Source organism: Hyaena hyaena, unplaced genomic scaffold (assembly GCF_003009895.1).
Source record: "Hyaena hyaena isolate Hyena2069 unplaced genomic scaffold, ASM300989v1 scaffold_164, whole genome shotgun sequence".
Classification (NCBI taxonomy): domain Eukaryota; kingdom Metazoa; phylum Chordata; class Mammalia; order Carnivora; family Hyaenidae; genus Hyaena; species Hyaena hyaena.
Window position 1 is genome coordinate 1,384,806 of NW_024080796.1, and position 72,089 is coordinate 1,456,894.

At 44.6% G+C, this 72,089-nt stretch overlaps 1 long non-coding RNA gene across 1 annotated transcript; it reads left to right on the forward strand.

Annotated features, from left to right (window-relative positions):
* Positions 1-11,045: 11,045 nt before the first annotated feature.
* On the forward strand, positions 11,046-56,034 carry LOC120236895. Its single transcript, XR_005529796.1, has 7 exons — positions 11,046-11,075; positions 13,038-13,175; positions 47,464-47,555; positions 48,145-48,276; positions 49,899-50,055; positions 50,374-50,453; positions 55,883-56,034. It is a non-coding gene; the product is annotated as an uncharacterized LOC120236895 (long non-coding RNA).
* Positions 56,035-72,089: the final 16,055 nt, after the last annotated feature.

Here is a 72,089-nt window from a genome sequence, read left to right on the forward strand (position 1 = left end):
ATTGGATATGAGATGTTGCTGCGGCTGTGGGCTCTGACACAGAGCCTCTGATGGGGTGTTTCCTCCTGAGTCCTCAGCCTCCACCGTCCTGCTGGAGGTAGACTCTTCCTTAGCTCATGTTCCTCCCTCATCTCCCAGCCCCGCCCCCCATCCTGGACCACGATCCCTGATCTCAGTCCTGAAGAAGCCCCAGATCAGTAACCAGTACAACATCTGCATTCACACAGTCTCTGCATTCACGGCAGACAACATTTTCACTTGCTCTATTTAGAAGCGTTAGGTCTTCATGGGCTTGATCCCTTCCTTCTCCGGGATTGGGCACCGAGCCTTGTGTTTGCATAACCATAAATCCCATTCAAGAATTTGCCCCAACAAAACAATAGTCTCTTGCTAAAGATGAGCTCTTTCTGGCACTCCCAGGAAGGGGACAGGGCTACAGGGCGTGGGAGCCCCTCCTGAGACTCAGGATTCAACCATTAGCATTTAAAATATTAACTATGTGGAGCTCCTGGGTGGCTCAGTCGGTTAAGTGTCTGACTTCAGCTCAGGTCATGATCTCAAGGTTTGTGAGTTCGAGCCCTGCATCAGGCTCTGTGCTGACAGCTCAGAGCCTGGAGCCTGCTTCGGATTCTGTGTCCCTCTCTCTTTGCCCCTCCCTTGCTTGTGCTCTGTTTCTCTCTGTCTCTCAAAAATAAATTAAACAATGGGATGCCTGGGTAGCTCAGTCGGTTAAGCGTCCAACTTCGGCTCAGGTCATGATCTCATGGTTCGTGGGCTCGAGCCCCACGTTGGGCTCTGTGCTGACAGCCAGCTCAGAGCCTGGAACCTGTTTCAGATTCTGTGTCTCCCTCTCTGTCTCTGACCCTCCCCTGCTCACGCTGTCTCTCTCTCTCTCAGAAATAAATAAAAATCATTAAAAAAATAAAAACAAATAAAACATTAAAAAAATTAACCACATATCCTTTGACTAAGAAGACAATCTTGTTTTGAGCCCATGAAACACATTTGGTGGTGTTGATGATCATCACCTGGAGGAAGAATCTGAGATGTTTCAAGAAATGGTGCAGCAACTGGATGGGTGAAGAGATCAAGTTGGTGACAATGGCTGTGAGAACTGTCCCTTGGAAACACGTGATATTGAAGTTGAAAATGGAAAGCAAGGATCACATATTCATTCCATACACTTCTCCTCCCTATAAAACACACCGCCTTTATGTTCTAATCATCCTGGCCTGTATTTCCAACCCTCTGTAGAACCATTTTCTTGAAAACCACTAGTACGCTCCAAGTTGTTGCATCCAGTAGCTTTTCTCAGCCCACGTCTTCTTCCTCAACTCCCTACAACATTTGACGTGATAGAAATTCTGTTCTCTATTGAACCTCCTGGTCCTTTATCTCCTGGTTTTCCATGAAAATCAGGGAAATGGGTTCTTTTTCTCCCATTTTTATGGTCTTTTCTTCTCACCCCTTTCCCCAAAGTGTAGAACCTAAGGCTTTATCCTTTCCCCTCTTTGTTTCTTATGCTTTCTCTTCCTACTGCTGTAGTTTCAAGTGTAATTCCTCTGCACATGAATCCCAAATTCCTGTCTTTAGCATTGACATTTCCCCATCTCCATTTACTTTTTAAACAGCCTTTGTGTTAGACAATTCAACTGAAACCTTAAGCTCAAATTCAAAATCTTCAATGTCAAGACCATTGGCATTTGTTCATTTCTCTCTTTTTTCTTTAACTAGAGGTTCCACCGTCTTGCACTGATATAGATTTAAAACCTCTGAGTCAATGTTTCCAAGTTTATTTTTTAATATTTATTTATTTGTTTGTTTGTTTGTTTATTACCAGGATCCACTGTAAGAGCTACATTTTACATCTTGAATGGTAAACACACACATACATAACTGAAACAAAGTTTCACAGAATTGTATTTGCCTCACTATGTGTGATGCACTCTGTTTTATTCTGGTCTATTCCATTCCATTAAAAATATCTGGTTGTGGGGGCGCCTGGGTGGCTTAGTCGGTTAAGCGTCCGACTTTCGCTTGGGTCATGATCTCGCGGTTCGTGGGTTCGAGCCCCGCGTCGGGCTCTGTGCTGACAGCTCAGAGCCTGGAGCCTGTTTCAGTCTGTGACTCCCTCTCTCTCTGACCCTCCCCTGCTCACGCTGTCTCTCTCTCTCTCTCCTAGAAATAAATAAAAAACATAAAAAAAAAATTAAAAAAAAAATATCTGGTTGTGACCCACTAAACTGGTTTCATGACCCACTCAGGAGATATAAATTGCAGTTTTAAAAAGACTGCTTTTAGCATTATCAACAATAGCCAAACTATGGATAGAACCCCGATGTCCATTGACTGATGAATGGATAAAGAAGATGTGGTAGTTATATAAATGAAATATTACTCAGCCATCAAAAAGAGTGAAATCTTGCCATTTACAACAACATGAATGGAGCTAGAGCATATTATGCTAAGCGAAAAAGTCAATTAGAGAAAAACAAATACCATATAATTTCATTCATATGTGGATTTTAAGAAACAAACAGATGAACATATGGGAAGAGATGGGGGGAAGAGATGAAAGGGACCACAAGAGACTCTTAGAGAACAAACGGGGTTGGTGAAGGGGAGGTGGGTGGGAGATGGTCTAGATGGGTGATGGATACCAAGAAGGGCACTTGTGATGAGCATTGGGTGTTGTATGTAAGTGATGAATCACTGGCTTCTATTTCTGAAACCAATATTGCACTGTATATTAACTAATTAAAATTTAAAGTAAAAAGTAAAAATATCACTTTTAAATAATCTTTGATTCATCTTTCTCTCTTAACTCCCAAACCTAATCGGTCATTAAGAAATGGGGTTATTTTCAAATCTCTTTTTTTAATTTTCTCTCTGACTTTCAAACGTTATCTCCATTGGGAAGCCTTCCCAGGTTTCCTCTCCTCTGGCCAATCTTACCCTCCTCGAAGCAACTCTGTTTCTTTGGTTGCATCTCTCTTAAGTTACTTAACCATCTAACAAATCACATATAACTTTCTGTTTTCTTATTTGGTTTTATTATTTTCTTCTTAGACCTTGTCACTTGACAATACACAATGCATTTCTATGCTTATTTACTTTCTGTGTCTTTCACTAAATTGTGAGATTGATGACTTGGTATCCTTAGCACTTAGAATTGAACTGTGCTTGGAGCACGCACCACCAATAAAACAAGGCTGGAGGGAAGAATGAATAAAGGAGTGACTCCCAGCAGCAACAGGGTCTAGTGCTTTCTCCAGGGCTAAAGAGGAGATGCCCACAAACTCTTTGTTTTAATTTTTTAAATGTTTATTTATTTTTGAGAGAGAAAGAGAGAGAGAGAGAGAGAGAGAGCAAGCACAATCGGGGGAGGGGCAGAGAGAGAGGGATACAGAGAATCAGAAGCAGGCTCCAGGCTCTGAGCTGTCAGCACAGAGCCCCAGACGGCACTTGAACCCACGAACCGCTAGATCAGATCTGAACTGAAGGAGGACGCTTAGCCAACTGAGCCACCCGGGTGCCTCTGTTTTAATTTTTTAATTAAAAAAAATTTTTAACCACTTTGGAGCCTGTGGCCACCCTCATGGCCAAGGGATTGACATGAGCTGATTGATTTAATGCCTCGATTTATTGCCCAGTGCTGAATCCTTCCCTGTGGATGGTTCTGATCAAGCAAGTCCCACCCTTGCAGGCAGGAGTGGGATCTATTCAACCCAAACCCCTGGATATTGCCCAGTAGGAATGGGGGAGGGGGTGGAGTGGATGCTGAGAGGCAACCCAGATGTGGTAAGATGAAGTCTCTGACCCTGAGGAATTCCTAGTCAAGTAGGACAGAAAGACAATGAATTTATACTGATAATCGTACCTCGAGCTGTATATGTAGTAAGTTAATGGATGAACTGGGATCATGACTCAGGTCTCAGAACTCCCAATCTAATATTTTTCTCATTGCATCGAACTGTCTCTTTCGTTGGAAGAACTGATTTCCTGATGTGTGAAATATAGCTAGAGTACGAGATGTGGCACAGCTAATAAAAATGATTACGGTTCACCTCATGTGGAAGACTATTTTGAACAGCCTTAATGAATCATATGAGATAAAAATAATAATCAGACCACTTTTCAAACTATCCTGCCAAATTGCCACTGGTCTTTCTCTGCTCCTAATCACTCAGTGATGCCTCCTCCAATAACAGTGGGTATTCATGGACTGAAGAATCACAGTATAAGTTCTGTGGTTCATAATTTTAAATTATATTAAAATTCTTCCTTTTGCAGAGTAGCATTTCTTTCCCATCCAAACTAATTTGCATGGCCTTTTGCTAATGTGCATGGCTGTTGAGCTCCATTAGAGGGACAGGTAGAAAGAAGGCCTAAGACGATGTCACCTGTCCAGGGCATTGACGAGCAGCCACCAACAGGCAGATGACAGTAATTCAGAGTCACTGATGACAATTCCATGAGGGTCAGACAGGACTTTAGAAATTATCCAACCCAACCTTTGCAATATAATGAGACTCACGGCAGTAGGATGAGTCGTCAAAGTCACACAACAGGTGAATGTCAGAGCCAAGGCCAGATTGAGGCCAATCTCCTAATGCCCAGTCTTTGGTCTGGATGTTGCCTTAGCAGGGACAGAGAGACGATATCCATTCGGCCAAGTATTTTGAGAAGAGACACAATCTAACAAAGATGAAGGAAGCTATGGGACTTTAGAAATCAATTTTCACAGTTACCATTACTGGAAAGTCATGGAACCATGTATGTCAAATTGCCTGGGTCATAGAGTTGTAGCTCTGGCCTGTCCTTTTATATTCAAACGGTCTCTTACCCATTAAAGCACATATGCTTATTATTTTATTTTTCATTTTGGATGGAGTGAGTTGTGGCCTTAAAGAAGTGATGGAAGCCATAGGCCTTTCCCCAGATATTTGCACCTGCATTCACAATTTCTCAAGGGCTTCATGAACTTCTCAAATCTCATTCATGGTGCAAGAACAGCATTCAGGTAGCTTTAAAGAGACTGTATGGCTCAGGGAAGTTGACAAGGTGAGATCATGACTCATCTCAGCTGTCTCTAGGAGTCTCTCGATGGTGGGCAAGAAGGAATTCTACCAGCAGATTGCCTTCGGACTCAAACTGCACACATCCTGTTGGTTTTATTTTCTGAAAATCCTGACTGATGTAGATTTTCCCCAAAGGATACTGATGTTAAAATTGTGGCAAAGTGAGTATGAGGTCCGGGGTGCGCCTTGTTTCCTGATGGTGCTAGTCAAACATGCTTCTGTCAAGGTGGCATGTAAAACCTGTATTTGGTCCATCCGATAAAGCTTATAACTCATCAATGAGACTCTTTATTTTAGGGAAATATAGGCAGTTTATACACTTTCAGAAGCACTGGGGTCAAAGTGTTCAAAAAAACCCCCCAGGTTCCTAGAATCTAGTGTATAGGAGCAAAGCATAGAGTGCAGACCAATCAATAAAACAGGGCTCCAGAACAGGATTGAATACATTGACCGAGCTACTCATAGTTGCCCAAAGTTGCTATGCGTCTTCATGCCTCTGTGCCTTTGCACATGCTGTTCCCTCTGCCTAGATGATCCTTCCTCATAGTGTGCAGTAGTCAGGGTTCTCCAGAGAAACAGAACGAACACAAATACATAACAGAGATATAAATGTAAATATATACTTAAATATCTATAAATATATATTTTAAATATAAATAAATAAATAAATAAATGAACATATATATATATATATATGTATGTATGTATGTATATATAGAGAGAGAGACAGAGAGAGAGAGAGACTACTTTATGTGAAGGAATTGACTCCCATGTTATGGAAGGAGGTGGGCAGGTCCCGAAAGCCCAGGGTGAAGAGTATCCGGTGCAGGCCAGGCCTGAAGGCCATCTGCTGACAGGACTCTCTCTTGCTTGAGGAAGGTCAATCTTCTCTTCTACTCAGGTCTTCGCTTCATTGGACGAGGCTCAAACACATTACAGTCTGCTTTACTTAAAGTCCATTGATTTAAATGTTCATCTCTTCTAAAATATCCTCACAGAAACATCCAGAATAATGTTTGACACCGTATGTGGGCACAAAGGCCAGACAAATTGACACATAAAATTAACCATCACATACTGTTTGCCTGGGAACCTCTCCTAGTTTTTTGAGTTTATTTATTTATTTTGAGAGGGAGAGAGAAAGAGAGAGCATGCAGGGGAGGAGCAGAGAGAGACGGATAGAGAGAGCATCCTAAGTGGGCTCCACGCTGTCAGCACAGAGACGGACCTGGGCTCAAGCCCACGAATCATGAGATCATGACCTGAGCTGAAGTCAGATGTTTAACTGACTGAGTCACCCAGGTGCTCCTTTAGTTGCTATTATTTATTTTGCTGATTTTAAATCACCAACAATAGAATTACTTATATACAAAGCAAATAACAAATTCAACACCGCTAAGAGAAAATCTGCAATTAGAAATCTCCCTTTCAAACAGAAAGAACTTCCCTTTCTTTAAGGTGACTTACTCTCATGTAGGAAATGTAGGCTAACAGGGTAGCTAGGATATCATCTTGCACTTTTTCCCTGAGACCCAAAGAGAAGTGGGAGCCATTGTCTGTAAGATGTTTCTTCTAGGCAGCACCTGGGTGGTTTAGTCAGTTAAGCACCCAACTCTTGGTTTTGGCTCGGGTCATGATCTTATGGTTTGTGAGTTCAAGCCCCACGTCAGGCTCTGCACTGACAGTGCAGAGCTTGCTTGGGATTCTCTCCCTCCCTCTCTGCCCCTCTCCCCCACTCTCTCTTTCTCAAAATAAATAAACTTAAAAATTTTTTTTTAAAAGGTGGTTTTTTTCCTATCATAACGAGGTCTGTTAGGAGAGGAAGAACCCAAATCTACTTCTAGGCATCACTAGGAGGGTTAATGTCCTTTTGTCTCTTACTTGGGCAAGGTTTCTAGACCAGTAATTATGTTTATATCAGTGCAAAAAGATATTCCATTCTATCAAATTCTAAAGCTGACGCTTTCCCATGAGAAGTTGCTTTAGAGTAAAAAAAGAGATGAAAAAATAAATGTAAATGTGCAGTCATCGCTGTTAAGACTTCACTTTATTTTTTAATATTTTTATTTATTTCTAGGAGAGAGAGAGAGAGAGAGACAGCGTGAGCAGGGGAGGGTCAGAGGAGAGAGGGAGTCACAGACTGAAACAGGCTCCAGGCTCCGAGCCGGCAGTCAGCACAGAGCCCGACGCGGGGCTCGAACCCACGAACCGCGAGATCACGACCTAAGCGAAAGTCGGACGCTTAACCGACTAAGCCACCCAGGCGCCCCAAGACTTCACATTTTTAAGGTAAAAGACTGCCTAAGATGGAACTTGTTTTCCTTAATTTATAGGTCTTGTTTACATTAGGCCCTTCATCTTTTGTTTTTATCCTTCTCTTACAATGTGTGTCTCCTTGCTTTAAAAACATTTTTTTTTTTAATGTTTATTTATTTTGGAGAGAGAGACAGAGCGTGATGGGAGGCGGGGGGGGGGGGCGCTCAGAGAGGCAACACAGAATCCAAAGCGGGCTCCAGGCTCTGATTTGTCAGCACAGGGCCCGACGCGGGGCTCGATCCCACAAGCTGCGGGATCATGACTTGAGCTGAAGCCAGACGCTTAACCGACTGAATCATCCAGGCGTCCCTCTCCTTGCTTTTAAAAAGGAAAATATTGGGGCATCCGGCTGGCTCAGCCAGTTAAGCATCCCACTCTCGGTTTCAGTTCAGGTCATGAGCTCGTAGTTCGCGAGTTCAAGCCGGGCATCGTGCTCCCTGCTGATAGTGCAGAGCCTGCTTGGGATTCTCTCTTTCCTGCTCTCCACCCACCCCCACCCCCCTTCTCTCTCAAAATGAATAAATGAACTTAAGCAAATTTTTTAAAAAGAAAATATTAACTAGTGCAGAACGGCAGCAGAACTGTCCGGTTAATGCAGTGTTACCAGGAGGTCAGGGCCATTCACCCTAGGCCAGATCCTGGTGCACAAACCCCTTCTTCCGGGAGGGGAAGCGGCACCGAGTCTGCGTCCAGAAGGTGGCGCTGTCTGCAAAGCCGGTGTGGGGGGTTCGGTGCCGCCCGGGGCGGTCGCGGCGGCTGCAGGCAGCCCGCCGACGCCGGGAAAGAAGAGGGAGAAGCGGAGGGAGGACAGAGCCGCGGCGGTGGTCGCTTTCCTAAGGGTGCCACGGCTATGCAGTGTCAATTCTGAAGGGCGTGTAATTTAATTCTAATCGTAACCGAAGCGGGCGGAGATGCCCGCCTGAAGTCCAAAGACATTGACCGGTCGGGGGACAGGTAAGGTTCCGAGGTGCCCTGGTGACCTGTCTGCAGGAGAATCGCCCCCCCCCCCCCGAGGTGAAGCGCGCCTCAGGGAGGAGGGCGACGGGTCGCTGGGGGCTGATGGTGCTCCTGAGGCCTCCAGGGGAGAGAGGAGCCCGTGCACACACGTGAGACGTGGCTGACCGCAGCTCCGGGCGCCGCGCCCTGCTGGGCGGGTGGGGTGGGGTCGTCGCCAACGGTGCTCCCAACCGCCACGCGCCCAGGACTGGCTTTCTGCCTGGCCCTGTGCCAAGCGCTCCGAAGTCTTCTCTCCTTTCGGTTTCAGGACGAATGGAGAAGGTAGAGTCTATTTCCAGGGTCCGTTTACAGAAGCGGACCCAGAGACACCGCACAGAGTGACGTCGTCAGTCGCCGGACGACGGGGACAGGGCCTGGCCCGGGCCCAGGCCGAGCTTCCTGCGGGGGGGGGGGGGCGCGACACGAAGCGCCCCAGGATGTGCCCAGAGGGCACGCTGGGGCTGTGGCGGAGGGTTCAAAGCCGTGCTTGAGGTCTTCGTGCTGCCCTTGGACTTGAGCCGGGCCTTGAAGGCTTGGGTTCGGGAAAGGGATTTCAGACCTGGGCCTGGACGGAAGAGGGGCGAGGGGAGGAGGGGGAGGCGCGATCGTGGGCGGTGAGAGGCGGTGTGACCAGGGCTGCGGGGGGGGGGTGCAGCCTGTACAGGAAGGGTGGGCTGGGGCTGGCGTCGGATGTCGGGGGCGGTGCACAGGTGGGCACGAAGGGACCGCACGAGGGACGGTGAGGTGGGCCCCACCTCCCTGTGAGCCCAGAGACCTCGGGATTGTCTTCGGTGTGTGGCCTCACTCACCAAGCTTCCGGTTTTCGGGCGTGCCAGAGCCGTGGATTTTTTGTGGGTCCCGGCCCACCCCCAGGAAGCTGGCATCAGAAATAAATTTTTTTTTTTTCTGAAGAAAGTTGAAGAGAAAATACCTTTATTGTCAATTTTCAATTATCTGTGAGGAAATAGGGGGAATTCCATCCACAGATTTCAATGGCTAATGGCTTTGCCTGGTTTGGCAACTGGTGTTTCACCATTGCTTCCAGAAAACAGCAGAACTGAGGAATCAGATTTTCACACGGACTCCTTCATGGCCTCCGTCTGAAGTGCTAATAAGCAGCGAAGTGGCCCAAGTGTGGACAGCAGGCGGGAGAGGAAGGGAAAGCAGATGTCCACTTACACATTCAGCTCCCAAGAAAGCCAGGACTCAGCACTGGGATGCGTTCGGGCCAGCGCCGCTGTGGTGGGTTGCCGGGTGGGAACCCGGACGTGGGGGGCGGGGGGGGGACACAATGGGGCACATGTCACTGAAGTTCATAGGTCAAGGGCACCTCACCAAAAAGCTACCTGTCCCGAGAAGTTTGACAAAATACCCTGTTGGGGAAGCTCACCTGGGGAGCACGGGCACAAAACTGGGGTGAGCCGAACTGAGCACCCTCTAGCAGGGTACAAGAGTTCAGCAGACATCTCCATGTACTTACTCATCGTTTCTCTTCTGTTCCTCTGGAGAGAGGCTTTGTGTGGTAAATATTTATGTGATATCTGAATTATTGGTGATGTCATATGTGCCCTTGTACCTTAGAACATACCGTGATTTAGAACTAAAACTCTTTATCGTCCCCATTTCTGCTAAGTAGGATCTATTCCTGATGCGAAGATGCAGGACCTTGGGAGGCACATTTATATCCGAGAGAAGAGGGCCCTGTGAGTAATCTCCAGAACAACCCTCCTTTCTCTTGTAAGCAAGGGAAACAGGTTTTAGCTAATGTAGGAGGCTGTAAGTGGGGGTCATGAGGCAGGGGGCTGGAGGGAAGGAGGCCAAGTGTTTTCTACCTTGCTTGGCAGTAGGAGCAGAGTTTACCACAGACTTCAGGTAGCTGCCCCAGGGCAGGAAGAAGCTTCTACAGCCAGAGGATGTGGAGGAAGATGTTGGGAGGAGGGTACGCAGGGATAGCACGGGCTCTGTGTAGCTGCAAACCTTGGTCTGCTGTTCTGATAGAGCTGCCCAGAGAGAAGACACCATGACACCTCCTTTCCCTCTCGTAGCACGACGGCCATTCTTCTGTGGCCTATGATGTCTCACCCCTACCACCGGCCACCCTGGCCCCTTGCTGCCCAAGAGCCCCAGAGCAATGCCCAGCCATTGCGGCTTCACGTCATGCGAGGACCCTGGAGCTTCGTCCTTGGGGGAATCCAGATCCTGATGGGACTTTCCACAGGCTGGATGTCTGGACTACATATCACGGCGCGTGAAAGCCCAGGAAGGAGGTGGCATCCGGAGAGAAGAGAATCCTTGAGGCAGGTATCCACGGAGGCTCCTCCCACGCTCGGCAGCATCCCATCTTCTTATGGGATGTGGATGACTATGGAAACGGTGGAAAGACAGAGCTAGGCAGGAAATCTGAATGCTGTTATAATATGGAGAGGGGATGTCTGTATATAAATTTGGGGAAAGTTTACTCCTGTGAGATCTCTCCGGTTACCGTGTTACCTACTTTTATTGTGAAATAGCTCCCCCCACCCTGGGATTCTGGAAGCAGAGGTTATCTCTGACCATGACCCTGCTGACCCCAGGGAGACTCGGCCCTCGATTGGCTCGATGGGAAGCCTGTTTTGGTGCTATGTTTCTGGAAAAGCTGGACTTGAAAATGGACTCGAAAAGCTGGACTTGAAAATGGAGCAGGTATTTACCAGGCTGTCGGGAGACTTCATGTTTGTTTCCGGCTCCAGGAAGGGTTAGGGGTGTTTTTTGGCCATTAATGATACAGCTTTGGAAAAATCACGTCACCATCCTGACCTCAGTCTCTCCATCTAAGAAAAGAGATAATATCAAAGGTGATTATTCACCTCGAATATGCTTTTATTCTACGTCTCTGGACAAACAACTTACATCTTTATATCCACATACACAAAAGGGGTTAATAATACCCACCCTTACCTTCGAATCTATATGAAAACCTTCAGACCTCTGGGGAGGAAAAGCATTATTTAAACCCAGAGTAGAATTATTATTCTATTCTATGTGCTCTCTCCTAGTCATCCATCACTGCCGTGCTGTACGATTATGCCCCGGGGTGAGTTATGTGAACAAACAGTCACACCGGGAAAATTTCTTGAGTGCTGGGGCATTCGGATTGTGCTTGGTGGAAAAGACACCAAAGTCTTTTATTTAGTTATTTCAGTGTGGAACTTGCCATCTAGTTAGTACACCGGCCCAAAGTGGAATACATAACTACTTCTAGAATGTAAGATTGGTGGTTATTTCTCTTTTCCAGTGTTTTCTTGCCTTTGAATGTCTGTGGGCGTTGTTTGGACCAGTTCTGACCTGGGAAAGCCCAGCATGAGTCCTCTTTGGCTCCCAGCAAGAACCTGATAATGCCTAAAACTCTGACGCTACCTGAGGATTAGAGTTGATCCCAGGTCCCCATGCCTGGAAAACCTGCGTAGACGAATGTGCATAAGTAAAGGCATACCTCACCTAGCTAAACAAACACGCACAGGCTTATAATTGCTTTTGTATTTTCTCATTGTAGCCACCAGAGGCCTCCCAAATTGTGGTCGATTTTAATGTCAGTGGAAATCTACTGGGAATTAACGAAAAAAAATCATTTTAAAATTGAATAGAATGCCTACAAAAGTTCAAAGTCTGTTACCTTGTTCATTCAACATCGCTATTCATGCAAAATGTCATGCAAATCAGGCCTTATTTACTGAGTACTTTGCTTCAGTAACCAAAAAAATGCTAAGAAAAAATGGCTTATGTTTAGCCATCTATTTTTCCAAAAATAGGACAGCAATTAAAGTAGTACCACATGATGGGACTGATGTATCAGTGCAGGAAAAGAACACCATCTCGGTGGCTGATGCTCGGGGCTGAATATCTGTCCTTCATCAGGGGTTGGGCAGTGCATCCAGAAGAGGAGTCCTGGGGCCCCAGGGCCATGGGCAATGTAGATGCCACGCAGGGCACAGAATGATGAAAGTGTCCTTTGTGAGTAAGCATGACAACTGTGCTTCCCACAGGGGACTTCAGAGACCCTTTGGGAATCTGATTTCACCTCTATGATGCTCAGTTTTTTCTTCTATAAACATGGGAGTTTTGGGCTCGGTGATTTCTAGGTCCTTCAAGGCATATGATTATTTTCTAAAACATTTAGGACCACTTATTGCGGATCTGTTCCATGTGATTGCAACACAGAGTGCCTTGCAAACGTTTTCTTATGTTAACTCCCATGACCAGTAAGAATATCCAGCTTTATTTTACAGATGGTGGAATTAAGCTTGGAGAAGTGAAGGCACTCACCACTGATCACACAGGTCATGAGTGACAAAGGCAGAATTTGCACTCAGATCCGTTTGGTTCCAAAATTTCTCACTGTCTGTGTCTTTCATGCCTTCCCGGACTGAGAGCATCAACTCAGTTAACCCACATAATTTAACTCTTGAGGTGTAGCATTCATTGCTGGTTGCTGTATCGGTTAAGAATGGTACTGGTGGTGAGCAACAGATGAGACAAATAAAGGCTTAAACATACACAAGTTCATTCTCCCACGTAAGTGTGGAGATAGGTTGTCTAAGGCATGTCTGATGGTCATGGAGTCACCAGTCACCTAAGCTCCTGTATTTCTGCTCTACTGTATTCTAGGATGTGGATTCCATCCTCTAGGAGAACTTATGATCCAAAATGGCTGACGGAGATCCAGCCATCACATCTGGGTCGTAGGCTGGAAGAAGGAGGAAAGCAGAACATGGCTGGCAGGCCTCCAAGCTGAGTTAGCTCCATGTAAGCAACATTTCAAAAGTTCCATACAGCCCCCTGCTTATATCTCAGCAACCAGAATTTAACGACATGGCCATAGATAGTGGTGAAAATGGAAAGCTGGCAAATGTAGTCTTTATTCTGCCCAATTAAATACCAGGGTTTACGTCGTTAAGGAAGAAGAGGAAAATGAGTACTGGAAATCAAATAGCTGTCTTTGCCGCCAATTACCACCTGCAGAGTTACTCCCAGCTCTTTTCTGTTTTGGAGTCCTGACTTTGCCCAGGTTTCTGCCTCTTCAGAAGTCTCTCTGTTAATCCTCAATAGTCAGAGTCATTGCTGGTGGTATCACTCTCCTCCCTGTGATGGGTTGTGATTGGGCATATGAGCTCATTCTAGACAATGAGATATGAAAGGACTTCTGGAAAAGGGTTTTTTGTTTCTATCCTCTTAAAAAAGCAATGCATCGGGGGCGCCTGGGTGACTTAGTCGGTTAAGCGTCCGACTTTCACTTAGGTCATGATCTCGCGGTTCGTGGGTTCGAGCCCCGCGTCGGGCTCTGTGCTGACTGCCAGCTCAGAGCCTGGAGCCTGTTTCAGGCTCTCTCTCTGACCCTCCCCTGCTCACGCTGTCTCTCTCTCTGTCTCCTAGAAATAAATAAAACATTAAAAAAATTTTTAAAAAAAAGCAATGCATCAGAAACGACTGACTTTTTCTTCTCCTAGACATTGTAGTATCTGACAACACCACCTAGAAATATAGCAGCCATCTTTGTAACTGTCTGGAAAACCCACTTCTGAGAACAGATCTGTCCTCAGAGAATGGCAGAGGGGAGAGATAGAAAAAAGCTGGGTTTGAGGATGAACTGACTCACTCTGGAGCTGGCCTACCTCTGGACTTCTTATGAAATATATTTCCATATTGTTTAAGTCTGTTGGATGGGTATTTTCTTACTTGCAGCCAAAGGCATGCTGATTGGTATGCAGGAGAAGGAAAGAAAGAGACCCATTCCCTAATGTCCTCAGGGTGACAAACTGGATGCCAATGTATGCCTGTCTTTGAACTGAACCCCTGTGTTGCTCCATTTCTTATAAGAGGTACCTTTGTTTTTAATTGCCATGGAGAAGATACCTTTATGTAGAGTGCTTAATAGGCTCTGAGTAAACTCAGAATATTTTAGAATTAGAAGAGACTTAACTCCCACTCAAGGCTCAAAAAGGGTCAGCAATTTCTTCATGGTGCTCAGGTCTGAAATGCAAGCTGAAATGCTGTGGGTCTGTCTCAGCCACACTCTTCCAAAGAGATGGCCCCCGTGACCTTGCTTTTCTGTCCCTTCCATATGACCCCATCTAGGTCCTGGGCTCCAGGGCTGTCCATGCTGAGAATGATGACTTCAAACTGTGGGCAGGAGGTAATTATCAGTTTTAGCTGTTGCCAACCACATCAGCCATGGCTGTCACCCTTCCTGTCTAACTCCTCTTGCCAAATCGTTAAGATGGCCATGTCTCCTTCCCTTGAAATCAGACCCCAAAGGGTTTCTGTGCACTCAAGTCCCATCTGCTCTTCATCCCAGACCATATCATGTCACAATTATTCCCAATCATGTCTCATTTGGCCAGCCAGCATGCACCTGACTGGGAGAAGTTCCCCCAGTGAGAGTCAGAAGTGTGTGCAGCTGTCCAGGGCTGTAGGGAAGATGCTCTGGGACCTAAGTGACAGGCTCAATCATATTATATGGATATTCTCCAAGAGACAGTGTGACAGTGATGAGCTCAGAGGTCAAGCCAATCTAGCTCAGCTGCCTACTAGTGTAAGACCTTGGGCAGGCTATTTAAATTCCTTGTGCCTCAGTTTCCTCACCTATAAGTTGAGTGTAATATGTTCATTATAGAGTTTTAGTAAATACTAAATGGTATAATATATATAAGTACTTAGACTCTCAATAAACTATTTACAAGGTATCTAGAAGGCATTCAATAAACTATTAATTAACAATAAGCTTTTGTCATGGAATTACTATAGATTTAGGCTTCAACTCATGCCTTGTTTTTTCTGAGTTAATGCTCTTTGTTCTTCTGTTCCTTTGTACCCAGAGAAGAGCTAAAATGTCCCTCTATCCATTCATAAAGCCTTATAGTTGAAGGGAACTTGGAAGTCTGTATCCTGATTTGCTTACTCCTGGCCTCTTACTCACTCTTGCTGAGCAAACAGGATTAAGACAAAGGAAGTCCATCCAACAGATAACTCCTGAGAGTTACCGTCATTCTGCCAGAAAAAGAAAATATGTCCCAAGAGATTTCTGAGGCATTAGAAAGAACAACACCCTGTTAAGGGCTTATGGTGGAGGTCAGCCTGGCGCTGACCTATCTATCTCAGCCTATCCAGCCCATTCTGAGTCTTCTTCGATCGGGGTTGCTCACTCATCTCTGAGGTTCCCTCTATGTCATCTGGCCTTCCAAAGGCTGGACAGTTCTAGAGAGAAGGTGGCTCTGGGTATTGCCTTAATCTCTCTGAGACAGCAATGGAACCAAAAGGATGAATTGGGGTGAATTACAGAAATGGTATCTCTTTTGCCCTGTCTAATGAGAGCTCCATCTTCTGATGGGATGACTAACTTTATGGGATCTTGAGAATGTAATATTATCTTTGATGTCTTACCGTCCCCTTGGAAGTGGAGTGAGGAGAACTGGAGCCCTTGAGTTCTCCCAGCCGTCTCTTGGATTTGGCCAACAATGACCTCATAATAGCTGGTAACTCTGGTTAATTGTATTAGTGTCCTCCATGTAATTGCAGTGGTCACATTACCCCCCTGTTCAAACACGGCCATATCGTTCACCTCTTGCTATTAGTCTCTTGTCTGGACTGATGTCTTAGGGACACAGACCCCACTGTGGTGAGCATGATGTCTGCATCAGCACAAGCAATGCTCAAATAAACCCCACCATAATCCAGGGAATGCCTTTCATGTCTTCTAACAGAAAAGAGGAAATGGCACATGAAAAAAACAGTTACACAGATTCTTAAGGGGAACATTTGCTATTTTAAGATCTGAGTAGCTGGAAGATATTTTATGATCAAGTTAGGCAGTCCTATCATGGGGCCACTTGAAAAATTCTCATTAGGCACTTGTTCCAGAGATTGGCTTGAATGTATGGAACAAAATCTGCTGGGGCAGAGATGTCGCTACTGTGTCAAGGGGCCAGGCCCTGAAGACTTCTGGAAGGCTCTGTGCTCTCTTGGCCATCTGGTCTTAAATTGGTGAAGGGTACAGAAGGGTGCCCTTAGAAGCATGGCTCAGGGAGGCTCTTGTGACACAGTTGGTTCCTCCAGTTTTCCCCTAGAGATATTCAAATAGGAGGGGCACGCCGGCTCCTCATGGCATTGATTTTACCCCGTGTGGTCAGGAGCTCCTCCAAGCTCCCCACCTCCACGAAGGGCAATAGATGGGCAGGCTGCTTACGCATGGATCTCCCCATACTCTGCACGCTCACACCCTCAGTTTCTTCGTTCTTTGTCTTGTTTTTCTCCCAGTGTGTGTTCTTTAGTGTAGCTCCTTCCTTTTACATTCATTGTCTCATGACTTCTCTACTGGATTCCTTATGCTCCAGTTTTCAGCATTTTCTGGCCTCTTCCTCTCATCCTTGTCTTCCAACCCACCCTCTCCTCTCTCAAGCTTGCCTTCTCCTCTGTTTTCTGCCAACCATTTTCAGTCTTCATTCACTCTCTCTTGTTATCACCCTACTTTCTCTATTCTGTTGTCTTTTTTCTTCTCTACGAAGCCTTCTCTGAACATATTTTTTTTTAATATTTTTATTTATTTCTAGGAAAGAGAGAGAGAGACAGCGTGAGCAGGGGAGGGTCAGAGAGAGAGGGAGACACAGACTCTGAAACAGGCTCCAGGCTCCGAGCTGGCAGTCAGCACAGAGCCCAACGCGGGGCTCGAACCCACGAACCGTGAGATCATGACCTAAGCGAAAGTCGGACGCTTAACCGACTAAGCCACCCAGGCGCCCCTCTCTGAACATATTTTAAGACAGATGTTAGTGTTGTGATAAATACCAGAACTTGACACAGATACATTTTACTGAGAAACCCTTACACGCCCCATCCACCTTTAGGTGCCACGGCAGCCCACAAGCCCATGTCCCATGTTGCAATTCACCAGGCGTATATTTAATGTGTGACTTTACTCCAGAATAAGATTGGTTTTTCACTTTTCTGAAGTGTATCTATTTTTTTTTTTTTAAGTTTATTTACTCTGAGACAGAGAAAGGCAGAGAGAGAGACTGAGCAGGGGAGGGGCAGAGAGAGAAGGAGAGAGAGAGAATTCTAAGCAAGCTCTGCACTTTCAGTTTCAGCCCCACTGATGTGGGGCTCGAACTCATGAACCATGAGATCATGACGTGAGCTGAAATCAAGAGTCGGACGCTTAACTGACTGAGCCACCCAGGCATCCCTGAAGTGAATCTATTATTATAGATGAAGAAACTAAATGGAAGAGCTTGGCGTTATACAAGATACTTAACAATCAGTTTGAAAAGAGCATTCCTTCAGGTAGCTGGATGAAGCTTGGAGGCCAGAGCGTCTGGAAGGTTCTCCTTGACTCCCCAAGACAGGTTAGATGCTCCACCCGCATGCCGTTGTGCTGTGTGTTCTTCCCCTTGCATAGGCTCTGCCACCCTGCTTGTGTGCTTGGCTCCCTCGCCCATCCAGGCATAACCTTGCACGGTGTCTGGTGTGTTGTGGGTGCTCGGTGCACGAAGCGCACAGAACAGCAGGAGATCCTAGTGACAGCCTTTCCCCTAGGTGGTGTCCTTGCCACCTCACTTTCGGAGTGAGGGACTTCTGTGAGTAGCCACCCTGGAAACTCCCCTTTGTGAAACCAGAGACCATCTCATTTTGAATAGGTATCCCCATTCATGGTTCAGGATTTCTTTCCAACAAACCCTTCGAGGCCCGTGCTAGGAAATTTAGGTTATTAAAAACACCAAAATAAATGAGCATGCTTCCCGTCATTAAGGAACTGACAGTCTTGCGGTAGGTCCTTTCCCAGTCTTGAGTTTAATTTTTCCCAAATCTCCAAGTTTGACTATCTGTTCAGTTGTCTGAAACAGAGAACCTCCTCAGCTCTGTCCTTCCGGCCCCAGTGGCTGTGAACTTGACATCTGCTGGTGTGGCCCATGGAGCCTGAACAATGCACTCACTTCTGCTGGAATTTTCCAATATACAATTAACCCATGTTAAGTACAAATGTATTTTCCTAACCAGGACTTGTGTAGAATATGCTATCAGGTGCATTGTGTATTTTCTGGGGATTATCATCCCCCTATGATTTTTATTTGCAAATAGGTCTAGAGATTGTTTTTCTCTCCCCCCCCCCCCCCACCTCAGAATCATTTCCAGAATTGGGAACAGGCTTTAAAAGCACTTGGTTGTAAAGCTACATTTAGTTCACAAAAATGTCATTGAGCTCTGTTATGGTTAGCAGAGCCACTCTACCTAAGAGCTGGTCCAATTTAAGGGAATCAAAAACTCACTTCCCCACAGGGGGGACCTTCCGGGCATGACAAATAAGTTTATTACCTTGAGTGTGGAGATGGTTCACAAATTTCTACATATGCCCAAACTTATCAAATTGTGCACCTTATATATAGATGGTTTAGTGTATGTCAATCATATGCCAATCAATCTGTTAAAAAAAACAAACAAACAACTCACTGGGCCCCAAGTCTCTTTTCCTCAACCTGAAAGTCATCGTTTTGTTTTCCATCACTGTCTTTGACTTCATCTATGAGACAGTCATTTGGTTCTATCAAATTTCATGACGCAAACACAGTTAGCAAAATAAGAATACACCCCACAGATTCTCACGCTCTTGGATCAGTAAATCTTGTTACTTACTTTTTAACAACTGGGGTTCAGAGCTCCAAGTGGACAGAAATGGAGTTCAGATGAGTCAGGTGAAGAAGGAAAAGCAATTTTGGAGCCTGGGGAAATTTGGGGGAGAAAAGGACCTGACTAAGTGACACTGTCACCAACCAGATTCTGAGAACTGGGACCCAGGAGATAAAAGCATTAATTTCTGTGAATTTGTGTCAAAGGTCAACCTTATTATTGATCTACTCTCTTCTTCTTCTTCTATTATTAGTGTAAATGGTGGGGCTGCTGGAGGCTTCGAAGTGGTGCAAACATGGCTGTGACTACTCAGTCCACCACTGATTAGAGAAAGGGTGGAGCTTTGGGAAGTTTTTCAACAGAACTTAACTTCAACTTTCTCGTGTGTCAAAGGGTATAGAATATATATCTCAATAGGCATTGTGAGGCCCAAACAGGATAATACAAATGGAAAGCCTCACCTACTATCTGTGCATAGTAGTGTCTATGTTTCTCCCCATTTCCATCTAAACTTTCCTTGCCTTAAAAAGTATTTTACTTCTAAATCTTTTGAAGCTTCATCAAACCCATTAAAAATGCATGTATGCATGTCTTTTTTTCTAGTTACAGAAGAAATCCATTCTCGTGGGTTTGAAAGAATGCAGAATACACAAATCAATGGGGGAAAAAAAAAACAAAACCTAACCCCCCCTTCCTTATAAGTTCTTAAGAGAAAACAAACATCCCCAAATATAACACTTCACTGTACCCCTTACAGGCCTCTGTTAAGGGCAGGTAGGTGTGGAGTGGACAGGACAGGGGACATTGTGTCACATGAGGTTGGTTCACTGCCTTATTAAATTTGGCCAGCTTTTGATTCTAGAAATCCAGGCTCACACTTATTTTCGGAGATACCATTGTCTCCTTTTAAACCAAAGGTAAAAGAAACCTTGGCATAATTTTAGACTGCAAAGTTCCACCATGCTTGCTCAGTGTCAAGAGTAGAGGCTGGAATGTGTACCATGTGACCCAAAGCAGACCTCACAGTTCTGTTCTTTCGTTCATGCTTCGGCAAAACCCAGTGCATCCGGTCTGACTCTTGACTTGCTGTTTCGGCCAACCTCCAGGAACACAAAAGTAGCCTCCAAGTTGTTGCCGGGCTTTCTTCTTCCCCTCCAGCCCCAACTCAATCACTGATCCATGTCTGCTGTCTCCACAGTGCACACTCTGCCCCGTCATTACTGCTGCCCCTCCAGCCACCACACTCCCCTCTACACACATGGCCGCTCCCTCCCTTGCCAGCTTCTCTACCAACCACAGCTTTAACTTTAGAGTCATGCTGTCAAGAGCTAGAAGAAACCTCAGGGGTCATCTCACCACCTCTCCTCCCACATGGCCTCAGTGCCGAGTTCAAGGCTACACAGCTGGACGTGCTGCATCTTATATCCCGATGCCCAGGTATGCATGGCCTGGAATATACTGGGAGGATGGGCCAACACGGGGTAAAGGAATCAAGCGATGCGTGGTGCTAGCTGGAATCAGCTGGTATCTGTCACTTTTAAAACAAGGGAAGGTTCGGGAGCCCTTTAATTTTGGGATTTTGTGTATCACCAGGAAAAACTCTTTTCTCTAAACAGTTTATCTACTTGTGTCTCTCTTAAGCCTAAGAATTTCATGCTCACTCCATTAAGGGGATTGATTAAAGGTTTAATCCTCTCAGGGTAGAGATCAGTGTCCTCCCAGCCTAGGCCAATTCCATGGTGTCCCTGTCCCCAGGCACATGTATCTGACACTGTAGCTGCACAGAAGCATTTTTCTGTCTACACCTCATGCCTTTGCTCATCTGCTCCCTCCGACTAGAATGTTCTTCCTCCTTTTCTTGCCTAGAAAATGTCCAGTCCAACCCCTCTTCTATGACACCTTGCCTAGGTGGTCTCTTTCCCTATTATCATAACCCTCATGTAACCCTGGCAATGGCAATGAATATTGAGTATGGATTGAGGGCAGGGCAGTATGCTAATAAATACTCATTATTTTAATCATCAGAAACAACTTAGAGATAAGGAAATAGAACCTTAAACCTTGGTCATTTACCCGAGGTTACAGCTAGCAAATGCTGGCCTGGGCCTCAGAAGTAAGTTTGACAGTTGGACTCCTGAGCCCCAACCCTAGTTATGACTTCATCATTTACCATATTGTCTTTTTTAAAAAGTTTATTTATTTATTTTGAGAGAGAGAGAGCATGAGAGAGCGAGTGCAAGCAGGGGAGGGGGAGAGGGAGGGAGAGAGAGAAGCCCAAGCAGGCTCCATACTGTTAGCGCAAGCCCAGTGTGAGGCAGCGGGGCCAATGCAGGGTTTGGACTCAGGAACCATCATGACCTGAGCCAAAATCAAGAGTCCAAGAGTCCAACCCTTAACCTACTTAGCCACCCACTTACCATGTGGTCTTCGCAATTATCAGTGAGCAAGTCTTGCTTCCTGAGGATAGGGGCCATGGGCACATATCCCCAGTGCCTAAAACAGTGCCTGGCATATACTCAGTGTTGAGTCAGTGCTTGTTGAATAAATGAATAAAGAAATAGATTCCAATGGAGGCCTCCCGTCATCCAAGAGTCCTTGAATCAAACCCAGTGACTTGGGTGGAGGCATGTTCGTCCGTGCCCAAGAGCAGTGGCAGCAGATGGTGCTGCTGGGCTGGGCTGTGCTCTCTCCATGCCCCTGTCCTCCTGTAAAGAAGCCCCGTGTTCTAGGAAATGGCCAAGGGTGGCCATGAGTCTTCCAGCCGGAAACACCTGGCTGGTCAAAGCCTTTTGCAAAGCTTTGTTTCTACAATTACCCTTTATTTCCCTCTCCCTCTTAGATTTAACGCAAGCCAACTGGTATTTCTTTTTAGACAGCTGAGAACACCAGATGGAAGGGTAGGGGGAGGTGGGGGCACAGCGAAAGTCAGGAAGGGACAAGCAAGAGCTGTGGATGAGGGGGGAACGTTCTGAAACATGGGTTCTGAAACATGTAGGGAAAATGCCAGACGGGTCCATAGAGGTAGGAAAGGGGAAAAGAGCTGTAAAAGCGAGCAGCTACCATATGTGTGCGTGCACATACACACAGAGCTTTCAACACACCATTCAAATAGAGAGAGAAACGTTCTGGTTTCCGTAGCAACAAGGCCTATTGGCGCCTCAGCCAGAAAAACTTATTGGAAAAAAAGGCATTTGCCTGTTGAAGGAGCCTGATGAATTGGGAGATAATTATACAGCCTTCCGCCACCACTAAAGGCACACAAATACACTCCAGCAAATTTGTTAAAGAGCACTGATTGTCACAAATCCCATGAAGGCAGGGGGTGGGAGTGAGAGGCAGCCAGCAAGGCGAAAAGGGTCCTGGAATGATTTTAGGTGAACACCCCAGGGAGGCAGGCACTTGTGAGGGTCAGGTTAGAGCCAGCTTGTGCGTCAGTCATCAGAGCTAGCGTGAGGCAAAGGTCTGATGCGTTTGTATCTGAACCTAAGGGGTCACTACACTGAGTTCTATGCTTCCTTGTCCCTTCAGGAAGTGGGTGGGTGGATCTGTAAAATCTAAACTATTAGATTCAGTAGGACAGTCTGCTGTGCAGAGTGGTGGGATCCGTATTTATCAGGGCCCCGTTACTGCAACAGAATGAGCCACATGCATCTCATAGTACATCGGGTCCCTCAGATGTGGTGGGACAAAAGAGATACTTTAAAATTGACTAGGGTGATATAGGATCTTGATCAGGGTAGGAGGGAAGGAAATGCATCATTAGTTTGTACTCATGGTGCAGGACACAGTGCTGGCATACAACAATTGCTAAATACAATACTTTGTGTATCCATGAAGGACTGAATGGATAAATGGATGGATGGATGTTATGTAAGTGAACTGATAAGGAATCATGAGTAACTATGCACTTATCTTCTTTCTTCTTGCTCATGTATATAAATTTATTTGCGACTTAGTTTTGTCCTCCAGAAGATGGGCACAGAGCAGGTGCCTTTGGAAGGTGGAGCCTTTGGAAGTGAGTCATGTCCTGAGACAAGCCCAATGTCATGGGGCTAGACATGGCCCAGCATCTTCAGGAGACTGTCAGAAGTTGCATAGTGATATAGAAGAGGAAGTGGTTCTTCCTCACTGAAGATGGTATACCCTATGATGCACCCTTCTAGTGATACATCCTGATTAGAGAGAAGAGCTTGCCCACCCCCATCAAAGTACCAAGATACTTTCTGTAGTTCTTGGGCCGTCAACTTTTTTTTTTCTTTTTTTGAGAGAGAGAGTGGTGGGGGGAAAAGCAGAGGGAGAGATACAGCAGGCTCCACACTCAGCGCAGAGCCTGACGTGGGGCTCGATCCCACAACCCTGGGATCATGACCTGAACTGAAATCAAGAGTCAAGTGCTCAACCCACTGAACCACCCAGGCGCCCCTTGGGCCCTCAGCTTTGACCTGAATCAGTTTTCATTCTCTGATTTTCTATAGTGCTAGTGGGCTCCTCATTCGACCCTTCACGCATGCCATTTATAATCGTTATTTGTTACTTAGTTCTTCCTCTGTGCACATCACACCTTTCCAACTAGACTGTGCTCCTTAGGAGCAGGGGCCCCCTAGACAACCTCTTCATCATCTAGCCCCTGGCAAAGGACACTGCATATCAAACCACTGAACATTTGCAATGCTAACACCATGGAGAAGGACATTGTACAGCCTTTAAGAACTGACGGAAAGCATCAGGCTCCATCCCAAGCTAAGATCAGCTCCATGCCAAGAAGCTCTTTGCACACCAAACACACCTCCGCCCACACCTACCATTTTGTGGGTGCTGCCTGGTCTGCTTGCCTGTTCAGGCATGAGCTGTGTGAACTGATGGAAAAGAAAGGGAAGGAGTCAGGGAAAGTGAGGGAGGATTCATCCCTTTGTTACTCACGGGCACTTGGCTTATTCTTGAACTGCATGTATCACAGTCGTGTCCCAAAGAAGTCCTGCTCAGGAAGAGAACCTAGAACCAGCATCAGCCAGCTTCTCTGTCCCGGAGACAGAGGTGAGGAAAAGAGTGCCTCAGACACCACTGCCTCTTTATCGCCACAGTCCCGGAGGTGCATTTTGCTTACACTCTGTTTTCTAGACAAGCAAGAGCAGAGGTTCAGAGAGGTTGAGCAAAGTGCTCAAGGTCACACAGCGAGTGCGTGACATATATTGGATTTACATCGTGTCTCAAGTGTCCAGGCTCTTAACTCCTATCTTATATGGGCTCTTGTGACCCAGGCTCACTGAAGGCACTGGAGGAAGCCCAAGTATGTTTTATTTCCCTGAATAGATAGATGCCTCTTCTAATATGCAGCCTGTTTGGGAGTATGAAAGAGGAAATCGGATCAGAGCCCACTGCTAGTTAAAATGACGATGAAGGAAGCAGGGTTCAGAGCAGGGAAAAACTTATAAGTCTTATTTTGTGTAAGCATCATATTAAACAGATTCCGTTCCAACTATAAACAGATTTCTACATTTCCACCTTCTCCCCTCCAGCAGCCCCCACCATGCCCGACAGACTGTTCCCTTCCTTCTTGTTTAGCTTATAAGTAAGCAAAGTTGGCTTTCCTTCCTTTCTCCACCCCCTGGCCCTGCACCATCTGGGGGTGCATATTTCTTACCCCCGTTTCTTTTAAAAAACCTCCCTTTGCTTTGTGTCCAGCGGCCGTTCGCTTTTGAAGCTCTGCGGAGCGTTTCCCCGGCGGCCGCCAGGGGTCGCCGTCGAGCGGCCGCAGCCGCCTCTCCGCGGGGGCGCAGGGCCGCGGGCCGGGAACCGCGAGCCGGTCTCCCGCAGGCGCCAGCGCGCCGCATTCGTCAGGCCGCAGCGGTCTCCGCATGTGCCTGGAGAGCAAGGCCGCCGCCAGGATTTTATCAGATGGCATGCAGGGGTGGGGTGGGGGGGGGCACGTGCTTCCTTTAGCATGAATTTTTCAACGTTACATTTTCATTTCTCCGCCCTATTTCTCTCGATTCCTCCCACTGCTCTTTTCAGAGCTGGAGCTGCTTCTTAGGATTTGGTGCAATTACTGGGCATCTAAGATGGAGGCACAGGGGGGGAAATGGGGGAGAGGAACCCACGGAGCGGGGGGAGGGTCGTGCCAGCCCAGGAGGCGTGCAGGGTCAGCGAACAGGGGCCAGGGGCTCCCGGAAACACTGCGGAGCGGAGCGGTTTGACTTCAGCCGGTGGGGCTGAGCCTGCAGGCGTCGGGAGGCGCCTGGCCTCTCCCCGGCGGGGGTCCACTTCCCCCCCTCTTTTCTCCGTGCCGCCCCTCCCCTCCTCTCCACTTCCCTTTGTTCCTTCCTTGAGGACAGAGGCAAGCGCACACGCAAATACACATGTGTAAATATATGCTCGTAATACAAGACAGGCTCTGATCTTTTATAAGTTTGAAAGGAGTAAGGAGCTATGGGGAGAGACACTGACGTTAATGGAAGAATCTGGTAAGTTTCTTGACATAAGCGGGATTTGAGTTGGATCTCGAGAAACGGGTAGGAATTCTGCGAGAGGAAGAGGGAGGAAGGCCTGCCCTGCTGGGCAGAAAGAAGAGCTGGAACAAAGACCTCAGAGCGAGAGATTTCATAGCATAAGAGGGGGAGTGGATGGCTGCAGCGGTCTGCAGAGGCCGAGGGAAAGCATGCATCGTGGAAGTGTGCAGAGGAGGCCGGGCCAGGAGAGGGGGGTTCTGCACGCCCGGATGGGGAGGTAGCACGTCGTAGAAAACGAGGCCACTGCTGCTTCCCATGTCGCAGATTTATGGTCTGCGGGATCCCTCTGAAGGGTGGGTAGATAAAGGGTTGGGGTTGTGGGGGTGCTGGGCCAGGGAGGTCAATTTGGAGACCACTATGGGGTAGGGGTGCAGACTGGGATGGCCCAAATTAGGGCTGCTGCTCTCGGAGTGGAAAGAATGTAGAAACTACACGGAAGGGCCGTGCTGGCTTCTCAACGCCACCCCGCCCCCATTTCTCTCTCCTCTCCCCCCTGCATCAGAGTGGGTGATCTCCCAACACTTTTCATTGAAACATGGAAACTGTTGGCAGGGAACTCAGTCTCCTCCCAACCACCGGGTCTACACACGCACCTGTGTCTGTTATCATGTACCCATCCTTCCCCTCCTGGGAGGCAAAAAGTCGCCCTCACCAGAGGCCAGTACCTCCCCTCTGCTCTTCTAGAGGGTTTTTCTCCTTCATTACTCCTCTCTCCCGTACCATCCGTCTCTCCCTCGCTCATAGTCACCCCCACCAGCACGCGGAGGTGCCCTCTGATTCCCCATCTTTACAAAAGCCTCAGTTGACACTACCTTCCTCTCTACCTATAGCCCCGTTTAGAGTAGAACTTCTCCAAAGTACTGTCTGCACATGCTGCTTCCATTTCTTCACCTACACCTACAGATTACTGTTCAGTTTGCCCCACGATGTTGCCTTGCCAACATTACTCTTTAATTTTTATTATCCTAAACCCGGTGGGTGGGTTTCTGGCCTTATCTTGGTCGTTTAGTAATATCTGGCATGTTTGACCCCTCCCTTCTTCATCAAATGCTCTTCTCTCTTAGTTTTATAACACTCATACTCTCCTGGATTTTTTTTCTCTATCACTAGTCTCTGGTTCTCATGCAAGTTTGCTGGCTCATTCTTTTATTTATTTATTTGTTTATTCATTCATTCATTCATTTATTGATTCATTCATTCATTCATTCATTCATTTAGACAGAAAGAGACAGAGAAGGGAAAAGGGAGAGGGAGAGAGTGACTATCAAGCAGGTTCCATGCCCAGCGCAGAGCACAACATGGGGCCCGATCTCATGACCTGAGCCGAAATCAAGAGTCAGATGCCTAACTGACTGAGCCCTCCAGGCACCCCTTTTAGACAGGACTTCTAAGTGACGAAGAACCTGGTTATGGGCTGTCTTCTTTTTCCTTCCCTTCCCTTCTCTCTCTTCCTATCTCATTGATTATGTTCCCTTCATATGTGTACCCCTCTGGCATAAATGCATCTCTGTAATGATGCCTTTGGAATGGGTCTCCATTCCAGAGCTCTTCCCATGGAGCTCCAGGTTGTTATATCTGTCAGCTTGACATCTCTACCAGGATATCTCATTGGCATCTTAAATTTAGCATGTCTAAAACAAAACTCTTAATTCCCTGCTGTATCTGCTGCCAGCTGGCCCTGTTCCTCCTTCTATGTCCCCAATCATGAAATGGCAGTATCACCCACATAGTTGCTTACACTAGAAATCTTGAGTCATTCTTAATTCCTCCTTTTCCCTCATCTCCATATCCAGTCCATCAGCAAGTTCTCTCAGGTTTACCTCCAACATATGTCTCGTATTGGTCTGTTTCTCACCGTGGTCACTGCCATCCTATAATTCAAGCTGTCGCTACCTCTTACCTGGTCTAGTGCAAAAGCTTTGAACTTCCTTCCCTGCTCTACCTTTTGCCCCCTCTTCCCCAGAATTCATTCTTCATGCATCAGTGAACTTTTAAAAGCATAATTCAGGTCAGATTCCTGGTCTGCTTCAATGCGAACATTTGATTTCCCATCATACTTAGAATAAAACCCAAATGTCTTCAATGGTCTCCAAGGCCCTTCATGATCTGGCCTCTGGCCACCCCTCACCCTGGTCAGTTCTGGTCACTCCTTTCTCAGTAAGGTCTATTACAAAGGTCTCATTTCTGGTATTTGGACGTGAAGCTCTTTCTCTCCCTATAGCCTTGGTATCTGCTGACCCTTGAACTTGGATTGTTTGCTCTTCCCACGGATCTTTTTATGAGAGGCTCCCTTCTCATCCTATACCAATGCCTTTCCTGACTCGCAGTTCTCCACATCACGCTACTCATTTCCTTTATAGCATTGATCACACTTGGCAACATAATGCTTATTTATTTGTCTATTGTCTATCTCCTAAGTCTCAGAAACCGATATATCTTTCTCACCTTACATTCTCAGCACCGAGCAATGCCACTGGCTGTGAATTAGTAGTGTTATCCATAAGGTAGAAATGGATCTGGTTATCCCACATACAGAGAAGAAGAGGGAGAATTCTATTAAAGATGAGAAGGAGATACTGAAAGAACACTAACCTCTGTCCCTATGAGAGAGGACAAAGGAGAAAGTAGAGGCTTGGGTGGGGGTGACTACAGGGATGACTTCCTGTTGAGTATGAGAAGTCTGAGGACTTTCAGCTGTCAGATGAGCATGTAGGTCTACAGCTTGTTGAAGAAATGAGACTAGAGATATAGGTTGGGGAAATACCTATAGAGCTATAGGTTGGGGAAATAGTAGGTTGCCAAAATGATCATAAAAGCCATGCACATGAATGAGACTAATTATAAGGGTCAGGTAGAGTGACAGCAAGAGAGAGACAGGCACTAAGCCTTCGGTAGCGCCTGCAATTAGGGATGAGAAGAAGGAGGAGCTTAGGAAGGAGACCAGGGGACAGGAGGGAAACCAGGGGAAGGAAGTATCATTGAAGCCCAAGAAAGGCAAGATTTAAGAAAAAGACAGTAAAATTTCAGTTCAGTTCAACAAATATTTATATTCTGCTCTCCTCTATGCTAAACTCCATATTTTGCTATAGAACTACAAATATAAATTAACTCTCATGGCTTGTGTGGGGGTTAGATCTTGTTAGGAGAACTAGATATGTAATAACATTTATGTAAATAAAAAATATATGCTACAGAATAGTACTATATACTTTATAAGTGTACACTCCGATGAAAAGGTACATGTTGAATATATTAGAGCAGTTTCTTTTTTTTTTTTTTAATGTTTTATTTATTTCTGAGAGACAGTGCGAGCAGGGGAGGGTCATAGAGAGAGGGAGACACAGAATCCAAAGCAGGCTCCAGGCTCTGAGCTAGCTGTCAGCACAGAGTCCGATGCAGGGCTCAAACCCACGAACCGTGAGATCATGACTTGAGCCGAAGCTTGACGCTTAACCGACTGAGCCACCCAGGCGCCCCTAGAGCAGCTTCTCATGGGGGAGAGCTGAAGTGTAGAAGAGGCATAAAAAAGAATCAGTACATAAGTAAAACAAGAGAGGGTCTCAACCATGCGAGGATGTTAGAATTCCGTGAGCAGAGGCTTCTGATCATTCAACCATCTGCACACCCCCTAGATTCTTGCGTTTTTTCCATAATATTGAAATATGTTTTTCATATTATAAAGTGCCAAATACTTATTATAAAGTCTATAAGTGGTAAGAAGGTATTTAAGAAAATAAGCATCACTTGATATCTCATTGCCCTGATATAACCTATGCGAATATTTTGTAACTAGGTACACACACATATACATGTATGTATATTTTTGGTACCTTTAGTTATTTAAACATTGCTAGCAGTTTCTACTTCAAATCACCTAGGAACACATCCTCGTTGGGGAAGAACCACCTGCACATCTCCATGTAGACAGCGAACGGAAGGGGAGTATCTCTCTGCCCATTGTTCCAGGAGAAAAGTATAACAAAATATGTTTTGGTTTCACTAGGGCCTAAAGCTTAGGTGGGGTGGGGGAGGGGGTGGGGGTGATGAAGTTAGGTGGTGAACTTCTCCAATTTCCTTTTGCTCCCATGGATTTACGAGACATCAAAGAGACTTTCTGACGAAGGGCAACAGCCCTTCTTCCATTGAGGTCCAAGTTCACATCCAGTACGTTGGTGGAAGGCCAGGTGAAAGGTAAAGCAGACAGAAGAAAGGCATCTTAAGACCCACAGAAGGCGCTCAGGGAAAGCCGGAGCCGCCCACTGCCCTTACTCCTTGGATTATGACCACGGGTTGAGGAAAGGTTGTGGGTGGGTGAACGCTAGAAATCTTGTGCCCCGAAAGAGCTCTAACATCGGAACCCAGGTCTGCTTGGCATGATGTGTGATGTTCACCAGCTGAGCTGAATTCTGGGGAAAGACTCGTCATCTCCCGTCTAACCCTGAGCAGCTATGTGCAACCTGAGAGTAGGAAATCCGGGTTCCCCCAGCACTTCCTGTGGTGAGCAGGGACTTAGGAATAGCGTGTTTCCTATCCTGCGCAGGGCCTCGCCAAGGGCGCAGGGAACTCTCCTGCAGCAATAGTATTCGGTGGTGGTGACAGCAGCTGTCGCTGCAGTGTCGGGCTTTTGGCACGTTGACCAGATTTTCCATTTTCATTTGTCTCTTTCTTGGGCAAGGAAATGGTAACTGATTGCTTTGGCCTCAGTCAGAAACTACCTCACTTACCTCTGGGACTTTTGAAAGGTGTCATTTGGGGAGGAAGGGTGAATTGTTCATGATGGATAGGAAGAGAGTTTAAAGTCATTTATTTGGCTTTTAAATGAAATGAAACTTGATATTTACCTCCAATGGGTAAAGCCAAATTACACACACACACACACACACACACACACACACACACACACACAGCACTTCTCTGTACTGCTGGGACCGCAGTGGAGAACAAGACAGTCTACTCTTTGCAGCCCAGAAGTTTATGTTTTAATAGGAGAGTAGAGATGAGAGATGCACAGTAAGGAATTACTCCTTGCCCAAAAGGAGTCTGGCCTTTGCTCCTGGGAAGTAACCTCCTCTTGGAATTTCCGAGTGGTACGGGTGTGATAGGGGTGTTATTCATGGTACGCCCCTCAGACCGTGCTGATACTGATATTATAGGCTAATAAGGTGGGTCCCGCTGAGCCCCTCAGACTACATGATATCAGCACCAACCCAGAGGGAGTGGAGAGGTGTAGGCTGAGTTCTGCCCTGTGGGCAATAAGTCAATCAATTATGAAGCAGACCCAGCAAAAGCTCTGGACTTTGAGGCTCATGAAATCTTTTTGGTTGGCTGTTCTCCACACTTTGTGTCCTGGAGGAGACCACACCCTGTTTGACTCCTCAGGGAGAGGAGAGTCAAGAAACTTCACCTCTGGACCCCACCCAGGTTTGGCCCTCACGCCCCTCCCCCATCTTGGTGCAGGTTCTAATTTGTATCCTTTCCCTGTAATAAATGTGAATATAATAGTCTTCTGTGAGTTCTGAGTCTTTCTAGCAAATCCTCAAAACAGAGGGAGATTTGGGGAAACCCCTGACGTTGCAGTCGGTGTCAGAAGTCTTGGGTAGATCTGGCATCTAGAAGACTGTGTCCTAAACCCTGTAGTCTGGTTAACTTCAGGTACTAGACAAAACAATTGTACAAAACAAAGAAAACCCCCAACTATGGATAAGTTATTTTCAGATAGTGACAAGTTTCTGAAGAAAATAAAACACAGTGATGTGAAGGGGGTGACAGGCTGTGGGTCTATGTGTCCCGGGTCATTGGAGCCTGGAGCTGAATCTTCAATGACAAGGCAAAGGCATTCAGACAAAGATCTCAGAACAGAACATTCCAGGCAAAGCCAACTAGAGGCACAAATAGTTTGTGAGGTGGGAACAATCCAGGTGTTTTCATAAAAAGGAAAGGGGTGCCTGGGTGGCTCAGTGGGTTAAGCATCCAGTTTCAGCTCAAGTCATGATCTCACGGTTCATGAGTTCGAGCCCCTCATCAGGCTCTGGGCTGACGGCTCAAAGCCGGGAGCCTGGATTGGATTCTGTCTCCCTCTCTTTCCATCCCTCTCCCACTCTCACTCTGTCTCTTTCTCTCTCAAAAATAAACATTAAAAAAAAAAAAGGAAAACCAGTTTAGAGTGAGTGAGGCAGAAAGAATAGAGGTGGGTGGGGGGCCCTATTCTGGAGGGTTTTGTAGGTCAGGTCTGGTCTTTGTGTTTTGTTGTTAAATATGATTGGAAATTCACTGGAAGATTTAGATAAGTGAGTAGCATGACCTGCTTGTGTTTTGTTTTCTTTTACTTATTTATTCATTTTTAAATTACAGTATAATTAACGTATAACATTATATTAGTTTCAAGTTTGCAATATAGTGATTCAATAATTCTATAAGTTACTCAGTGCTCATCATGATAAGTGTACTCTTTAATTCCCATCACCTATTTCACCCAATCACATTCTCTCTGGCAACCACCAGATTGTTCTCTATATTTAAGAGTCTGGTTTGTTTGTCTGTTTGTTTGTTTCTTGGCCTCTTTTTTTTCTTTGTTCATTTGATTTTTCTTCAATTCCACATGTGAGTGAAATCACATGGTATTTGTCTTCCTCTGACTGACATATTTCACCAGCATTAAACCTTCTAACTCTATCCATGTTGTTGCAAATGGCAAGATTTTATTCTTTTTTTGTGTGTGGCTGAGTAATATTCCATTGTATATATACATCCATCTATTGATGAACACTTGGGCTGCTTCCATATTTTGGTTATTGTAAATAATGCTGCAATAAACACAGAGGTGCATATATTTTTTTGTATCAGTGCACAGGAAGTATGACTACTTATATTGGTTCAAGGAGTAGAGCCAGAAATAATGTAATACGTGAGAGCAAGGATGGAGAATCGATAGGGCAAGATTGCAGAGAATGTGGGAAGGTGTGGCATGAACATCAGCGTGGAGAAAGAGCAAAGGAAGACGGGGATGGAAAGACTCATTGGGAACAAGAAAATTCACCTCTGCTGGCCTTGCTTATTGCTGTGAAGGAGTTGGCGGAGAATCTCCTAAGAATAAAGGTCAACAGCATGTTTGAGGGTTTAAGGGAATCGGGATGGTTTCAAAATGTTTAGCTGCTCCTTCTCTATGGAGAAAAATATCCAAACTTCATAGGAATCGTAAGCTCCTCTCATTTCCAACAATGCACACTACACATATCTCTCTGAGAGCACCTATCATATTCTATAGTAACGATTTGTCTGTCTGACCCACCATCTTGAATTTTACCTCTATGAGATAATATTAGTTGGTCAGCAAATTTCCCTTACCTCTAAGTGTGAATGAGAAAGAAGTACCCTATCTGGATGAACACGGAAGACGGGGTACAAGCCACCCTTCTATGAAATAACTTAAAAATTGTAGGAAACACTGCCTTGGCTCAGAGTTAAGGATTGGTGAAAATTTCAGCCCCTTGAAAGAACTGTTGAATAAATACACACATTACGTTGATGTAGGTGAATTTTATATAAACCTATTAGAGATGGGGAAAGGATCCTTGCTGGGAACATTCTAAGCACTTGAAACATGTTTGTTGAATGAATGGATGAGTGACGTTGAAGACCACTGAGATGAGGAAGAATGTATGTGTTTGCACTCAAGTCTTCCTGTTTCATGATTTTCATAAGCAAGACAGAATCATCTTGTGTAGAGAGGCTGCAAAACTCATTGGTTAGATTAATCGAGGATTACATCATATGGAATCGTATGGATGAGGATTCAGTAAACGGAATTGTTTTCTAGTGGTCCTGGAGTTGATCCAGGAAGGATCTCTTAAAAATGCTTCCTTAAAACTATGCAAAATATGAAATCAAGCATCTTCTGGTGGATGGACTATTTGCTCGTCAGGTGCTCTTGGATTCTTCTGAGTACAGGGTGTGTGTAGAGGGCGACTAGGTGTGTTGACCATCGTCCTATGCTGGTTTGTGTGAAGGTCACAGAGCACCAATTCTTCTGTGTGCTGGCCTATGCCAATTCTTTCCCAGTCCTAAGAATTGACCATTCTTCAGTGTGTGATGGTTTAGGGCAATGGTTCTCAAATATTAAGGTGGGTCAGAATCACTAGGAGAGTTTCTTAAAATACAGATTGCTGGACTCACCCCTAAAATTTCTGAGAGTCAGCCTGAGGAGGAGCCTGAGACTTTGCATTTGTAATGATTCCCCACTGTGCTAATGCTGTTTCTGGACTGTGCTTTGTCTGGAGTTCTCTTTCTTCACATCACCCAGCTTTGCTTAATAGACAGTGATCTATCCCAGCAAAGTGCACGTCCTTTGTTCTCTGCGTTTTGATTCCTCCACTCCTTCCGCACTACAGCCCAGCGGCTGTGGACTCTACAGTGGGAGGAAGATTGGAAGATAGCCACAAAAAAAGACTTAAAATGTCTTTTCACTCGGCTGGGTCAGCTCATCTCGGGGGGCTCAGAGTGCCCTCCCCAGCATTGCTGGCAAAGATCGAGGTACAGCTTTCGTCCTCTGTAAAGACCATTTCTACGGGCGTGCAGGTCACTGTTGGTATTGGAACTCTTGTTTCCAGAGGATGCTGACTCTGACTGAGGAAATGCCTTGACCTTCACTCTTGAAATTGTCCCCACAGATCTCTTGGCTCTGGTCGGAGGTCCTGCCCCAGCCCTTCTTCCCAGCCGGTCCCTCCCCTTACTTTTCTCTTGTACACCAGTGCAGACCTTGCCACATTCCTTCCTCGGTGCCCCGGAGGACCCATGTTGCTTCCTCCTGGAGACTGTTAGTTTCCCAGTTATGTAAACACTCTTTCATTCAGGTGGAACATCCTCTGAGGGCAAGGCCCACGACCTAGTTCACTTTGAGTATCCCTTACACTCCTTCACTGTGACATCTAACCCAGTGCTATGGGGTAGACAGTGGGTGCTCAATAAACACAAGTGTTCCGAATGTAGAAAAGAAAGTCTCAGCCCCAGCCCACGTGGATACACAGTTCACCTGATCGCCATTTGTTAATGTCCCTGTCACAGCACACACTTGCATTTTGCTTGCAGCGGCCGCTCTACTTGCAAAATACTTACGTTCTTGCAGTCATATTAGAAAAGATCCAGCTCCTGCTTCCAATCAGAGGTTTGTCCCGCAGCATTATAACCACCGGGGAAATCCTTCTACTGGAGTTTGGAATGACATGGGCCTGCTTTTCACGCTAGGTATTCCGCAGGCACACGGATATTAAAGACTATGTGGGAAGAAGGGGGTTTATGATCACTGGCATCCAAGTAAATACCACTTTGAGCCAGGAAAGATTCAGTTCTACACCTTTTTCATCTAACTGGATACTGACATCTGCAGAATGTATACCCTTATTTTTAAATATCTAAGATTTGGGGACTGCTTTGAGAAGGGCAAGACAAGCACAAGGTGTGCAAACCTGCTTGCACGCAGGTTTGAAAGTTTCAGTTCTGATGGTATGTCTTCATCGTTGAGGAATATCTCTGGGCCGTTACGTGTGTGTGAAATACAGACGCGGACACATAGACACTATCCCCAAGCCCCTGCCACCACTCGAATCTGCAGTAGGATTTATTTTAAAGAAAATGTTACAGATACAGTTAAACTCCACTGGACACTCCTTCTCCATCTCATTGTTTTCTTTCCTTTCTCAGAAGTAACCAACACCTTGGATTAGGTTTTTTTCTTCTCACACATTTAAAAGACTTCTTACTATATTTATGGTCATCAATAATATATAGAATTGGCTCTCATGTCCTTGCCTCATGCACGCTGCTTACCATTCTGCAACTTTCTTTCGTTTGCTCAGCATTTATATGTATGTGTATACTTCATTGAAGTGTGATTGATATGCAAAACCTTGTATGCATTTACTGTATATGTGTTGATGAGTTTGCACATATGCATTCACCTGTGTCACTGTTACTACAGTCACAGTTCTTTTTTTTTTTTTTTAAAGAGACAGCGTGAGCAGGGGAGGGTCAGAGAGAGAGGGAGATACAGAATCCGAAGACAGGCTCCAGGCTCTGAGCTAGCTGTCAGCACAGAGCCCGACATGGGGCACGAACCCATGAACCATGAGATCGTGACCTGAGCTAAAGCCGGACACTCAACCGTACAGTCACAGTTCTAAATAGATTGATCATCATCTCATGGACATTTTAAAATAGTCTGCGTGTCTGTGTGTGCCTATTTTTTTTTAATGTTTATTTATTCTGAGAGAGAGATAGGGGGGAGAGAGAGAGAGAGCCTCAAGCAGGCTCCACACTGTCAGTGCAGAACCCCAAGCAGCGCTCGAACTCACTCGCTTGAGATCACAACCAGAGTCGAAATCAAGAGTCAGATGCTTAACCAGCTGAGCCACCCAGGCACCCCTGTGTGTGCCTATTATCAAGGACTGTTTTAAAGATCCATCCAGAGCAAGTGTATGTCAGGGATGTCATGATCACACATTTTTATGTCCAGGAGTAGGGTAGGGAAGTGAACTTAAAGCTTCCCCTTGAACATTACCAGGTAAGTTTACACATATTTATCAACTACACTTATACTTACAGAGTCAAAAATACCATAGGCCTGTCCCTTCTAAATACAAAACAGACAGATTGTCAAAGTCTGATTTGATAGTTAACTTTCTTTGGAGGTGTTAATGCTATGCCCCCATTCCAAACATCTTGGAAGAATTTCTTCTGTGCTTTAGTCTTTGATTTTGGATTACTATCCATAATCAGCAGTAACTGTTGGAAATCTGTTTCTTAGAGAGCTGTATATATCTCCTCTCTTCCTAACGATAAAAACTCACCAGCCCAAGAAAGTTCCTCTGCCTTCGGTGGGGACTGTCAGTCCAGGAAAAGGTCACTGAGCTGGGTCTTCCTAGTAGAAGTAAGACTTTGCATTTCAAACATTCTTGGGAAACTGCTTCTGACTTATAAGCAGTATAGGCTTATGATAAATGAAGATTCTATTTCACATAACTGATTGCAGTTGACATGAGAAGTATAGATCAGACCTTGACCCCAATTAATGAAATTGCCAATTGCTATTTACAGAGGTTAGCCCAGTGGCCTGTGATATGTTTGTAAAACCTCATTAATTCAGAATTTGGGTTCCTTTCGAGAAGGCCACCCTTTACATATATCTTTGTTTTATCTTCAGAAAAGATTCTGCCACAAGAATGGGTAATGTGGAAAGTTACATTGGGGATATATTGAGCACAGATGAGTGTACTTTAAGCAAACTGAGCCCCCTCAGTGGTGTTTTATCAGTCTGTATTTGAGTTTTTGCCAGACAAAATGGGTGTAGGGTAGACATAGCAGCGTTGCATGAAGACTGTGACCAAAAACCGTCAAATCTAAGGCTCTTTCTTCTCTCTTTTGGCCACACATTTCTTCCTCAAGGCCTCCCCACTTCTCTCTGAGATCTGCTCCATTTTCTTTCCTAACCAGCTCTTGTGTATGCTCAGGGGTTGACAACTTCAGTTTGCACCAGGCCATTGTGCTCTTACTGGGTCCAGACACCAAATGCCAAGACTTGTAGTATTGCCTACTCCAAATACTCCATAGGACAACTGTCTTTTATGCAAATCTTCAAAGGCCAGGTCCTTTGAAGGGCCAGACCAAATATTGACAGCCCTTGTTCTTCTTCTTTTTCTTTTTAATGTTTATTTATTTTTGAGAGAGAGAGAGAGATACAGAGTGTGAGTGGGGGAGGGGTAGAGAGTGGGAGACACAGCATCTGAAGCAGGCTCCAGGCTCCAAGCTGTCAGCACAGAACACAGTGAGGAGCTCAGACCCACGAGCCACGAGATCATGACCTGAATTGAAGTCAGACACTCAACCGACTGAGCCACCCAGATGCCCCGGACAGCCCTTGTTCTAACCAGTCTTCCCTAGTCAGGAAAGAGCCATACGTTATAAGCCCTGGTCACCCTAGCAGGGCAATGTCTCTTAGATTTGGGCCACTGGTCAAGTCAAGCATTTGGCAGGTGGCTCCTTTGGGCCAGTTGTGCATTGGGAAGGAAACAGGGTCCACATAAGGTGAGACTGCAGTCTTAGGCACAGTCGCACATTCATCCAGCACCCCCTGACCTCTCACCTTTGGTTTGGAACCACTGTACAATCAAAAATTTCGACTTGGAGTCCGATTTGGTAGTGAGGCACAGGATCCCCGAGGCCCACGCTGGCTTCCATTACTCCTACGTATTGCACTCGCCCAGGGGTGGGTCCTCACCCCCTTTTCTCTTCTTCAAACTCTCCCTGAGAAATCTTCACCTGAGCCCAGGGCTTCAGTCTCTGTGATGACTCCACATCTTTGTCTTCCACTCAGCTCTTCTCCAAGCCCCCGATTCTTATGTTCAGTTTCCTCCTCGGCAACTTATCTGTTTCTGAAATTCACAAGTGCAAGTCAAAACTGCTGTCTTTTTCTAAGCCCTCTTCTTAAACTCCCCAAAGCCCTAAATTTCCCAGTTTACTGAATGTCAGAGCTTCTGCACAATTGTCTTATTCTGAAAAGTTCTAACAGTTTTGAATCTTCTCTGTCTACCAGTTATATTCACTCAGAGTCACCCTTTTTCTCACAATACCTATTGCCGCTGCTTTTGTGCACATTCCCTCTGTTTTTTTAGATTTGTATAATAACCTCCTCACTAGCAGTTCTGACCCATTTTTTTCTCTTCTAATCTTTCCACCACACCGTGATCAGAATTCTCTTTTTAAAAATGACCTAATGTCAATTCCCTAATTAAAAAGCTTCAATGGCTCCCCATTGCCTATAAGATAAAGTCTGAACTCCTTAGCTTAGCTTATTACACCCTTTACCGTCTGCCCCTCACTACCTCTCCCTCCTTATACCCTTCTCTTCCTATCCCTTCCCGGGCCTCAGTCATCACCACTACCCATTATTCCCCACATGTGTCAAGTTCTTCTGCAACTTCATGTATTTTTATAATGGCTTTCTGCCTGGAATATTATTGCTGTACCGATTCGTACGGGTCAGCTCAAAATCTCATAACTCAAATCCTCTGGTCCACTTGTCCTAAGGCAACTGCTTCCTCCTTGCAGCTTCCGAAGTTGTTTTTTTTTTTTTTTTAAATCCATTCTTCCATTAAAGCCCTGAACACATTGCATCAGAATTATTTTGTGGTGGTTAGCAGACATGGCTCACTTAGGGTCCAGGAAGTAACATTAGTGAATGGTGGGGGCAAGTAAGGACAGTAGATACTCTGGCCACATGGAGAGTACAAGACCCGGCCAAAAGCCTCGATAGTGGATACTTTTTCTGCTGTATATGTTTTCTTTTACCAAATTTGAGTACCTTTCTTACATTTTCATCATTTCCATACATTATGAGTCTTGCCAAAAATCCAGAACCCTTCTATAGTGGGGGTGCCGGTATGAGATCACAATTCCATCAACAGAGGCAGCTGCATGAAACACGGATCTGGAGGTGGACACTGTCAGGGAGGCAGGCAATGCCAGGGTACTGATCTTCCAGCCACCGTGGCGATGAGGGCATCGTTCTGTGGATGTCCATGTTGAGTTCAGGAGCTGGGTTCCAGGTAGTAAGGACAGCAGGGCATACAAGGGAGACCTCTGGGATACAACTGGGCTTGTTCCTGGCCACACACTTTCAGCCTCAGCCTCTCTGGCTCTCTATAACATCTCTGACCCACCTAATACCCTGTACTACATTTATTTTATGTTTCAACTAGTTAGAGTGGATTGTATCGTTCACATCTAAGAACGCCTGATTGAAAGATAATTAGAATTTATATAGTTAGTCCTCAGTGTCCACAAATTACCACGAATTTAGTGGCTTAAAACAACATACATTTATTATGTTATAGTTCTACAGGTCATAAGTCTGACACAGGGTCCACTGAGCTAAAATCGGGGCATTTGCAAGGCTGTATTCTTTCCTGGAGACTCTAGGGAGAATCTACTTCCTATCCTTTTTCAGTTTCTAGAAGCCACATACACTCCTTGGCTGTTGGAGCTCTTCTTCCATCTTCAAAGCCAGCAACAGCAGGCCAAGTACATTTCATGCTTCAGATTTCTCCTGCTGCTTCTTTTGTCCCATCTCTCTCCATTCTGACTGAGGCTGGGAAAAATTCTCTGCTTTTCACGACTCGTGACTAGATTAGGTCCACCTTCGTGGGCCAGGACAATCTCTCCCTCTCAGGGTCCTTAAACTTTAATCACATATGTAAAGTTCGTTTTGCCATGGAAGGTAAGGTATTCATAGGCTCCAGGGACTGGGATGTGGACATCTTTGGAGGGCTATCATTCTGCCTACCCATCTTCATGGGCCCAGAATATAGTTATTCTTACTGAATAGACTCTTGGCTATTCAGACAAACTCTACCAGAGAGACTTGCCACCTTCCTACTCCTCCTGCTGGTGTGGCTGAAGCTGTCCCAGTGTAGACATGGTTCTGGCTGGTAGACAGCTTCCTCTGGGTTCTGCCGCGGCCCAGTCGGGTGCTTCCCTGTGGCACTGTCTTCTATTTCCATGTGCCAGGTGTTAACTTCAGCACCTGACAACACCACACTTCATTTCTTTAATTTCATTATTCCTTCAACATCCCAAGGCAGTGAGGCGGACTCAAGTGTGGAGTACAGCAATGGAAATACAGGGTCTTGGACTTCACCACAATCCCTGAACCAGAGTCTAGAGAGGTCAGGAGAAAGGCAGACCTATTGACTCCCTGCTCAGACTTCCTTCCACTGGGCCTCATGGCTTTCTTCCTGTCACTTACAATCTGTCACATGGTAACTGGGCTCAGTGGCAGAAAGACAGACTGTGAGGGAGAAAGTAAAAAAAAATGTCTTCTAGAAGCCCAAGGGAGCTTTTCAGGAGACAGCACATCTGGCAATGCTTCAAACTAAGACTGGCCTAGATTCTGTGATGAAATAAACAAACAAACATGGCGGATACTTTTAATGCATGGGAACTCAGTTAGAGATCTTAAATGACTTCCCACTGCTCTTTGAAAAAGTCCTAAATCCCTAACAAAGGCCCACAGAGCTCTGCATGGCTTGCTTCCTGCCTACATCTCTGGCTTCCTCTCTCACTAGTATTTTCCTCGTTCTCAATAGCCCAACTAAGCCAGTTGTCTTCTAGTTCTTCAAAGTGGTCATGCCCTGTGCTCATGATATTTCCTCTCCCTTGATCATTTTCCCATTTCTTTTCCTACTTTTTCAACTAGCTAATTGCCACTCCATTTTAGGTCTTTGCTTACATTTACTTATTCATGAAGATTTTCCTGACCCCCTAGGCTAGTATCAGTCAGTGTTCTTAGAGAAACAGAATCAGCAGGTTGTGTGTGTGTGTGTGTATATATATATATATATATATATATATACTTTTTTCAAGGCATTTACTACTCACACAATTATGGAGGCTGAGGAGTCGCTGTCTGCAAGCTGGAGACTCAGGAAAGTTGGTAGTATAGTTCCAATTTGAGTCTGAAGGCCTGAGAGCCAGGTACACTGATGGTCTAAGTCCCCACCCAAGGCAGAAGACCAATGTCCCAGCTCAGTGGTCAGAGAGTGAACTTTTCCTTCTCCTTTTCATTCTATTGAGGCACTCAATGGATCGGATAATGCCCATCCACATTGGAGAGGACAATCTGCTTTACTCGGTCTAATCTGAAATGTTAATCTCATCCAGAAACACCTTCACAGACACCCCCAGAAATAATATTTAACCAAATATCTGGGTACCCCATGAGCCAATCAGGTTGACACATAAGATTAAGCATCACAGTCTCCCAGTTATACATAGCAACATATCACAATTTTAATTAAGTAATTAATTATCTGTAGTGATGTGATTACAACTTTAAGGCCTATCTTCCTTTTTTAGACTATAAACTCCGCAAGGAACTTATTTTATTCACCACTTTATCCTCAGAGTATAGCACAGTGACAGAATAGAGCTGGCACTTAAGAATTTATTGAATTAATAGCTTTCCTGTAAAGTCCCACCAATTGCTAAGGAAGATATTACTGAAGAGATTAGGAAGAAGAGAGTTTCCAATTCTATTGCAATTTCTGAGGCGAAGCACTTCATCCTACATTACTTTATCTCTCAAAATGCTATCTCCCTTATTCCTAAGGCCCAGCAATTATTGAACAAATACTAAGTGATAGAAAGAAGAGAACTAATGGCATGGCATTGGGGGTGGGGGGGAGGGATCCTCAAAGAGCAGGCCTGGGTCTTGGGCTGGTTTGTGGGCAGAGTCTGTGCAGGTACTTAACTTCCCCTTGCTTTACCTCCAAGCTCGGCCTTTGCCACAGCACGGCTGACCTCTGGGCCAGAAGCAGATGCAGGAGGCTTTGCATCTCTGTGCTTATGGAGGGAGAAATGGTGGATGCATTAAGATGCATCTGCATTAAGAAATCTTAAAATTTCTCCCCAGCTCTGTAAAAAAGCAAGAAGTCAGTTAAGGGAGGGCAAACTCAAATGATCATGACAAGGCAGAAAGGCAGAATGAGTCCCTTGAAAAGCTGGAGCTGATAGGAATCATAGAGTTTTATCTAGTTCAGATCTGTATTTTATAGGTGAGGCACCTGAGGGCCATGTAAGCTCACTGGTTCATCCAAGATTAGTGACCAAGCCAGGACTCAGATTCACCTCTTTAACCCTCTAACTCAGGACTCTTTTTACCCCATCATTTCCCCTGTCCAATCTAATGACTTGTGCACACACATGAATGCAGATAGGCATAAGCAATGTACTCACTAAACCCACACAACCCGGGTGCTGGATGGAGTTTCCTTGTCTCTTGAAATGCAGATAATACTGGCTTGAGACCCTTATTCCATGGGTAAAGACGATCTACCTACTCTCTCGGTCTTTCTGGAGATCCTTAGACACCTCCTCTTTCGCTGGTCACCTCCAGCTCTGACTTCCTCCTGCTTCTGGATCACCTGGGTAACCTGTGGATGCCTTACATTTTCCTCACTAAATTATGCCTTGCTGAGCATGACTCCTTCGCCCTCCCCAAGTGGCACCATACCAAGCTGATGGAGCCTTGTGTGTAGCAGACTCACGCGAAGGGTCAGGGGTGTGGAGGGAGTTTGCAGCATCACAAACAACTTCACGGCACAATGGACACTCCATTCTCAAACATTCTTGGGCATTCCTACTGGCTGCTCTTCTCAGCAAGGGGCAACTTCCAGCCATATTACACAAACCCCTCTTCCTCCTTTCCTCTCTCATCCTACCCCAAATCCTGTTACATTTTTGTGCAAAACGTATTTTAACGATGTCATTGATTTTCTCCTTTGCCATTGACCAACCTCTTGGGGCCCATCTTCTGCACTTCCTATTTTTCTACTTATTACTTTAGTTTACTGTTCCAAGACACTTTTTAGAGAAGGATGAGGCTCAAAGAAGGGTCAGGAAGGGGAGAATGTAAATGGCCATTGTAGGTGGATGAGGAGTGTGCTGTGGAGGGGTGGGAAAAGCTCTGAAAAGCACAGAGCTGAGGCAAGATCAAGGCCCAGATTCAGGACGGCCTCTGGCGGTGGCTGTGCCAGTGGTGGGGCCCGTAGGAGAGGCTTGTGGGCAGTGCAGGCGTCGAGGCCCCTCAGATGGGCCAGGTGTCAGATGGAGATTGGGTGGAGATGAGAGGAGCCACTGAACCACAGCCTCAAAACTTCTGCCACTTCTGCTGTTGCTGCAGCCCCCAGGGTCTGGCTGTCAGTCACCATTAAAATAGCGCCTTGGAGGTACTTCAAGGAAGCCTGGGGATCAGAGACCAAGGCGGAGTCCAGGAAAGGATTTTATTAGTCCATTCTCATCAACTAGAGTGAACAGGGCCAGGGGCAGCTACAGTATTTGTGAATTAGGGGGTGGGATCTAGGAGAGCTGGCGGTGGAGGTTTTTGGAGGAGCGTAGCCTTCAGGGACTTTACTGCCTTCTTCTAAAACATGGGTCTCGCCCAAATGGATGTACTCTCATTTGCTTCCAGAAGCTCCTCCTTGCTCTTTTTTCAACTGCCCCAGGCCTGGCAAGGGACACTGCTCCGATGATCTTAGAGCCTGGGCTTCTTTCATGTTAATAACTATAACAACAGCTAATATTTACGAATGCTTTACCTGAATGTACTCATAACAAACTTAGGGAAGTAGGCATTCTCTCTATTTTAAAAAGTGAGCAAATCAAGACAGAGAAGTTGAGGAGTTTTCCCAAGGCCACATAGTCAGCAGATTTGGGGCCTGGGAATCAAAACCAGACTGTTTAGCGTCCGTCCCAGTGTTTAACCACCACACCAGCTGCCTTTTAGTAGACATTTGAAGCATCAGCTGGGTAAAGGGCAACTCCAAATATATGGCCAATCAGAAAGTATGACATATTCCTCAATCAGAAAAATGACAAAAGAAATGGTTTGACCATTTTGAATATGTAAACATGTATCACAAGAAGTTAATTATTCCTGTAAAAATTATGTACGTTGTGCCAGTCAGGGTTCTGCACTCCAAGGGGTGGAAATCGACTCTGGCTGCCCTAAAGGATGTTGGGTAACTGGTTGAACTGAAGGGCAGGGTGGAAAACCAGGACTGAGAACGGAGCCTCTGCCTGGCCCGCTTGGCTGTGAGGACGCTGCTGACCTGCCTCGCATTGCTGACAGCACTGAAGTTAAATGTTAAGACATACATTCAGAGACGTGCCCGCTCATAAGCACATAGCTCCAAGAACTGACAGTCAGCACACTCATGTATGCACCCGGCACCCAGCAATATGCAGAACATTACCAGCATCCCATATGAAAAAGTTCAGTGTCAACAAATATTTAAAACAATTTCCTAGAGCGGGTGCTCATTTGTATTCCTACTAGCGATGTAGGAGATTACTAGCTCTTCCACATGCTTCACAACCTCTTCCTGTTGTCTTCTTCATACTAGGCTTTTGGGGTGGATTTGTAAAGGGATCTCACTATGGTTTCCATTTGAATTTCTCTGATAATTAGTGAGGCTGGACACTTTTCCACATCATATTGACCGTTTGATCTTCCATTTTGTCTTTGTTTTTTCAGTTTTGTTTTCTATTGAGTTGCCTGCCCGTTTCTTATTGATTTGTAGAAGTTCTTTATGTATTCTGGATATAAGTCCTTTATTGATGCCTATTGCAAATACCTTCTCCCACTCTGTGGCTTGTGTTTTCACTCTCTTATGATATCCTTGGACAAAAGTTCTCTATTTTAATGTAGTCCAATTTATTGATTGTCTTCCCTTTATCATTAGAGCTTTTTGTATCCTTTGCCTACTCCAAGGTCAGGAAAATATTCACCTACATTTCCTTCTAAAGGCTGTATGGCTTAACCAGGGTATCGCTTTTTAAAAACGACCTTTAAGTGTTTCAATTATGATGATGGACAGTTGCAACTCTCCTGAGAATAGTTGCTAAATCTGTGTTAAAATGTTTGTCCTCTCTTTTAAACAGGCCATGTCAGTCAGGTTTATGTCAGATCATGTCTGAAAGCACCAAATATAAGCAATGGTTGGGATCACCGTAAGGCTAATGGGTCTCCCCAAATGATTTTTATTGTTCAAAATAAAGTAATTAAGAGTTCCATCAGTAAAGAAGAAACTCTCACTCTATATAAAAATGGTATATTTCAGCTCTGTTTTGATTGAAAAAGATAGGAATTCAACTGCAAGTAGCTTAGAGAAACAAAAAAAAAAAAAAAAAGAAAGAAAGAAAGAAAAAGAAGAAGAAAGAAAGATGAGAAGGTCATAGAGGGAATTTGGCTCTAAATCCTAATAACCAGGAAGAACAAGATGGGTCTTGACTTCAGGCACAGCTTGATCCAGGCATTAGAACAATATATTAGGGCTGTACTTGTACATCTCTCTATCTACCTATACCTCCTTCTCTCTATATTTTGGCTTCATACTCAAGAGGAAGAAAAGATAGTCACTAAAAGCTCTATGTCTATATTCTTATAATTTATAATCCAAGAAGAGAGACATTTATACATTACATCTCTGAGAAGGCATTATTAAATTTACTTGTGTCATGTGTCCACTCCTGAACATAGTACTGTGATCAGGGAGCTGGAATAGTCTAAGTGGTCAGGCTGGGTCACATGTTTACCCGTAGGACACGGGAGGAGGGTCGGCCAGTGTGAATGACAGTGCGCTTTGCGTGTCGGATGGGTGGGCAGTTCCTCAGTGGGAAAGTGAGGCGGTCTTTTCAGACATCCACTAACATACATTTCTGTTAAACGAAAGTGGCAAGAGAAGGAAGAATCTCTTGGTGCCAAGGGGTTTCCCCAGCCTTTCTGCTTTTTATAAAATTCTGTATGACAGGAGCTGTGCTAGGTGCTGGGGATAGACATAAAAAAGCCATTTTCTGTGCCTTAAGGCCCACACAATCTTTTAGCTGAATAGAAACATCAAAAGACAAATGCAAGACAGTGTGCTGTTTGCGAGATGGAGGCCTGCACATGTTGCAGCAGGTGAATCTAATGGTGCCTACGGAGGGCCAGATAGGGAGCAAATTGAGCTAACTCTTAAAGAGGGGAAGTTTTCTGGAAGATGAGTAGAGGAAGCACGAGGGTGACTTCCAGGAACAGAGAGCCGCTGAGCAAAGGCAGAGAGGCATAGTGACTGGAGGGTGTGTTCAAATGGAAATCCAGCAGGGTGGTGGCCAGAGATTCTCTACTGCTGGCCCCACCCTGGCCAGGCGGGAGTGGGCACAGGTATTAAAGGGGGCAGAGGGAGATATTATCTCTGATAGGCAACCTCATAACTGGTGGCGGCTTTGGACCCTAGCAGTGCTTGCGTTTCGGCCATACCAAAATGGAGTCTTGTCCAGTCTATTAAGGGCTTTTGCGAAGGTTGTGTGAAGAGGCTCAACCTTCCCACCCCTTCTTATCAAAGCAAAATGTGCACTGCTGAGCTGTTGCTACTTTGAGGCATGTTTACCTTTGAGCTCAAGTTGGTGCTGCCCTTCCACTGAGGTTCTTTTCCTTTCCCTCTCTCCTCTGCACCTGTGTGTGCGTGTGCGTGTGTGTGCGTGTGTGTGTGTGTGTATGCGCGCGTGCACGGGTGTGCCTGCATGCTCTGTTCTCTCTCTCACTTTGAAAGACTGCCTGCCCTGTGTCATGTTGACAAGGAGAAGACATGCTGGGAAAATGTCACAGCTGAATGGTCCCAAGGGAGGCAGCTTTGTCAAATGCCAAACATGTGGGAAAGATACGGCCTGCTGGGGCCTGGGGAGGGGGTGGCGAAGCGAGAGTAGGCAAGGAGCTGGCAGCGTTGGTGTCCCTGGGACAGTCTTAGCATTTGTTTCAGGGCAAGCTGAGGGTAGCAGTCTGTCACTAGGGAAGGGTGAGGTGAAACTCTGTGTAAAATTTGGGGCCCAGCCTTGCCAGCCTGGGCTCTGGGGATGAGGAGGAAGACTGACAGATGAGTTTGGGCGCAGAGGATCCACAGCCCCTTCTGGGGTTTGGAGAGAGAAGCTTCTCATCCAAGGACACATTTGAATCCTCCAGAGGGGTTTTGAGCAGACTCGGTAGAAAACACAGAAGTCGGCGGGAGGGTAAGCTTTAGACAAGATTTTCAGGACCCCTACTCTGATTTCAACATGAACGGCTAGAGAGCCTGTCCTAGGACCTGGAAATTTTCCAGGCACAAATGAACACAACTCTGGGTACCTCTGTGAAATCACAGTATCTGTGGGTTTTGGCCAAGACTTGACGGTTTTGGACATTTGCTGAGCCATACTGACACCAAACCCATGAACTCAGCGTGCCATAGGTTGGATTCTGTAAGAAGCAGTGCTCATGCTTTGGGAAAATAGAAAGGCTCTTTCTCTTTATTCCGTGCAGTAAAGAGTTGTCTCTCATTTCTTTCTCCCAGGAACCCATCAAATACTGTTTCTTCAACAAAAGCCACATCTGTCCATATCCCTGCATTCTAACTGTAGAAGGGAACAGGCGAGGAGAACTCAGGTAACCAGTTAGAAAACTGTACTATCATGCCCTGAAACACTGATTTAGGCAGCAATTACTTCTTTCTATTCACAGGTATTCCCCAATTTCGTGAAGTGCTTGATCTTGGGAATAGGACAATGGATGTTTTCTATTCACCCATTCATTTAATGAACATATTGTAAGAACTTATTATCTCCCATGATAGGGGCTTTGGGGGAAATCAGAAAGCAGTAATACATGATCTCTGTCTTCAGGAATCTCATCGAACCATAGGAGAAAGAGGGGGTGGAGACAAATAAGGATAATTCAATGTAAGAAGCAATTGGCCTCAAAATAAAAGTTTAAATAAAGGGCTATGCAGTCACTTCTTATTGGTTACAAGAAACTTATGGCTACCCTAAGCGAAAAGAGATTTATTAGGATCCTGAGATCATTCACAAATGAGGCTTCAGAAGGTCAGAAATGAGAACAACTCCTGGGAGTCCCAGATATGGACTCAGTTTTTCGGAAGCTGCCCTAAATTCCAACCACATTTCATCTTGTTACTTCTTTTTTGTTCTGCTCAGATGAGCTTGTGACAGTCTCTTACGCAGCCTCTTCCTTACAGTGTCTTATCAGAGGGTGCCAGAAGTAGCCAGACACCCTAGCATCCAAGCCTGGAAGGAGGTCGCTGCCGCTGCCACCCATCTGTCATCAGCCCACATCTTAGAGGCTCTCACCTTCATCATCCTATTTCCAGGTGAGGTGGGCGAGGTGCCGCACTTGGCTTAGCCTGGATCAATGTTTGCTTTTTAACCTTCGGGCTAAGAAGGTATCTTTTAGAAGAAGAAAAGGTGGAGGAGCTTATGCTCAGCGGAAAGGACACTAAACTGTCACCTACAAGTGATATAGATACTCAGAGAGAGGAGAGATAATGTCTAGATGGTGGAATCAGAGAAAGCTTCGAAAAAGGGCTGGAATTGGAGCTGGATTTTTGATGGAGGTAAACTTTTAGTAAGTCTGCCTCAGTCATGCCTTGCTTCTATGAGAATGCCCTCCCCTCCGCCCCCCACCCCGGCAATACAGTTACACTCACACAGAGGCACACCCAAGCTATAACTGATGCCTTTCATCTGCATGGCCACAGCCAAGCAGATGGACTTGAATGGCTGCGTGTCAGTCCAGTGGGTAAGTTGACCCAATGAAGCTCTTCCCCTCTACATTGGGAATTGGCGTATCCTACAAGATGCTAGTCAGTTGATCAATGGGTTTGGAACTAAGAAAATATGTAAAAGCCTGAGGTGCCCATGTTTGGCCAGTCTATATGGGAAGGTAAGAAAACAGAATCTGAAAGCAACAGAACAGACTCATGAGAGGGAGTAGAGACAGAGCATATTTGACTAGTGAGGAAACAGGAAGTATGGAGAAGAGTATGGAAGGAGAGAATGAGTGACTGCTCCCTATGGCTTTCCACTTTATTCCAATGTCCTGTAAGGTCTAGTTGTACTGCTACTTTTGGTTTTCATGAGATATACTTCTATCTTTCCACTTAGTTTCTTTTGAGTCAATTTCTGTCTGTTGCCACCCATGAAGGATAGTGGGACATGGACCTGCTGAGATGGGCCAAGAGGCAAGGAAGAACATTACAGGCAACTTGAGCAAAGCCTGAAGGTGGGGGAGCAGGGGGACTTAATTAAGATCAGTAAGAATATTTCATTTTGTAAACAAAGGCTAGGAAGTGAGATGAGAAGTAGGTAAGGTCAGACCGTGAAGACTAAGGCATTTAGAAAGTCAACTGAGATGTAGGATGGAGCCACTGAGTTTTGGGCCTGGAGAATGCACTAATAAGACCCAGGCTTTAGAAAATCACAGTGAAAAATCACAGTGAGTGGACACCAGTTTTGTATCCAAAGAGGGTGTGAACCTCCTGCTTCCTCAGCGAGGGGAAGATACTCTGTCTGTGCCTTACTTCCCTATGATCTGATCTGGCCTGGGGTAGCTTATTTCATACTGGATATGCACCCCTTTTCTCCTCTTTATGGCGGGGAGCACCCCAAACACAATCCTGACTCTTTTATTCCGTTTCCCAGACCAGTCATGTCAAAGCTGGAGTGGAGAATGGGAATAGAGATTTTTAAAACCTGAATGGTTCAACTTTTTGAAATACCTATTTTCCAGGCAAATTTCCTCTCACCTACAATAAGCAGATCGTATAAATCGATGCTCTCTGATGTATTTCAGTTTTGAGAACACTGTTTGGATGGCTCCAAAAAGACAGAGAAAAGTTGCCTGATGATAGAGGTTGTTATTTATTTATTTACTTATTTAGTTATTTAATTGTATTTTTTGTTAATGATTTTTTTTTTAATATCACTTGTACAGAAAAACATCTTCATGCCCACACCCCAGCTCATCCAGCCATGGGCAGTAAGGTACCAACCTGCAGTCTCAGATTTATGAGTTCCTTGTTTGTCACCGCATGCATTCCCTTTTATGAGCCCTCCGTGACAGGAAGAGAAGCCTAAGGAGCATTGAAACAGTGAGTACCAACTAATTTAGCAGCCCAGCCTACTCTCAGCAGTGATGGCTAATAACCAGGCTAGAAAGTAGAGATGATTTTAAATAAAATGATTGCCGAGGGGAAGTTGAAAGAGTCCCGTAAAGGCCTAGGAAGGTACGTCCTGGGGAAAGTCAGGGCCGAGGGGTGAATCTTTTGGTGTGAGGTGGGGGATTCTAGACAGGCTATGAAGGAATAAGCCAGAACTATAGTAATCACACCCAGCCCTATCACTACTTGCTGGTGACAGCAGTTCTGGCCAATTAGCCAGGGCTTCTCCCCATTTCCTGTGTTTTCCAGCACCGCTAATGGCTGTGAGGTCAAGAGAGTATCCTCGCTTCAACATCCGCCTCATCACTGCCTGGCACTACTTACTAACGGTCGGTTCTGCAGGTGACAGTTCTTGGCAGCATAGGTTTGGGTGCCAGTGGGGAACAACCCTAAGAGGGAAATGCAGAGAAGTGTAAACAGTAGAAAGGCTGACAAGAAACACGGTTAATGGAGACCAGGTGGTCCACTGAGTTTTGCCCAAGTTGTGTGGAAACAGAGCTTGGCTGTGGCACAAAGGAGGGTCAGTGCCCCACTCTGGGCGCCAGTCCCATGGCCTTTAAAATATGGAGCTTGGGAGGTGCCCGGGTGGCTCAGTCGGTTGAGTGTCTGACTTCGGCTCAGGTCATGATCTTGTGGTGCCTGAATAAGAACTCCATCTTGGGCTTGCTGCTGTCAGCGCAGAGCCTGCTTTGGAGCCTCTCTCTCTCTCTCTCTCTCTCTCTCTCTCTCTCTGCCCCTCCCCCACTTATGCTCTCTCAAAAATAAATAAAACATGAAAAAATTTGTAAAAATAGTAAATGAAATGTGGAGCTTGGAACAGAAGGCCTTAAGGGCTCGCTTGTTCTAATGTTTATGCGGTGTTGACCCTGTGGACAGCAGATAGCACTTGGGTCCACCCTCTGTCACTTGGAGAGGAGGTGGGAGGGACATCATCGCTTTGGATGAGGCCTGTCCATCGTCTGAAGAGACAAGCGGGCACGATAAAACCTAACTGGCTCCCTGGGGGATTTGGGTGGTATTCCCATAAACTGATAGAAAACAAAATCTTCCTTTGCCTAACTTTTCCAAAGATAGGCCAACAGCCAGCCCTCTTCCCTGCTATTTGAGTGGACAAGGGTTGAACTCTCTGTATAACCAAAGTGTGTGGAATGCGAAGAGTGCTCCATCTGCATTTACTCAGTGTTTGAAAATCATTGTTTCAAGTGTTGTTGGTTTTTTTTAACCAGTGGTTTCCACATCTCTTTGGTTGATGTGATTTAAATGAATAACACTTCAATTAGTCCAATCATCTCACCAACGCAGAAATCTTTTCTACAATTTATTCCTCCCTTCCTCTCTTCTCCCCTCCAAGAGACGGTTTTGATGCATGTGCTGAGAACAGAGCGGTCAGAACAGATAACCCTTCAAGTGGTTCCTGGGGCAGCTGAGAGGCTCAGTCAGTTAAGTGTCTGATGTTGGTTCAGGTCATGATCTCACAGTCAGTGGGTTTGAGCCCCATGTCGGGCTCTGTGCTGACAGCTCAGAGCCTGAAGCCTCCTTCGTGTTCTGTGTCTCCCTCTCTCTCTGTCCCTCCTTTGCTCATGCACTCTCTCTTTCTCTCAAAAATAAATAAACATTAAAAACATTAAAAGCAAAATTCAAGTGGCTCCTATGTCCAGTGGGGGCAATAGCCCCATAGACATAGCGCAGTACACGGACACATGATATCTGAGCACTGTGTCTGGCACACAGTAGAGATTACTCAGTGCATTTTTGTCCATAAAGAAAAATAAAGGAAAGACCACACCCTCCATAGGTTTGCTCTCTGCTTTTGAGGTAAGACTTTTGTCAGGAAAAGTCTCCCCTGGTTGAACTGATTTCTGGGTCTGTGTTTTCACCGGCCGGCCCTTGTTTTGCCTTCTGCCCCGCCACCCCCCTCAAAATACCCTTCATCCCTTATGAACTATCTCAGTGATCCAATGATCGCCTTTATCTGCCTTTCCCATCCCATAGTTCTGCTCCGTTGGCCAGGGAAGAGACATAATCCCTGCAAGATGCTCCACAGGGTAAAATCTTGGGTGTGCTCGGCTGCCTTTGTGAATCTCCTTTACTTGGGTTTACTTTTGTAGAGGTAAAAGTTCAAAGAAAACCCCGCTAAAATGTCCCCTTACTGTAGTAACACACCACACCTGTAGTCTTGCAGCTCACCTACAATGTGTCTGAGGCGGCCCTTAACTCCCCAGCGCACCGGAAATGCTAAGCGCCGCCCCCTCCCCCACCACCCCAAGAAGCTGAGGCTCACTCTTTGCTGTGCTGGGCCTTTAAGGATTCCATCGTAATCTGAAAGTAGGAAACATGAGCACAGCCATGAAACTGTAAGACTACTTATCCCAAAGTGAAAGGGAAATGGACACAACGTTCAGTGTGTAGCAGCTAAAGGATAGTGAAGAGGATGCTCAGCTGTGATTCCAAATTTGACTCGAGCATCTTTCTCACATGACTCTTCCATGAGATACAGACCTTTCTTTTCCGAGTCAGTCCCCTCCATGGCTGTATTACCTTAGTGGACTTGAGGTCCCTTATCCTCCTTCTGAGCCCAAGCTTGGAGCTCACTTTTGATCATCTAAATTTCAGTTTTAGCTCCCAGCAGCCCTTGTTAGTTTACTAGGTCACAAAGTTTCTTTAAAACTAAATCAAACCATTTTTAAATTTATGAGGCTGAAGTTTCTTGGCTGTAGGTGGACAATGATGGCAGTAAAAGGGAATCAGATTTTAAAACTTGCTTTGAGGTGTTGAACAATTGTGTTTGTGGTGACTTTACAATCCTGTGGGCATTTATTTTGAAGTTATCATTTGATGCTATAGTTTGGCCACTTATATTTTCTCTGTCAATTTCTCCTCTAAGTTTTGTGCCTCAGCTCAGCACAGGAGTGTCACTCGTTGAAACAGGGCAATGTTGCTCTCTGTATTGGTTTTCCGATCTCTGTTCCATTATAAGATTTTAACAGATAAAGCCAGAGCATGCTGCACCTATAGACTGAAGAGGCAGCACCTGCTCAGAGTGGCCTACGAGTCAGAGAAGCCCCTCTCCCTCTTCCTAGCTCTAGACATGCTGAGGAAGTGTTTTCCTGTTTTCAATATCGTTCCATACTCCCAGGGTATCAGCCCTAATTAGTAAGACTGTAGGAGTCAGAATAGCGCATGTCTCTTACCAGCACATAAACCTTTCAGAGTTTTGGGTTTTGGTCAGTTGATCAGGTGGAAACTCATCAAGGTGGCAGAGAGGAAGGGAAACCCACATCAATGGGTTAGAGAGACAGAGAGAGGGGAAGCGAGAGTGAAACTGAGCACTATTTTAACTGTTTGCCATGTGGCCTGGAAAAAAGCCTATGTGAGTGATTTGTCTCTGGAAGACTTCAGTTTTCCATTTTTGTCTCTCCTCCCTTATCAAAGATCTCTTATTGGCATGAGAAAAAAAACTTAATCCATATGCTGATGACTTCCTAATTAATGTCTCCATCCAGACATCACCTTGCCTTCATGACATCCCATCGGATGACTAATGAATACTTCAGATTTAACACGGTCAACCCAAGGTGCTCAGATCTTGCTCCTTTTACAGTCTTCCCCCTCTGACTAAATGCCAGCTCCAGTCTTCTGGCTGCTGAGGACTAAAACCTTGGAGTCACCCCCCACCCCCCCAAAGCTGTCCCTCACGTTCCATATTGTTTACAACTGCAGTCTCATTGGCTCTACATTCACACCACATCCCAAACCTGATCGCTTCCCGCCACCTCTGTTGCTGCTATGCTCATTCAAACCACTGTAACTTCCTCCTTGGGTTATTGTAAGAGTTCCCAGCCAACTCCCCGCTTCTACTCGACTCCCTAACACCCTGCTCATAGCACAGGAAATGGGGTGATCCTTTCAAAGTTAAGTCAGCCTATGCCACTCCTCCACTTCGCATCTGCATACGGGACCTAAAAGGCCCTACACAATCTGTGCTTTTATCTCCTACTACTTTGCCCCATGCTTACTCCTCCTGGCTACTCTGCCTTCCGTGCTTTTTATGAAGGTGAAGGACATACTCCTGCCTCAAGTACTTTCCATGTGCTTTTCTTTCCCTTTTCAGTGCGTCTCCTGGGGAAGCCTGAGTCGCTTATTTCTTTGTCTCCTTCAGATTTTACTCCCATCTTATCTTCTCATGGAGACCAGTTCTGATCATCCTCCATAAAATTGTGGCCCCACTGAATACTTTCTGCTCTGGTTCCTAATTTTGTTGTTGTTGTTTTTTTTTTTTTTTTTTTTATCTTAGGACTCATCACCATCGTGCCACTGTCTGGCGCCCTGTAACAGGTGGCTAGTGCTGAGTAACAAGCCCTCCCATGCCCCAAGGACAGCAGTCATTTATTTTTCCGGCTAGCACATCTGTGCATTGGCTGAGGTTTAGGGGATCTAGGCTGGGTTTGGTTTCGTGGTCTGGTCTGGCCTCCTCCTTGCAGGTAGGGCTCAGGTAGGCTCCAGGTGAGATTACCCAGGGGCCCATGCTGAGGGGGCAGCAGCTGCCCCAGGAAAGTTCTTCTCGTGATGATGGCAGAGGTAGAAGACAACAAGCCCAGTCTGCAGACAGGTTTTGGAGACATTTTTAGCCCCTTTTGGTAATGAGAGCATATTGATGGTCTGTGTGTGTGTGCGTGTGCGTGTGCGTGTGCGTGTGTGTGTGTGTGTGTGATTTATTCATTATCTCTTTTTTGTCTTGAGATGAAATGTTCATATTAGTCAGACATGGCTCATTCTGTCACTGCATTTGCTCAGACATTACCTTTTCAGAGTGACTTTCTCCTGACAATCATTTCAAAGATAGCACTCCTTATCCTACTTCCTTGCTCTGCTCTATTTAAAAATAGCATTTATCTCTCTAAAACTTTATAGCAAACATTTGTTTGTTTGTTTCTTTTGTCTCTCCTACAAGAATATAAGCTTCATGAGGGCAGAGATCGTCTTGTGCACCAATGAATTCTCACCTAGAACAGTGCTACGAGCCTAACAGGCTTTCAATAAACATTGCTGAATGAATTCTGAGAAACTGATATAAAAGTAGTCTAAGACTGTGTTGGACGAGAGGGCTGTGTCCCTGAATTGTGTGGTGTTACCCTGCAACATCCGTGTCTTCGGGGAAAAGCTCTTTTTGGACACAACATCAATATTTTTGGCATTTGTGTCTTCTTATTTGCTCACAAAACACTGTCTGCATCCCTGGGAGAGCACCTCTAAATTGTTCTTGATACTGCATGTGATGCTTTGATTATTTCTGAAGCCATTCCCTGAGCCTGTAATATATCTGTACCTCTTGTCTGCAGATACTTTGAAAATGGTAGAGCCGAGCTAAAAATACTCAGAAGTAGCTAAGCAGGCAGCATTGCCTCAACCCTGCACGCTGACTGCTTCTGTGTCTTCTCCTTGCATCTGGTATCAAAACACAAATCTTTAACATGGGAAGATATTCGAGTCCTCAAGCAGTATCTTTGGGCTATTATTGTCACAGTTAATGCACAAGGCAGCTTTTGAAAACCCCCGAATAATGTTCTCTAACCTGTCTGTCTAGGTACCCACCTTGCTCCTACAATGAGAATGTTGTAATCAGATTCATCCCAAAGACCCTAACATTTATATAATTTAGAACTACAATAACTTAAGAAACCCACATATTTATATAGCATTCGTCCTTTTAGGGAGCACTTTCAAATTTCACATTTTATTTCCTTTTACGTCAAAATAGGTCCATTTGACATAGGACCAATGAGGCCCCAGAGAGTTCACCGACATCCTGAAGGTCACTTGGCTAACTGGCGACCAAGTCAAAATCTCCATCCTTCTGCGTTGTGCAGACTATGAAAACTGAAATATTAAAGTAACCTCATCTGACACCCAGTATTGACTTCTTTTTTTTAGATTTGAAAATATATCAGTAAGGTTAAAAAATAAACTTGAGAGGAATATAAGTGTGCCTTGGCAAAGCTGTCGGGCCGGATAATCAATTATGTGTTTTCCCTATGACCCCGTCACCATATTTATGAGGATAAAACCAGGAAGGTTTAATGGAGTACGGTGGGTACAAAAGGGCAGCATGAAATGTCAAGGGAATGTATCTAAGGGGAGGTGGGGGGTTGTTTTGTTTTTCTAACCCTATCTTTCTCAAGCCCTCTCACATGGGGGCTTCATCCTGGCCAGTACTTGAGCCTGCTATGAGCTATGGGCAACAAGAACGCCATCAAGTCCGTATCACCTTTTGGCCACAGCAGGGATCAGTTCCTATAACTGGGTTTCTGTTTGAAGTCCTGGCCTGAATATCAGACCATTTATTTGGTGCCCCAACGCCCCCATCCAGCTTCTACAGTTCATATCCTGAGGGGGTTGATCGGGTTTTGTTTTCTGTGGATTCAGGCACTGAATATGGGACTATGAATGGATTGATGGTTGGTAATGCTGCTACACCGCCCACCCGACTTTGGGCATGATGGGTGGTGTTCAGTGCTAACACCTCAATGCCTGACTTCCTACCTGGAATGTGGTAGGTAGTCAATGAGTAAATGCCTGAAAAAACAAACACACTCTCTGGATTCCTATCCCCACTTATTGGAGAGATAGGGCATCTGTCTGAGAAAGACCTGAATTACGTCATCCCTTTGGACTTTGAGTCTTGGGCTCTCCATCTGCATTCATGGTACCGGTTTCCAACTAATTTATCATTGCCGCTTCCAGACTCATGGACAAGCACGTGCCTCACATGGGTCTGTGATTCACTCACTCTTTTTATCCAAGATGGCTGCCGCAATCCCTACCACTACTGCTTGATAGTGAGTGGAAAGACCGCTCCTTTCTGAAACCAGCAAGTGTGCCCTTACTAAATGAATTCTAAAAGTGTTTTCTGAGGAGAAGGAAGGAGAATTCTCTGGCTCATGCTCAGGAGTTTGAAAGCAGAATTAGATTTGGCAGTAGGAAAAATTCAGTTCCATTTAACAGAGATTTATTTATTTTTAAAGTACTTTTATATGCCTGGAACCACAAAGTTGAATAAAAAGGAGTCAGTCATGGACTCTGCTCTCTAGGGATTAACAATCTAGTGACTGAGGAAGACCCACTAGTAATGGAAGTAGGTGCAATAATTCTAGAATCAGGCAGACTTCGTGAGTGCTATAGCAGGGCAAGAGTAGAACGCTTGTGGGGCTCAGTGTTTATCATCTATTTTTGGAAGACTGAGGAAGGGAGAAGTCTTAAAGTACGATAACTTCTCCTTGGTGTCTTCTCATTTCTTTTATGGGAACTTCTCTTTAAATTAAGTTGCATTAAATTGAAATTTTGATTGGTTAATGCATTCTAATCTTCAAAGACCGAAAATAATTTCAGTAGGTATACATTAAGAAGTCTTATTCTCACCATGTTCAGGAGTTTTGCTCTCACCGTGTCCCATTCAGACCATTCCTTCTGCTCCCGTATCCCACAGGTAGGTTTTTGCATTGGTTTCTTACATATTCTTCTGGGCTATTTTATGTAAATAAAGCAGAGAATACTCATTTTTATTCCACCTTTTTTCTTCCACAATATGAACATTATATACAGTGTCCATCTTGCTTTTTTTTCTCCTTCACAATATACCCCAGAGATGATTCTCTATCAATAAATAAAGAGCTTATTTATTCTTGCTTTATAAATGCATAGAAAGCCTTGAAGTTCATTTAGCCATCTCCCTATAGATGAACACTTGGGGTGCTTCCAACTGTTTGTTAAAAATTTTGTTGCACAAACCATTTACGTACATTGTTTTATATATGTGCAGCTGTATCTACACGGCAAATACCCAGAAGTAGGATCGCTCAGAGATCCACTGTCTTTTCTTATTTTTTAAAATCAAGTTCATCATTACTCCCAGTCTCAGAAATAATGTACTTGGCCATACCGACACTCAAAGACCAAAGCAATGGATCCCTTAGGGTTGAATTCTAGTTCTATGAGAAAATATTAAGTGAGATCCTAAGACCCTTTCTATATCTTAAGATATAGAGGAAGCCACTTATTTCTACATAGCTCCCTTATATGACTGACTGTATTATCAGATCCTGATTTCCAGTTCCATAAATATTTGTTTTGGCCAGTTAGTGGTTTGCTTTGCCCTCATTCACCTGTTCAACCAATAAATGTTTTTTGGACACTTTTTAGACCTCAAGGTCTGATAGATATTGGAGTTAGAGTAGACTAGGGTCCCTTGTTCCCTAACTCATAATTTAAACAGAAATGTAAACATCTAGATACACATTTAGTACAGTAGTGATTACTATACACACATATGTAGGTTGAACTTTGCCCCCAGCAACACCACCTTCTCTGTGTATGTTCCTGGCAACCTATTGACACCCCCCACTGCCAGTTTCAATATGATCTTCATAATGCACAGAAATTGGGATCAGAAAACTTGGGTTTGGGTTTAAATTATATTACTAACACTTATTAGTACATTAGTAACATAATAAGCTTGCAGTTCCTCAGAATATCAAAATCTTTATCTGAGACGTGAGCATCGAATGGTATCAAAGCTTAAAAATGCTGTGCAAATTATTGTTTACATTCTTTCTCTACTGGGGAACAGAACTGTGAGTGAGAACAACCAGAGATGGTGGGAACAATTTCAGTGGTAATGATAATATTTGTTTCTGGACTGACAGAGCCTCTCAGATCTTTTCCCTTTCCCAAGTAGATGTGTCTGGGTCACATGCAGTCAGAGGCAGACTTTAAAGTTTCCTCCACCAGATGGGCTTGGTGTGTCACTTATGGTGGCACCAATACTGGCCTACCTGCCCTTGTCACTGTCAGCGTTGGCTTTATCACCACTGAGCCACTGAACTGAGCTCTCACCAAGTGGGGAGAGCTTTTTGAGATCATGTTCCTGGAACTCCACTCTTATGGTTGTACCCAAAGTATTCCTGCACACGGGCAGTACATCAGTGTCGGCACATGGTCGGAACCAGGTATCTGTACCTGGAGGTGGTGAGGAAAGAAGAAATTAGCAATATTAACAATCTGCAACCATCCCTAGGGGAGTAGGTAGTACTAACAGAGCCCAAAGGGCAGACCTGCCATGGGAGTGAGGATCACAGAACAGTCCTGGCCCTTGATGAGGCTGTGCCCCACCCCTGAAGCAGAAAGGGGGAGAAATTCCCTGTCTTCTTCCTTCCTCCTATTCTCTAGTCTCCTGTTAGTATTTTCCATTAACTCAGCCTGGTGAGAAGACCTTTGCCAAGGGAGCGTGGGGGATATCGTTTGCTGGAGAAAGGGCATGAATCTGAGAGCAAATAGGCAAACTACCAGCACAGAATCTCAACTCACTCTTAGAAAAGTGTTCCCACTAAGAGGGGAAGGTTGTCTCCAACTTTCTTCTCGTTCCTGAGGCTGAATATTTTTTTCTTGAGGCCTATCAGGTTTTAAATTCTTTTTTGTTCTTTTTTTCCAGCAGGCCCACTGCATGCTGTGCAGAGTGCTTCTGGCAATCTCTGCTTGGGACCATCGATACATGCTACTCTGCCTGTTCGCTTGGATGCCTACAAATGTCTACCTAGCCTTCTCTTCAGTGACTTGGTTGGATTACAAGGTTGAAAAAGGAGAAAGAAAGCCAGAATCAACAGGTCACCTACAAGCCCAAGCGCATTAACTCTTTGAATCATATAGAAGCCAGAAAATTCTGAGAAGGAGCAGGGCAATTGCTGAGGTTTCATGGTGGTTATTACCCATCACTCCCCCGGTGGGTTACAGGGACAAGCTCTCTAAATAGCATTAGCTTTAGCCATGGTCTTCCAGTCTTGATTAGAATGATAGAATTTTAGAGCTAGAAATCTTAGAAATCAGCAATCTCAACATTTTCTTCTTCATTTTATAAACAGTAAAAATGGAGTCCAGCAAGGTTAAGTGACAAGGTCACAATCACTTAACAAGTTAGTGGTTTGAGCTGATTTCCAAACATTCCTTTTACATCTGCACGAGTCAGTTTTACCTAGGTTCCATATTGACTCGCCCTCTTAATGTTATGTAAAGGGTCTAAACAATTCCTCTCTTCCCACTTCAGAGTTTCTCGTGTTGAAGATCACTTCAGGGAGTCTCCTGGCTTTCTTTTGCAGAACACTTTCAGCAAATTTTTATTTTCCTCGGGTGCCTCCACCTCACTCTGTACAAATTATTCTGAGCCCGGGGAAGATCGAGAATGAGCTCAGGTTTGAACGGGTCTGTGCCTTCTGTTATTCCACGGAGGAGTTGTGTGGCTTTCCCTTCACCGGTGTTGTTTGTGGTTCAAGCATGCTAAGGCTCTTTCTGTGAGAAGAACTTCTGCGATTTTATTACCAGTAAAGTAAAATGGAAAACCAATACTATCATTTTCACTGTAGGTTTTATTTCCCTGGTGATACATGAAGAAATTCGTTCAGTGAAGAAGCCAGCTATAAGGGTGGAAATCTGCAGATGGCAAGTCCATTGGAGCCCAGAAGAGAGGGTGTGTGGTCAAGGGAAGGAGGAAAGTCTGACCCTTGGTGGGAGGGCTAATCTCACCAACTTCAGGCAGTGGCTTTCTGTAGTTTAGTTTTTTATCTGAATAGGGAAGGAGAAAAAGGCAAAGATGCCAAGAGAATAAAGAAGGAAAGAAAGAGGGGGGGGGGCACAGCAGAGACAGAGAACAAAGGAAAGAAGAACATGGAAGAAAATGCTCCCATAGAAGTGAAGAGGCCTTGGGAGAATAAGAATCAAAGAAGGAGGCTATGTATCACTCAATACATTTAATGTAAATATGATTTTTTTTGGTCTGCAGCACAAAGATTAAGTATCTATTATTTTTTCTTACAAGTGTGAGATAATCAGACTCAGGCCCTGTTTCTTTGCAGAGAAATCAGAGTGATCAAAAAACTAGGTCAGTCCGATGTCTAGCTGCAGGGACTAACACACTAAGATTCTACATGGGGCCCAATGTGGGAGTGGGGATGGAGGGAGGGAAGACAAAGGGGAAACTACCTCAACCCCTGGGCCAGAGTCCAGCTCCAGCCAGTCCAGGGGTCCCTCAGGGATGGACGGTGTTGGCAAGAATGATGAGAGAGCCCCGAGATTCTTTCTGATCGCCAGGCAGGCATCTCCCTCCTGTCAGTTTTGGTGTCTTTGTTTATATGTCAAATGATAACGTGACATCAGAAAATGGAATTTTTCGCACGTATAGGAGGATTAGGAGGAGCTTAACGGAGGACCATGGGGGAGAAAAAGGGGGGAAACAGGCGGGGAGAGGGAGGGAGGCAAACCATGAGAGACTCTTGAATGCTGAGAACAAACTGAGGACTGATGGGTGTGTGGGGGAGGGGGGAGATGGGCATGGAGGAGGGCACTTGTGGGGATGAGCACTGGGCGTTATATGGAAACCAGCTTGACAATAAACTATTTTAAAATGGAAACTTTACAATGGATAATTCTCTGTGATAAGATGCTTTGGAAAGTGTGCAGAAACAGGTTCTACAGAAGTATTCTTACAGAACTACTCCAATTATGGTGAAGGTGAGTAATTCTTACAACTTAAGAAAATAACAGGGTGTTCTTAGTGAAAAACAGGATAACATACATATTTGTTTTAAGTTAATAACGCTAAGATTAGGTCCTAGGTTAAGTTGTGTATAGATAGGCTAGGAGTCATTCTGTCTGGCTCACAAGAGGAAGAATGTATTTGAGCTGGTTAATAAGTTGTTTGCGCAAACTTTTTTGATTTGATGCTGAATGCATAAACACCATGGGGGCCCTAAATGTGTCAGCCTTGTATTTGGGTTTATGTTTTAACTACTCTTATCCATCCTCTTCACAGCTGCCAGTGTTAGGGAAGGTGTTTGTGGAATGTAGGCCTTAGAGAAGGGACTGCTATACATCACCAGTTAGCAAAGGTATATGTAGTAACTTAGGTTCTGCCCTTATCTGTTCCTTCTCTCTAAGTTAGGCTCTTTGTCTCCGGGTAAGATTTAATTGTCCAGTTATATTCCTATGGCACTGGAGAGCCAACCATACCTTTAAAGAGTTTAGCTCATTTCCAATACATAGAATAGCCTCTTCGAGTGCATTTACCTTTGTGTCTAGTTTTTTGTCTATTATTTCTTTTTTTTAATATATTTTTTTTTTACTTATTTCTAGGAGATAGAGAGAGAGACAGCGTGAGCAGGGGAGGGTCAGAGAGAGAGGGAGATACAGACTGAAATAGGCTCCAGGCTCTGAGCTGGCAGTCAGCACAGAGCGGGACGCGGGACTCGAACCCACAAACCGCGAGATCATGACCTAAGCAAAAGTCGGACGCTTAACCGACTAAGCCACCCAGGCACCCCATGTCTATTATTTCTTGAATAGCTGGGGCACGAGAAACAGTCTTGGTTAGTTGATTTACATGTTGAGCTGTATGAACCTCTTGAACTAATGCAATGGTAGAAACAGAATTGTACACATAAAGGTCAATCTTTTATGAGTGAGTGTCATTAGCTTGTTTATGGCTCAAGAGAAGTATCGAGGAAAACAGGACCTGCCGGAGACACGATGTCCGCTCCCATAATTACAAAAGAAAAGGTTCCTACAATAATTTCCTTCACAAGATGCAATCATCATACCACGGCCAGAATAAGGGGACAAGTCACTCCCAATACCAATCAACAAGGTACCTTGGGGGTTGGTGCTCAAGCAGAAACAATTGAGTGGAGGTGGATATCAGTTGTCATCTGATGGCAAGAGCCTTGCAAACTTGCCTTAACCTCACAAGGAGTTTTCTCAACTAGTGAGTTCATAAATGGCTCCCAACACCCCTGTGAACGGGGGCTTGCATAGACCTGGTTCTCAGCAGGCACTTGTTAAACTTGCATTCCTCCCTTTGCTACTTGCTATGATGCAGTCATGGTGACACTAACTTAGAAAGAGTACAAAGGTTGATTCATATATTCTTTTCGATTGTTGTGGCCAATACTTGGTTAGAAATTGGGCATCATCGAGTTTGGAAGGTGGAGAAGTGGGAAGGAGGAAAAAATTCATGGATTAACATAGAGGTAGGAAAGCGTTCACTCTTCTGGTGCTAGTAGAGAAGGAATCTTCTGGACTGGGCTGGTGCTTTAGGATTGTATAAAATGGAATACAGCTGCACTTTATTACTTGAAGGGATGAAAAGGATAACTGGTTTAATATTCTCAAAGTGTTTTGCAATTATGTCTCTTGGTGGGGCTGTTAGCCATGATGCTTCAACTGGTCTGTCTCCTGAAACGTGGAGTCATTAGTAGATGGAGAAAACAGTTGGAGCTGATTTATCCTGACAAGACCATCTACTGGCTCCTCTTACATGGGATCCTGGGGCCACCCTGGCTCCTGTTCTTGAATCCGTTTGGCATCTCTATGCATTTCTTCAATTTTGAGAGCTGCCACCCATTATTCCAGTACATCCTATTTTTTTTTAATGTTTTATTTATTTCTAGGAGAGAGAGAGAGAGAGAGAGAGAGAGACAGCGTGAGCAGGGGAGGGTCAGAGAGAGAGGGAGTCACAGACTGAAACAGGCTCCAGGCTCTGAGCTGGCAGTGTCAGCACAGAGCCTGATGCGGGGCTCGAACCCACGAACCGCGAGATCATGACCTAAGCGAAAGTCGGACGCTTAACCGACTAAGCCACCCAGGCGCCCCCAGTACATCCTATTTTTTAACAGGAAGAAACTGTTTCTATTTTTAAAATTTTTAATGTTTTTATTTATTTTGGGGAGAGAGAGAGAGACAGAGCGTGAGCAGGGGAGGGTCATAGGGAGAGGGAGATACAGAATCTGAAGCAGGCTCCAGGCTCTGAGTTAGCTGTCAGCACAGAGCCTGACGTGAGGTTTGAGCCCACAAACCGTGAGATCATGACCTGAGCGGAAGTCGGTCGCTTAACCAGCCCACCCAGGCGCCCCAGAATCTGTTTCTATTGCTTGAAGTCAAAGGACTGTAACCCAACTAATAGATGTTCTACCATACTACCTAACCATTGTCTCCCCCCACTGAACCTTCTAAATCTCTAGCTTTTCCAGTAATAAATACCTTCTGTACCTACAACCTAATGGTAAATTTAGTAATAATCTGGCCTCTCTCTCAAACCCCGGAATGAGCCATTTTACTCTCAGAGGCTACAAAGGAAGGTTAATAGATGTCCGCAGATAAACATATGGATCAGACTAGAAAAGGCAGCACACGACGGAAGAGGTGAATTCTAATTCTGAAACTAAGTAGCAAGTCGCTTACTCTATCTGGGTACAACTATTTTCCTTTGCTGTGACATGGTCTTCACAGGGATGGTAGGAAGAATTGACTGAGATCACTTATGTAAGGAGTCACACGGCACCTGACACATAACGGGACGAGTCTCCACCTTTCCCCACTGGAATGTAGATACCAAACCCTTGAGCTTGGGGGAATGCATTTAGTAATATCCATCGCAAATCCAGACTAGGGACTTCATAATCCTTGGAAGTGTGGACACTTGACCAGAGTCACTGAGCTCAAAGCTTCTGACCAGAGGACACAGAAAAACACCCAAGAATTTAAACACAACAGAAGGGGAACAAAGTAGTGATACAGAGATCAGAAAAACAAAAAGGGGGCCCCATAGACAGACAGACGTACCAAGAGAAAACACACTCAAGGCAGAGCATGGGAGAGAGATGCAGAAACTTACAGCCAGGGATAAAATATGTCTCTTGAGTTTTCTCTGGTCCTGAACTCCCAAGTTGTTTTGTAACCTAATGCCTAAGGGCTAGATTACGGGACTAGCGAACCAGAGCACCAGGCTAGAAAGACCGGGGATGGTATGAGGCTGTACAAGCTACAATTTCTGCAAACTACCGAGGCTTTCATTAAGCGAACTTTAATTTGTGTGTGTTCTCTCCACTGTACCTTAAAATAAATGTATTCTTTATGATCTGGAGAGATGCCTACTCTTCTAATTTGGAAGAAATATAAATGTTGGTAGGATCGTCTCCGGGGAACGTTACTACCGATCGTCATTAAGGGAGAAAGTAATGAGAGAGCAGAAGATTAACTAGTTAGATGGGGGAATCTACTAGAAGAAAGGAATTGACACCTCGGGGCCTCATCCTGAAGATTGTTCTGCCACAGACAGCAACATGCTGAGCAGAGGAAGAATGGGATGGGGAATTAAAAAAAAAAGTAATGATCAGAAATGTTAATCAAAATATAATGAATTTCATATTCAAATTCTAAATAGTGCTAAACGATTTTAAATAACAGCAGTTTTGCAATGACATCCTTATCCAGTCATATATTACATTTATTAAAAATGTTTCTATTCCTCAAGCTGTTTTCAGCACACGGGCCAGCTAGAGAAAGCTGAGAGTAGAGTCGGCCGTGGCCGCAGCTCAACTCCTCCTGTCTCTGTGCCGTATGGGATGCTATTCGTGATGACAGCAACAATAGCTAAACACGTCTCTGAATTATAACTGTCACAGGGCTCCTTCCTGGGTTCACCTACCTTGCTTAGCATTTTAAGTCTCTCCTGCTTAATGAAATGTCATCTTTTCATAGCTGGTGACCAAATAATTGTTTAAAGCACATCAGAATGTGAAAGGTGGAGGTTTTTATAACTTGGAGTTTAATTCATTGTGATACCTTGACTCGTGTCTCAAGCTAACTAAAGGATGTCACACCGCAGGACATGTAACCTTTCACCACCGCACACTTCACCAATTACAGCAAATTTCCCTTTATCTGGAGTAGCGGGAGATTGGTGGGTTCAATTTCCAGTATTCTGATTAACTGGGTGTTGCCATGTAATCCAATCATCAGAGAATAAAATATGTCCCTCTGGATGATAGCCTCAACTTTTTCCCCCTTCTGTTCCTTCTAGTCTCTCTTCAAGTCAATCTTTTTGAAGAGTCACTCATTTCTTCCCGGCTCAAAACCTTCAATAGCTTCCCGAGCCGATGGGATAATGCTGTCATTCAAGGTTGTTCACGATTCTTCCCACACATCTACTTTCACCTCTGTTTCTCTACGCTTTGTGCCCTTCACACTCTTCTTCATAAAAACCCTGACTTTCCTCATGCACCATGTTCCCTCTACATAGGATGCCCTTCTGGCCTGTTTCTGCATATTCAAATCCTACCCATTCTTAAAGAATCAAGTCAATTCCTGCCTCTTCTTCTGAAAGCCTTCCTCAATATCTCCTTCCCCATCTCCTTTTTAAAGCCTATATCTTCTTCTGAAATTGCACATCTTTGATCTCTGCCTCTCCTGGGAAATGACTTTCTCCTTTCAGTCATTCTCATTTACATTTACTCTGTTTTACCAATAAGTCACAAGTTTCTTGAATGTGTTATCTGTGACAAATGCATCTTGTCAGCCCCTAAGATGCTATCACATGCCTTGCACACAGTAGGCGTTCATTAAGTGAATGAGTCAACAGAGCCATAATTTCATCACTAAAATGGGTCAGAAGGTGCTTTTCTCTTTCTTAGATGATTCATAGAACACCACAGGATTTCACAGTGCTTTTAATTTATCATGCTTAACATCAACTATCATTAAGGAAGCTGCCAATAAGTCTGGTTATTTGAGTTTTCTGGTTTAGATTTCTGAACAACACAGAGATAAGCTACATTTAACAACCAAGCGACTGACAGAACTTGAAGGAAAAAATGTAAGTGTTTATTGACCTCACATAAAACACAGTAAATGGCACAGCGAATTAGGATAAAATTAAGTCCATCGATACATGAAGTGATTTTGTCTGAGAGAATCTAATTAGTCATGTCAGAGTGTGACCAGAATCTCAGTGTTGATCTATCCACCCATACTCACCCCTTGAGTATAATGACTTTAGGAAAGACAGGCATGCCCAGGGGCAGTACCAAGCAATAGGCAGAAGTGAGGCAGATTCCCTCTTAGTCACAACTGGGGATTGAAAATTCACTGTGATTCCCTGTCCCAAGGGCTATGGGATATGGCATTTGTTTCAGAATGGACGCAGTCACTGTTCGTGATGTCATGCAGAGTCATGCATTTGCAGATAAAAACAAGAAACGAGCTGGTCACCAAGCATGGGTGAGAGGGCAATGTTCTTGATGCCAGGCCATGCTGTGATCATGGTCGGGTCAAGGGGTCTGAGAAAGAAAGAGCAGAGTAGGAGCTCATGAAAGGCTATGATCAGGGTACCGATGGGTTAGCTGCTAAATAAGCTAACAGAAATCAACCAAAGAGCAGTAGATGTAAAGAAAAAAAATAGGAGACCAGCTCAAGAAAATAGTCAACATTTTGAAACCTGCAGAAGTTGAAGGAACAAAGCAGGATAGATCATCCATCTGGAGCATTCTGGAGTTTCCTCTCCAGAAAATAGCTGTATGGTCCTGGCATCCAGGAAAGGAACAAGATGCCAAGGGAACTTCCTATTTGGTCCCCAGCTGTACTGACATGCTCTCTTGCTCCGTAAAACCCATTCTGCGGTCTTCTGCTATTGAGTTGGGAGCAAAAGATGCTCACTGAAAGCTAGTGGCAGAAAGTTGTGGGGTAATCACTGGAGATGATCCTCTAGGCAGAATGATTTTATCAACACAGAGACATACAGTTGTTTGGAAATGGACCCTCTGGAGCATTAAGCCTCTCAGGATATCTACTAGGAATTCTCTTCCATAGACTTTATTTGTTTATTTATTATTTTAAAAAAAATTTTTCTTTTTACAAATAGTTTATAGCCAAGTTGGTTTCCATATAACACCCAGTGCTCTTCCCCACAAGTGCCCTCCTCCATGCCCATCTCTCCCTTCCCCCCCACACCCATGAGTCCTCAGTTTGTTCTCAGCATTCAAGAGTCTCTCATGGTTTACCTCTCTCCCTCTCCCCCACCACTTCCCCCTTTCTTCTCCCCCATGGTCCTCCGTTAAGTTCCTCCTAATCCTCCTATACGTGCAAACATATAATATCTGTCCTTCTCTGCCTGACTTATTGCGCTCAGCATAACACCCTCAAGGTCCATCCATGTTGCTTTACATGGCCAGATTTCATTCTTTCTCATTGCCATGGAGTATTCCATCATATAGATAAGCCACATCTTCTTGATCCATTTGTCCGTTGACGGACACTTAGGCTCTTTCCATGTTTTAGCTATTGTGGAGAGTGCTGCTATGAACATTGGGTACATGTGCTCCTATGCATCAGCATTTCTGTATTCCTTGGGTAAATTCCTAGCAGTGCTATTGCTGGGTAATAGGAGAGTTCTATTGTTAATTTCCTGAGGAACCTCCACACTGTTTTCCAGAGGGGCTGTACCAGTTTACATTCCCACCAACAGTGTAGGAGGGTGCCTGTTTCTCCACATCCTAGCCAACATCTAGAGTTCTCTGATTAGCTCATTTTAGCCACTATGACTGGCGTGAGGTGGTATCTCAGTGTGGTTTTGATTTGTATTTCCCCGATGAGGAGGGATGCTGAGCATCGTTTCATGTGTCTGTTGGCCATCTGGATGTCCTCTTGGGAGAAGTGTCTGTTCATATCTTCTGCCCATTTCTTCACTGGGTTGTTTGTTTTTCGAGTGTGGAGTTTGGTGAGTTCCTTTAGATTCTGGATATTAACCCTTTATCTGATATGTCATTTGCAACTATCTTTTCCCATTCCGTCGGTTGCCTATTAGTTTTGTGGGTTGTTTCCTTTGCTGTGCAGAAGCTTTTAATCTTGATGAGGTCCCAATCATTTATTTTTGCTCTTGATTCCCTTGCTTTTGGGGATGTGTCAAGTAAGAAGTTGCTGCGGTGGAGGTCAAGGAGGTTGTTTCCTGCTTTCTCCTCTAGGGTGTTGATAGTTTCCTGTCTCACGTTCAGGTCCTTTATCCATTTTGAGTTTGTTTTTGTGCATGGTGTGAGAAAATGATCTAGTTTCATTCTTCTACCTATTGCTATCCAGTTCTCCCAACACCATCTGTTAAAAAGGCTGTCTTTTTTCCATTGGATATTCTTTCCTGCTTTGTCAAAGATCAGTTGGCTGTATACTTTTGGGTCCACTTCTGAGTTCTCAATTCTGTTCCATTGGTCTATGTGTCTGTTTTTGTGCCAATACCATAGTGTCTTGAGGATGACAGCTTTGTAGTAGAGGCTAAAGTTTGGGATGGTGATACCTCCCGTTTCGGTTTTATTTTTCAGTATTACTTTGGCTATTCGGGGTCTTTTGTGGTTCCATACAAATTTTAGGATAGTTTGTTCTAGTTTTGAGAAGTATGCTGGTGCAATTTTGATTGGAATTGCATTGAATGTGTAGATTGCTTTAGGTAGTAATGACATCTTAACTATATTTATTCTTCCTATCCATGAGCATGGAATGTTTTTCCATTTCTTTGTGTCTTCTTCAATTTCCTTCATAAGTTTTCTATAGTTTTCATCATACAGATCTCTTGTATCCTTGGTTAGGTTTATTCCGAGGTATTTTATGGTTTTTTGTGCAATTGTGAATGGGATCAGTTTCTTGATTTCTCTTTCTGTTGCTTCATTGTTGGTGTATAAAAATGCAACCGATTTCTGTACGTTGATTTTGTACCCTGCAACTTGGCTGAATTCTTGGATCAGTTCTAGTAGGCTTCTGGTGGAGTCTGTCGGGTTTTCTATGTAGAGTATCATGTCATCTGCGAAGAGTGAAAGTTTGACTTCCTCTTTGCCAATTCTGATGCCTTTGATTTCCTTTTGTTGTCTGATGGCTGATGCTAGGACTTCCAGCACTATGTTAAACAACAGTGGTGAGAGTGGACATCCCTGTCGTGTTCCTGATCTCAGGGGGAAAGCTCTCAGTTTTTCCCCGTTGAGGATGATGTTAGCTGAAGGCTTCTCATAGATGGCTTTGATGATGTTTAAGTAGGTTCCTTCTATCCCAACTTTCTCGAGAGTCTTTATTAAGAAGGGATGCTGTATTTTGTCAAATGCTTTTTCTGCATCTATTGACAGGATCATATGGTTTTTATCTTTTCTTTTATTGATATGATGGATCACATTGATTGATTTGCGAATGTTGAACCAGCCCTGTAACCCAGGAATGAATCCCACTTGATCTTGGTGGATGATTCTTTTGATATGCTGCTGGATTCGATTTGCAAGGATCTTGTTGAGAATTTTTGCATCCGTATTCATCAAGGATATTGGCCTATAGTTCTCTTTTTTTGTTGGATCTCTGTCTGGCTTGGGAATCAGAGTGATGCTGGCTTCATAAAATGAGTCCGGGAGTTTTCCTTCGACTTCTATTTTTTGGAATAGCTTGAGAAGAATTGGGATTAATTCTGTTTTAAATGTCTGGTAGAATTCCCCAGGGAAACCATCAGGTCCAGGGCTCTTATTTGTTGGGAGATTTTTGATCACTGATTCGATTTCTTCACTCGTTATGGGTCTGTTCAGGTTTTCTATTTCTTCCCGTGTGAATTTTGGTAGTGAGTGTGTGTTTAGGAATTTGTCCATTTCTTCTAAGTTGTCCAATTTGTTGGCATATAATTTTTCATAGTATTCCCTGATAATTGCTTGTATTTCTGAGGGGTTGGTTGTAATAAGTCCATTTTCATTCATAATTTTGTCTATTTGGGTGCTCTCTCTTTTCTTTTTGATAAGCCTGGCTAGAGGTTTGTCAATTTTGTTTACTTTTTCAAAAAACCAACTCTTGGTTTCATTGATCTGTTCAATTGTTTCTTTGGTCTCTATGTTGTTTATTTCTGCTCTAATTTTTACTATTTCTCTTCTTCTACTGGGTTTAGGGCGTTCTTGTTGCTCTGCCTCTAGCTCCTTTAGGTGAGCTGTTAGATTTTGGACTTGTGCTTTTTCTAATCTCTTGAAATAGGCCTGGAGAGCAATGTACTTTCCTCTTAGGACTGCCTTGGCCGCATCCCATAGATTTTGAATTGTTGTGTTTTCATTTTCATTTGTTTCCATATATTTTTTAATTTCCTCTCTAATTGCCTGATTGGCCCATTCATTCTTTAGAAGGGTGTTCTTTAACCTCCATGTTTTTGGCGGTTTTCCAGACTTCTTCCTGTAATTGATTTCAAGTTTCAAAGCATTGTGATCTGACAGTGTGCATGGTATGATCTCTATTCTTTTATATTTATTGAGGGCTGCTTTATGTCCCAGTATGTGATCTATCTTGGAGAATGTGCCATGCGCACTTGAGAAGAAAGTAAATTCCCTGGCCTCAGGATGTAAAGTTCTAAATATATCCGTCAGATCCATCTGGTCCAATGTGTCTTTCAAGTCCATTATTTCTTTAGTGATTTTCTGTCTGGTTGACCTATCCATTGCTGTAAGCGGAGTATTAAAGTCCCCTGCTATTAGCACATTCTTATCTATAAGCTTGTTTCTGTTTGTGATTAATTGTTTTAGATATTTAGGTGCTCCCATATTCGGTGCGTAGACATTTATGATTGTTAGTTCTTCCTGATGGATGGACCCTGTAATTATTATGTAGTGCCCTTCTTCATCTCTTGTGATTGTCTTTAATTTAAAGTCCAGTTTGTCTGATATAAGTATCGCTACTCCGGCTTTCTTTTGATTTCCTGTAGCATGATATATATTTCTCCATCCCCTTACTTTTAATCTGAAGGTATCTTCCCGTCTAAAATGAGTTTCTTGTAGACAGCATATTGATGGATTTTGTTTTTTAATCCATTCTGCTACCCTATGTCTTTTGATTGGAGCATTCAGCCCATTTACATTCAGTGTTATTATTGAAATATGTGGGTTTAGAGTCTTTGTATCTTTTGTAGGGTTCATGTTTGTGGTGGTGTCTCTGGTATCTTTGTTCCTTGCAACCTTTCCTTCAGAGCATCCCCCTCAGGATTTCTTGTAGGGCTGGCTTCGTGGTGACAAATTCTTTCAATTTCTGTTTATTTGGAAAGGTTTTTATCTCTCCTTCTATTTTGAATGACAGGCTTGCTGGATAGAGGATTCTTGGCTGCA